The sequence below is a fragment of the Bidens hawaiensis genome, unplaced genomic scaffold (genome assembly GCF_021521415.1).
Source record: "Bidens hawaiensis isolate Kalapana, Puna unplaced genomic scaffold, B.hawaiensis_p1.1 tig00031104_1, whole genome shotgun sequence".
In the NCBI taxonomy this organism is placed as follows: domain Eukaryota; kingdom Viridiplantae; phylum Streptophyta; class Magnoliopsida; order Asterales; family Asteraceae; genus Bidens; species Bidens hawaiensis.
In genome coordinates this window covers 164027-236115 of record NW_027495211.1, presented here as the reverse complement: position 1 = coordinate 236115, position 72089 = coordinate 164027, and the positions used below count along the sequence as shown (strand labels likewise).

Here is a 72089-nt window from a genome sequence, read left to right as displayed (position 1 = left end):
ATCATCATCATACCCTCTATTCTTAGGGGTAGAGGTAAGACTTTCTACATCTTACCATCCTATCTTCAGACCCTACCATAGGTTTGCTATTGATTGGATTTACTGAGTACGATGATGATGATGATGATGTATGTATGGTTATAACGGATTAAATACCAGTTCTTGACCAAGTTCTAAGGCAGCTTCAGTGAATGAAGTTCTGAAACCAGTGCTACTCCCACAAAACACTGAAGAGGTAGGTCCCAGCAGAGCCCAGTTGGACCCGCAGGACTCACCTTAAACAGGGACGTCTGCGCAGAAACCAACAGGATCCGCAGGACCAACCATGCTCAGAGACGTGACGTCCTTACGCGCAGTACGCAAGCTGTTCCCGCAGGAAATGCCTCCCATGGTGAAGGACTCCGCCTGTTCCCCGCAGCCTCGGATACAAGCCATGAGGGAAGGCCACCCGCGCAGCAAGGCTACACGCACAAGGCACTTAGCTCTCAATCACAGTGTCACCTGAAGGAATGAGCGAAGCCGGGAACAATCCCGCACAAGGGCGGGAGGGGGAATACTCCCGCCCAAATAAGCCAGTCCGTACGATACAGGAAGATCTTCTGTACTGTACCTGACGAGGTATGGGAAAAAGATCTGACTAAAGATACGACAGCTTATGGACAACAGTATGGCGAGCAGCATGCTCCTACACTGTTTGTCACTGTTAGCCGCTGCCTACTCACCAACTCTTGTCATACCACGTGCGTAGCTGGCAGTTGGTGGAAAAGGAATAGTATACAGCAGGTCTGGTCACCATCAGCCGCTACCTACCCACCAACTACCAGCAGGACACGTGCGTAGGCTACTGTTGGTGGAACAGGAACACTGTTGCAGCCGGCCATACCTCCTTGGAAACCTACCTTCGGCTATAAATACCACAAATGGTATGACCATCTCATCTTATCTATTATTATCACATTACCATCATATCTTATATCATCACATTATACCTGATATCTGCTCTAGCAATCTCTTAATATACTTTTATATTTAAAGAGCAATCTAGTCTGATTCTCACGCCGGAGGGTGGTCACAAGGAGGAACCCCCCCCCCCTTCTCAGTGACGAGCTCACGGTGTCTGTTTTGCAGGTTATCAGAAGAACCATCTTCCAAGGGTCTAACCCCTCGTGGGAAACATCTCTCCAACCCCCAGGTTACCAGTAATCTGTCCGGGGTCCGGTTAGTGTTTCTTCATTGGCGTCATCCGTGCATAAAGCTAGAACTCTATTTTTCTCCAGTTTTTTCAAACTTTCTACAAAAGTTGGTTAGAGAAATTCCGGTAATCACAACCCCAGTTACTGGGGTGAATACCGGTAACACAGTTTTTACAAACACTACCCCGGTTACCCAAGCCGGGACAAGTGAAGTAAATTTTACGAACACTACCCCAGTTACTCAAGCTGGGGCAAGTGCAGTAAACGATCGCCTACTGGGATCCACTGATACCCAGCATGAGAAACGAAGACTCCCCCGCCAAACTCTCGATGAAGTTAAGGCATGGGCGGAGGCACGACAAAAAGAATTCCAGGCTGAGTTGGACGAACGCTTGCGTTCCGTACAACAGGCCGACGAACTCGAATACTGGGAGGATGACTCGGAGGAATCCGACTCCGACGCGAACCCTCGCCATAGGGCAAAAGGGAAGCGTAAGGAAATGGAATCCCAACCGAAAAGGCATTTTGGACAAGCCTTCAAACCAAAAAGCACAGGTGGAAGTCCACGAGACTTCTCCAAAACGTTCAGGCCAAACGTAGCAAATGCGGGAACGTCCAAATTTGCAAGGGACATTGCGGAAGCAATCGCCCCAAGGAGTGCCAAACAAATGCCTAACATAGGCACATATGACGGTATATCTGATCCAGACGATCATTTGAACAGGTTCATAGCGGGGGCAACCGTCAGCAATTGGACGGAACCCACGTGGTGTTACATGTTCCAAATGACGCTTGTTGGGGCTGCTAGAGCTTGGTTTGATCGCCTACCGGTCAACCACATCTACGACTGGGCAGACTTCCAGCGGAAGTTTAGCCAACACTTCAGCCAGCAACGGAAGCATACCGAGGAGCAATGGACAATCCTCAAATGCATACGAGAGGATGATGAATCTCTGCCAAACTTCATCACTCGCTTCAACTCAAAGAAGCTAAGTTTGGGCAATATCAGCGAAGATCTTGTTCGCGCTGCCTTCATCCAGGGCGCGCACGACCCAGAGCTCATCCGCACCCTAACGGGTAAAGATGGCATGCCATCCACATGGGATGCCATCATGACAGCAGCAAAACGCTATGCGGAAACGGAGAAGCAACTGGGTAGAGATCTCCCACAGAGTACAAACCTCTACACTCAGAAGACGAGAGAAGACAACGTCCTCTCCGCCCGACTAAATAAAAAACGGAAGCAAGGCATTTGGCAGTCAAGGGTAAACTTTGACACCTCATCCGGCTTGCAACACCGATTGGGCGGAAGGGATAATGCACAGCCGCACCGGAACTCCAGATGGACGCCACTCAGCAAAAGCGTCACTGAGATATTCGCCACTGAACAGCTCCCGTGGCCAAAGCCTCCAATAATCCGACATCGTCACGATGCTGATCGGAGCAAATACTGTGAATTTCACAAGACAAAAGGCCACAACACTGAAGAATGCACAGACGTAAAAGACATGGTCGAAGCATTTGTCAGAGATGGGACGCTCGCGCACCTCGTGGCGCAATAAAGGCTGAGCAGGCGGGTGCGTATAGAACCCCAGCAGGGGAAAACACGAATCAATTCCAGCTTCAATATCGAGACTACATGCTGCGTAAAGAACGAGATCCCGAACCAGGTGCGTATCGGCTCGATGGCACTCCCATCCCAACAACATGGAAGGGAGCTCATTTACACAGTTTGCATGTAAATCAATTCCAATTTGTAAAGAAAAGGCCAAGAGCCACTTCTAATGGAAATGATTCTCTTTAAGAACATCGAAGCTGATGATTTTACATTTAATACTTTTCTGAACACTAATATGCCGGTTTTCACCGCATAATTACGTGAAGTCATTGGATGGGAAGGCGGTCCTACCCGCACGAACCCAATAACGTGACAAACCTTCACGCAGGTCAGTTGGAAGGGGAAAAAGTTCAGCACCCAAAAATGAAAGTGCCGGTCTATCCGCATGAATCATTAAAGGAAACTGAATAATAACCTATCAACAACCGCGCGTCGAACGGTTAAACTATGCAACACTGGTGACGGCATTCACATTACGTGAAGTCGTTGCGTGGGAAGGCGGTCCTACCCGCACGAACCCAATAACGTGGCAAACCTTCACGCAGGTCAGTTGAAGGGAAAGAGTTCAATTATCCCATTAAATGAAAGTGCCGGTCTATCCGCATGAATCATTAAAGGAAACTGAACACTAACCTAGTGACAACCGCGCGTCGAACGGTTCAAAACTTATCCTCAAAAGGATGAGGAAAACCTACACGCAGGTCAGATAAGGGTAAAGTTTTGCCATCCTACTAAGTGCAAGTGACGGTTCTACCCGCACAATCACGAAAGAGGAAGCAAAACTTCACACCTATTATCAACCACGTTCAAAGGTTAACTTATCCTCAAAAAGATGAGGAAAACCTACACGCAGGTCAGATAAGGGTAAAGTTTTGCCATCCTACTAAGTGCAAGTGACGGTTCTACCCGCACAATCACGAAAGAGGAAGCAAAACTTCACACCTATTATCAACCACGTTCAAAGGTTAACTTATCCTCAAAAAGATGAGGAAAACCTACACGCAGGTCAGATAAGGGTAAAGTTTTGCCATCCTACTAAGTGCAAGTGACGGTTCTACCCGCACAATCACGAAAGAGGAAGCAAAACTTCACACCTATTATCAACCACGTTCAAAGGTTAACTTATCCTCAAAAAGATGAGGAAAACCTACACGCAGGTCAGATAAGGGTAAAGTTTTGCCATCCTACTAAGTGCAAGTGACGGTTCTACCCGCACAATCACGAAAGAGGAAGCAAAACTTCACACCTATTATCAACCACGTTCAAAGGTTAACTTATCCTCAAAAAGATAAGGAAAACCTACACGCAGGTCAGATAAAGGTAAAGTTTTGCCATCCTACTAAGTGCAAGTGACGGTTCTACCCGCACAATCACGAAAGAGGAAGCAAAACTTTAACCCATTATCAACCACGTTTAACAGGTTAACTTATTCTAAACACTTGGAAAATTGCTAATTTAAACTAAGTATGCAAGTCATAAGTTTATAAAGCAAGGAACCCAAAGAAGGAAATAACAATCTTATACGCAAAAAGATTTATATTTCACATTAATTATTACAAGAATGGCCGGGTAACTACCCGCCTACGAAAAGAAAAATACATCTGTACAAGACTATCCTAGCAATGGGAAGGGATCTTCAGGATCAAGCCTCAGGGCCGCCTCCACTTGGACCCGCTCCATCAGAACGGGGCGGTTCGAGGAAAGCTTTAAGGACAGCTAACCCATCATCAGCAGCAGCTACTTGGTTCACCTTCTCTACCACTGGATGCGGGAAGGCAGCATATTGATTTACTGCTTGGTCATATATGGCTTCAGTGTCAACATTGTACAAAGGGAAGTTGGAAGGCGGGAAGCCTTTCTCAACGAACCCTAGACCAAGCAGAAAGCCAGCCCGTTCCCCATCCTCGTGAGAAGCGTTGAGGGCTGCGCTCATAGCATCGTCGTAGGATGTCTCTGAGAAGACCCGATGCACAACCTACAAAGAAAATACAAGTGTCAAACACGTTTTCTATGTACAAAGGAAAGCGTGAAGACGTAAAGATAAAATACCTGAGGCAACGCTTCTCGAAGAAGCCATTCCTTGGCAACCAGGGCTTGGGTGCAAGCGCGTTCGGCTTCGCTTTTATTGAGATTGGCAAGTTGCACTTCCTTTGCAGCAGCCTCTTCAACGCCCTTAAGCTTCCGCTCGGTGTGGTCAAGCACGCCCCTCTGGTCCAGGATCTCTTGGAGCTTCTTGGCATCTTCCATGGCCAAGGCATCATGAGCACGTTGGAGAGCCTCTAATTGGGCTTGAGCTCCTCGTTCTCCACGCGTAAAGGCTCAGCAACGGCTTCAGCCTTGGTAGCCCTCTCAGTCGCGTTCCTCGCAGTCTCCTTAGCCAGCCGAAGCTGTTCGTTAACAGCTTGGGCAGCCTTGGAGCGGGCCTCGAGTCGCGCTTGAACTTCAACCTCGAGGGCCTTGAAGGCCTTCTCCTTCTCCGCAGCAGCTGCGGTCAATCGTTGGTTCTCCTCCCGAAGAGCACGCGCCTGAGATACGTCCTTAGCGCGAGCTGCTTTCAACTTGTCGTTTTCACGACAAAGCAGCTCGACGCGCGGCTGCATCCGGGCCTGGAGAACCCGAAGCTCATTGGTTAGCCTACCCTCCTGGTAGCTAGCCATGGCTTCCCCCAACGCACCATGAGGAGCAGCGTGGCGAGCCCAGTCCACGCACTCCACAGGGGTACGAAGGGTTGTTCCTCGGCGTATGTTCCATCGAGGAACATACACTTCATTGGAATCCGACACTGCAAAAAACAAAAAAGCAGTTAGGAAAAAGATGATAAAAAAAAAAATTAAGTGAAAAAGGGCCAAAGGAACCCTACGCACCTGTAGGGTCTATAACAGGCCGATAACCGCCGAACCCATCACCTGAACCCAAAGGAAACCCATCCAAAAGGTCAGGCAGATAGGAAGGTGGCAAGGACTGGCGAGTACTCCCATGCGTACCTGATGGGCCGGCCATCCGGGCCGGTGGCGGGGGCATGGTGGCAGCCGCCGCAGTCGCTGCCGCAGAATCCGCAGCAATCGTCACCGCCGGCTCGGTGAAGGACGCCGTAAAAATCGCACTCACGGCCGGCGATGGCGTAAACTCGGCTGGAACAGTCGGCTCAGAATGAGCAACTGAACCAGCGGGACCAGGCGCAGGCGCCTGGGTCGACGCCTCAGGTAGGCTGACCAAGCCTACCGTCATCGGCGGAGAGGTACTCGGTACTTCACCCTGGAATGCGTCAACATCCACGCCTGCACAAGAAGATAAGTGTTAATAAATTTATGAAGTATGATAAATCTACAAAAAAGAATGTACTTACGGGTTTTCTTGAGCCTGAACGTACGGAGGGGCGGGGACAAGCCCGATGGGGCCGGTCTCTTGACGCCGGTCACCGTCGTCGTCATTGGTTCTCCGGAGGTAACAGTCGTAGCCTCCGGAGCAGTGGTCTTCTCACCACCGGGGTTCCCCGCCACCTCTCCACTATCTGACTCGGTGTCAGATAGAAGCACCGGATCAGCCGTGGAGGCCACCTTCTCCTTTCCCTTCCCTCCGGCAGCCTTCTTCTTCCGCACAAGGGGAGGACCATCTGCGGATTCCTCAGAAGAAGACAGGATGTAAGGATTTCCAGCAGCGGGTACAGCATTGAGGGGTTGAGGATAGAATATCTCCTTACCTGGCCGCCGGTGGCTCAGGATCTCTTGGCCCGGCGGATAGACCTCCACAAACCTATCCGCCGTTTGCTCCAGGATGGGCAACTCATTGTCGTCCAGAGCACGAGTGCCCACCCGCACGGGACTGTCAGCTTCCCGCGGGAACAGGAGCGACTCCAAATTATTCCCCTCTGAAAGAAAAGAAACAGTTAGAAAATAAACTAATATCAGCAAGAAAGACAAGACATACCATAAGGAATAGAGTTCAAACCGTATTCGAGAAGGATAGGAAACCGAGACGCCTCCTTCCATACCCGGCTCATCCCCAGCAGCACCATCCCGGACTCCGCAAACCGGTAAACCGGAGATTGGACCCAGGATATCTTCGCGAACCATTCCGCCTCCTGGTAGCTGGAAGCGTGAAGGCTCGGAAGCGCTTGACCCTTCTTGAACTTCATGGCAATGGGGATGGCGCGGGCAGAGATGTAGAAGAACTCCCGCTTCCACGATCGGAGACTGCGCTCGGTCACGCAGATCTTCAAACCCTTAATACGGGTTGTCAGGGTGTACCACCCCTGGACGCACCTCCAAGTATAGAAGGTCATCAGGCGGTCCACGTAGGGCTCAATACCCAGAATCCGGCACACCCACTCGAAGTGCCGGACCTTGGCAATCGCCATCGGATGCACCTCGGTCAGGTGCACCCCGTGCCTCTCCAGGACACGGTACACAAACTTTGTCAATGGGAACCTAAGGTTCCCATAAACAAAGAATACAGCATATACCCCGATCTTGCCACTGGGGGCATCGTACACAGTCTGGTGGGATTCAGGAAACTCAGGCTCGAGAGACTCAAGCATGAACTTCCTGACGATGTACTGGTACTGATCGACAGGTAGAGCACACTGGCACTCGCCAGCAGTACTCCTATCGTCGGCTACAGCTTCAGCATCATGAGAAGACATTTTGGCTGAAAGAAGAGTGATTTCGGGAAAATGCTTGCCTGAAAAGGGGAGTATTTGCCAGAAATCACTATGAAGAAGAAGAGAGGTGAAAGTGTGGATTACAAAGAGGCCTCTCCCCCTTTATATACTAATCGCAATTAATGCGGTGAATTTAATGCGGAGGAGAGAGAAATCGAGGGTGCAATGAAACTATGACCCGTGGCAAAAAACAGGCTGGCAACAGCTGTTGACAGGACGTGTGCCAGTAATTTCGCGGCCACGCGCCCGAAAAATCGCGCCCACGCGCCGTAAAAAGCATCTGGAATGACCATATAATGTCACGTCACCATAACTTCCTGCACGTCCTGACACAGTCAGAAGAAACTGTCGCACGACGTTTCAGAGGTTTGGACTGTTCCTATCTTTCCACCAACCTTTCGAATTTCAAAATTCAAAATTTAAAAATATTAAAAAGTAAGCGGGAAAATACCCCCTTACCTTGGCAAACAAGTAACCGTAAGACGGCTGCGGGTACAGTGTTAAGGCAAAACCCTTCACATACCTAGCACCCGCAGGGAATTGAAGCCAAGTAAACCTTGGCGAACAAGTAACCGTAAGACGGATGCGGGTACAGTGTTAAGGCAAAACCCTTCACATACCTAGCACCCGTAGGGAATTGAAGCCAAGAAAACCTTGGCAACCAAGTAACCGTAAGGCGGCTGCGGGTACAGTGTTAAGGCAAAACCCTTCACATACCTAGCACCCGCAGGGAATTGAAGCCAAGTATTCCTCGGCAACCAAGTAACTATAAGACGGGTGCGGGTACAGTGTAAAGGCAAAACCCTTCACATACCTAGCACCCGCAGGGAATTGACGCCAGGAATACCTTGGAAGTAAAGTAACCGTAAGACGAGCGCAGGTACAGTGTAAAGGCAAAACCCTTCACATACCTAGCGCTCCGCTGGGAATTGAAACCAAAAAGGATCTTCTGGGCAATGCTTGCGTAAACGGAAATAACATCCCCGCATAGCGGGAACGTCGTGAACTACGTTGTTTGAAGCTCCATGATGGAATTGGTGGTTTAAACATAATTGATCACTATGTTCAAAACTACCAAAACCTCATGGAGAATCCACACAAGTGGGACTCAACGCTCCTGACTTGCGAGGAGGTTACAGACCTGCCCGCATCATACCCAAAGACCAAGCAGGAAACTCGGGAATTTCTGCAAGTGACAAGGACTTCCGCGGGAGGAATCCCTATGGAAAACCTTAAAAAACCCCTTTTCAAAACCCTTTGCTCAAGTACAAAAGTTCACCTCACTTTATTAAACACGCATGAGAAGAACATTGGACTGGGGGGACTTGAAGAGGTAGGTCCCAGCAGAGCCCAGTTGGACCCGCATGACTCACCTTAAACAGGGACGTCTGCGCAGAAACCAACAGGATCCGCAGGACCAACCATGCTCAGAGACGTGACGTCCTTACGCGCAGTACGCAAGCTGTTCCCGCAGGAAATGCCTCCCATGGTGAAGGACTCCGCCTGTTCCCGCAGCCTCGGATACAAGCCATGAGGGAAGGCCACCCGCGCAGCAAGGCTACACGCACAAGGCACTTAGCTCTCAATCACAGTGTCACCTGAAGGAATGAGCGAAGCCGGGAACAATCCCGCACAAGGGCGGGAGGGGGAATACTCCCGCCCAAATAAGCCAGTCCGTACGATACAGGAAGATCTTCTGTACTGTACCTGACGAGGTATGGGAAAAAGATCTGACTAAAGATACGACAGCTTATGGACAACAGTATGGCGAGCAGCATGCTCCTACACTGTTTGTCACTGTTAGCCGCTGCCTACTCACCAACTCTTGTCATACCACGTGCGTAGCTGGCAGTTGGTGGAAAAGGAATAGTATACAGCAGGTCTGGTCACCATCAGCCGCTACCTACCCACCAACTACCAGCAGGACACGTGCGTAGGCTACTGTTGGTGGAACAGGAACACTGTTGCAGCCGGCCATACCTCCTTGGAAACCTACCTTCGGCTATAAATACCACAAATGGTATGACCATCTCATCTTATCTATTATTATCACATTACCATCATATCTTATATCATCACATTATACCTGATATCTGCTCTAGCAATCTCTTAATATACTTTTATATTTAAAGAGCAATCTAGTCTGATTCTCACGCCGGAGGGTGGTCACAAGGAGGAACCCCCCCCCTTCTCAGTGACGAGCTCACGGTGTCTGTTTTGCAGGTTATCAGAAGAACCATCTTCCAAGGGTCTAACCCCTCGTGGGAAACATCTCTCTAACCCCCAGGTTACCAGTAATCTGTCCGGGGTCCGGTTAGTGTTTCTTCAAACACACATACTCTTTTCAGTTTTCTTGGCTTTTCTTCTTCTATAGAAGATGTTCCTTTTCCTTCCATATGTTATTGTTGTGTGTAGGAAGAGAGAGAGAGAGGGAGAGAAAGAGAGAGAAGAGTTTGTTGTTTGTGTGTTTTATGTGGGGGCTACTTTTATCAGCAGAAGACACAACTCTTTTGTCTAGTGAAATGAATAGAAAACATGTATAGTTGTGTAGCCTTGTAGGTCCGGAATAATCTTGATTAACAATGCTCATCTAGCCATGGAAATTACCAATGGTAAAACTTTCATCCACTGGTATGGGTAAAACCATTTTTTTCACTACTCACCTATCCAACACTCTCTCAGTCGGTTCAAGCATGCATCCAACCTCTCTGTTTCATCACGAATTCAAGACCCAAGTTCATCTCATCAAAAGCAAGGTTTCATCAAAACATCAACTTGTTTCAAGGTCCAAAACCTTCGGATCTCATTTTCAAGTCTCGCGAGGTACGTTTTGGCTAAAAAGGAATAGTTGGTGGTTAAAAACTAATATAGGAAATTGCATCGTGATGGATCTAACCCCTATGATCCATAAAGTATAAAACTTAAATTCAAATTGGGGTCTGACTTCGCAAAAGCTAGAATCTCGCATAATAAAATCTTGCAAAAATAGGGTATCTCGCAAACAGGGCATTTCACATAGTAGGTATATTGCATAGAAAGTCGCTCACAAAAATAAGTATCATTCACAATAGCTAATCTCGCAAAATTTACATTTCACAAAGACGTACTAGGCGTCTCGCTAAAACTAGATAATTGTGAGATAGGTATACTTTGCGCACTACTAGAAAAAACACCTTTAACGACACGCAATGCGCGTCATTAAAGGGTACAGATGACACGCAAATGCGCGTCGTTGAAGCCCCAGTCATAAATAGAATATGACATGCATCCGCGTGTCATATTTTATGACACACATTAATGACACGTGTTTATGACATGCTTTTACGACCCCATGTACGGCTTACATTTATGCATGTCATCGTATTATTTTTTTTAAACAAATATATTTTTACTTATCTTTTGCATAATTACTAATTTTTATATTAATGACGATAATTAAATTCTTATGGCAAACAACATAAAATATAAAAGTAGCAAAACTATTCATTTCATTTCATAATTAAACATCTTAATTCAAAATATTACAAATATTCTAAAGTTAACAAAATTTTGGTTTAATAGTCAATAAATTACATCACCGGAAGACAAATTGTGCTACATAACTCGACTATTCTACTCAACTTCCATCAAATCCTCTTTCGTGTATTCATGTTTGCCTCCCCCAAACTGAGAAGAACATTAAACCAATAAAATGTTAAGAAATTTGGCTGGGTCAAAACAAACCAATATAAACATAATGAAACCAGTAAATTACACTTACATTGGATATTGACGAGTATTTCAAGTTCTTCACCAACGATCTCCTTAATGAACTTTAGCATTGTCAATATTGTTTAGCAAACGTAAATCCTAAATTAAAAGGCGTAAATTCAAACTGCAACAAAACACAAAACAGTGACATTCAAATTTCCTGAAGTCTTTTGCAGCTGACTTTAAAATTTCCTAAAGATCTATTCATTCACCTTTTTCCAAAGTGCCCAACCGTGTAAACGATCCAAAGCATTACTCATTTCTCCACCTTTGTTCTACTAGATGGGTTATTTTAATTTCCTATCCCTTTTTTTAAATAACGTTTAACTGTATATTATAAAAGAGGGAAAGACGCCGGGTCACACGTTACGTGCGTACCAGCGTCGGGTTACATGTTTCACCCACGTCCGGTAACACGTTTCCCGCATGCTCATTCCCGTGTAACACGCGCACAGCCGGCCAGTAACACGTTGCGCGCGTTCGCGTGCCTATGTTACGAGCGTACAACCGCCCGATAACACGTTGCGCGCGTGCCCGCGCCTATGTTACGCGCGCACAGCCGTGGATTTCTCCGAGGCATCCGGCTTCCAGTCCTACACCCATCTCCCGAATTTAAATAATTGAAGTTCAAGACCAAACCTTCCAAGTAAAGAAATTTATCCAAAATTATATTTGAGAACCTTTTTATTGTCAACACTTTTGTCAGATTCTTTGTTAGATCGCAAACCCCCCTCTGCGAGTTTACTTTTTCCACCTTAAGCTCTCTACCCCTGTAGCGATTTACCTATATTTACAAACAATTAACAAAGTCACCTTAAGCTATGATCCATGCATGAGAAATTATCCCCCGTCTCGAATACTACGGCTTCCAAAGCTGCAAAAAACAAAAAAAAAATAGGGCAGCTGCAAAAACAACATTTAATTGAGAAGACATTTGCCTAAAAGAAACCACTAATAATAAGATACCTACCTGATGATGAAATCTAAAACCGAATCACGTTTAGACTTTAATTTTCATCAGGTTGATTTTTAAAAGTCAAAACCTCACAAAAATTTGAAACTTTTCTGAACTGAACACTGTTTTAACTCGTCTGAACTCTGTCGTGTACTCGTTTCTAACGTTCACAGCCTGTTAACATTCAAGATTTAAAATTTAATAAGTTTGCAAGTTAAATATATAAAATTTAATAGTTATAAAATATACAACTATATTATAATACCTTTAAATGAACTCTTTCATGGAAGACCCATTTGTTAAGCTCGGTAACAAACTGTTTATAGCAATCTTTCAAATTAAAATCTGTAAAGCAAAAAACACAACATAAGAAACATATTGTAACTATTAAACAATAAGAATATCATAATATTGTAATTATCAAGCAAAACTAAAAAAGAATAAAGAAACATATTGTAAAATGGTAAAGCAAAGCAAAATCGGTAATATGCATTGCAATATAACAAACATATAGTAATTACTAAACAATAGCAACATCATATAATCATTCATCTACCAATATTAACAATCAGAAGCAACATAGATTAGAGTAAATTAATGAAATCCATTTTTTAGGTAATTATTATTAGTCAATTAATGATAAATCACAAAATAAAATTGAAAAAGTTGAAATATAGAAATCAAGTATAAACAAGTGGTCTGAATAGGGGCAATCTTACGTATTAGAGTGATCTGTTCCAGAAATTAGAAAGTAATAACGAAAACCCTAGAATTTGGGGATTTTATTAGTAGCAATGGCATGAGATCTGTCATCGAACAGGCTAGTTTTGCGGATTTAATTATCCATAGGCAAAGAGCGGCAGCGAGAAGCGATTTGTGAATTAGGGTGGAGGAGAGGGACGTGGAAGCAACAGTTGGATCTTGAGAAGTGGCTGGGGGTGCTGGGGAGGGTTTATGAGAGAGAATGAGTGATATGGATTAGAGTTCTAACTTCTAAGGTTTGATAAATATATTTAAAATTATAAGATGACACACATAACTTTATTTTTTTCCTTATGACACTGAATCAACGACGTACAAAAATATGTGTCATAAAATTTTCAAAATTTTAAAAATATGACTATTTTTTTATGACACACGCATTTGCATGTCATAAATCCTCGCGTGTCATGGTGCGCATGTCATTAAAGGTGTTTTTTCTAATAGTGGCGAGAGGGATGATATGCGAGATGGGCATTTCCGAGATAGGACTTTTGCGACATGGTCGCCTCTGTGAGATAATTATTGTGAGACTAGCCACGTTTGCGAGAGCAGTATAATTGTGAGATAAGTAAATCTTGTGAGATCATAGGGTTTTGCGAGATGGACTTAAAATGTGAATAGGATAAGTTATAATGTTTCATCTGATACATAGACCATGTACAGTTAGGTGTTTAAATGTTCCGAGACTTGATAACGTGTTAAGCATACTCACAAAATGACTTTTAAAGTGATATCGGTTTTGGCCTTGTACTTGAAAGTTAATGAATAAGTAATTTTAATGAAAAGGTAATGTTTTAAGTAATGTGGAATGAATGTTAGCTAATAATTAGTTGTTATGGAATTAATGAGTGTGTGTATGTGCCAGTGTTGTGAATGACTACGAACCTTGTACGTAACATGCACATGATAAAAATGTGAATGTGTATGTACAAGTATAGGGAAGGACTGCAAACGTTGTATGTACAATGTACATGAGTGTGTATGTGTCGGTATAGGGAAGGATTGTGAACCTTGTATGTACAATGAAGTGAATGTAGTGATAGGGAATGATTGTGAACCTTGTGCGTAAGAACTACGAACCTTGTATGTGTTCACAAACATGAACATATGGATATACTACGAAGTATGAACATGCTCATGGCTAGAATGTGAATGTGTGAAGTATGTTAAGTTAAGTTGCGCATGATAGGGTAACTTATGTAGAGCACGCATATTTTATGATGTGAATGTTAACGAATGGATAAACTGCATGCGTTAAACTAGATATCACTCAACATAGCTAACTTTTAGTATACACGCAGGTTAATGCATTAGGACGAGCTAAGCATTGGCAGCTATCCGAATAAATGACTGCCATCCATAGTTGAATCATTTTGGACGATCTTACAAAAGTTTTCAACCATCCTTGTGTAAAGTTGTGCTCCATTGACCCCTCTTGAAAGTCCTTAGTGATTTGTCGCAAATGACATTACCCATGGTCATATTTCTGATGATCGTGTACCGACAGTTTTGTGTGAGTAACAACCATTACCAACGAATTTAGCCATTGTTTATATTCCCTTGTTTAGTGTGTACGTGAGACTTAGGAAAGTCGCTAAAAGTATTTGTAGTATGACTAACACAATATTACTAATAGTAACTGGATCAATGCATTTATCACAAACATAAATGTATACTAAGGACATATTTGGGGTTGATATTGAAAACAATTTATTGATGTATTAGTTTTTTGAGAACAACTTTTTAACCTGTCATAAAACTAAAATAAAAAGGACTTTTATGATTGTTAAACACTTTTTTAACTTATTGGTTTTGAAAGAAAACCAATAAGTTAATAAGTTGTTTTCAAACACAATCCAAACCATGTCCTAAAATTTTTACAAATCTTTCTCGTTTTTGTATGTTCTAAACTTTCAATCATTAGCAATGCGGAAAAACTTGTCCTCTTGTTGCTAACATGACATTCGAACATGACGCTTTCATGTCTCCCTCATTCCCTTGACGATTTAGAACAATATTCTCCAACAGAACCGCTTGGCATGGGAATGTCCTGCTGCAATTAAAGTTTATGGCTACTTCCGAATTACTTGTTCCTCTTATGTTCCTATAAACCACATTTTGCATTTGTACCGCGGAATACTGACAACAAAACAACATAAACTAATGAATACGTGAATCAAATGAATGATAAGATAAAGAATATTGTGTAATGGTTCGGAGTTGTAACCTGTTCTGGGCAATCTTCTTCGCGATCACAATAGTTTTGATCTACTATAATTGGATTAGTCACATTATGCATTATGATGTTTTGAAATCTAATATTTTTGGCATATCCAGAGCCTCCCTGCATTAATAATGATAATTTGTTAATTACTTTATTAATTCTTGATTGAATTTTGTTGCAACTATATTCTTAATGGTGTTTAGTTGAAGGGTATTAAACGGTTTGCACTTACAGAGAAATCTTTACATGAACATATTGTCAATTTAGGAAGATGAACACACCAAGAACTCGTAAATAATGACAGACTAGTGATTAATACGAATTAACACAACTTATTTATCCGCAAGCTCATACATACATGGCTGTTTATCAACATTTTTTGGAAATCCTTTTGTATTTCACTACCGTAAATTTACAACTATACAACTAAAAATTAAAGGTCTATAAAAGAATTGTGTTTAAACTCTATAACTTAATACTCGTTTTCTCTTGACTTTAAACTAGGTTATAGTTTCCAACCATCAACATAAAACACATTAAAAAATTATGAAAATAAATGTGTCAATCTGTATACCCTACAAATTAACCCAAACTTGATTCATTTAGCTAAACGAATTTCAATTTCAACGTGGAGTTGATCCAAACCCGTCTAGGTTATAACTCCAACTCATGATTAAGAATTGAATTAATGTTTGACTAATGATGTTTAGAAAGTATTTAAGTATATAAGATGTATTGTTTTTTAAACAATTTAGAATAAACATAAAAATTTGTTGACTTTCATATAAAGTCTAAAAGGCATTAGGAGGAAAGGTGGATTACCTGCCAACTTTTAATTCTGACTCCGTTTGTGGTATTCGAAATTATTGCTTGATCAACTAATATATTTGACACTCTGTCCTCTGAATTGTTCTTTCCCAAACTTCCAATACTAAAAATATTTCCAAATATATAATTAGTTGATTTAAAAATAAATAACATAAAAATATTATGACATAAAACACGTTGAAGAAAATATTGGACCTGATTCCATGACCTGGACCACATGTAAGTTTCCTAACTACGATGTTTCGTGATCCATCTACGATTGAAATACAATCATCACCTGCAAATGACGTCATCCACATAAATCATTTATTACCTCCTTCCTTCGTTTGTAAATAAACATATAACATTTTATATGCGTGGTTATGTGGTTTTTTTAGTTCTCAACATAATATTGGTTATGAAATGAACGTGACATGCTAACCAAAAATAACTCTTAAATTGCGTATATATCATTAATGAGCTACCTGTTCTCACTATAGAGTTGAAGACCTGAACATTTTCAGAAGCAGTTATATGTATCCCATCAGTGTTGGGGCTATTAGCCGGTGCGATGATCCTAAGATTTGAAGCAATCACGTTTTCTGAATCCTGGAAAGTTAAGTGCATTTGCTGGGGATTCTTAATCCTTATATTATTTACTCTCAAATTCCTGCAATTCTTGAAACTTACTGCCTGCAAATATATGCAATATTTAATTCCAGAATATTTATTTTATCCTAAGTACGTAGCATATTTTTCTTTTAAGATCAGACACCAGTTAAATAACCTTTACTGTGTTAAAACATCTAATATTCTCGTGTTAAAAATATAATACTCATTTTTATGTTAAGCATAGTGGTTGAAGGGTTAAAAACGTACCGTTGGTGCACCTATGCAGGGCTGCAAACAAATATATAAAAGTAGTTAGATTTATATATTGGAGAAATAGTACAACCAAATTGAAATAAAATAAAAATCATTTTTGTGAAAGTTCTAATACTTTACAACACTATATAGAAATATGCATGTTTTTTTTTCTTTATTGGAAAACTTAATCTCTTGATTGTTTATTTTTCTTTTGTTTCAATTAACATAAACTAATCACTGTAGTTTTGATCAACAAGACTTCTATTATAATTTGAAAATTACAGATAGTTTATACTTGTCTAAAATGTCTAGTATTATAATTATGTAAGGTTCGGATTAAATACAAATTAAATTAATGTACTAATTATGAGAATCAAGTTGTGTAATTATATATACAAAACAGAGTAATTACACTTATGTATATAATTACATTACTTAAGTTGTGTTTGTTTTTGTTTATAAGTTCTTCAAGGAGCCTATGTCTGCGGGCGCGCAGACATAAGCTCTTGAAAACTGTTTGTTTATAAAAAAAAAAAAAAAAAAGATCTGAAAACTACTTTTATGGTCTTAAAAAATAAGCTTTTTTCAACATCTTCACACTTCTTAACATCATACCAAGTACCAACACCCAATGTCCAACACCACCACCACCCACCATCCGCCACCACCACCCACCACCACCGGCCACCGCCGCCACCACCCACTGTCCGCCACCACCACCGTCAACCACTCACCACCACCGTCGTCCACTACCACCACCACCACCCACCGTCCGTCGCCGCCACCACCACCGTTCGCCGCCACCACCACCCACCGTCCACCACCACCACCGTCAACCACTCACCACCACCACCGTTAACCACCCACCACTACCACCGTCCACCACCACCACCACCCCCGTTGTCCACAACCACCGTCAACTACCACCACTATCCACCACCACCACCACCCACTGTCCACTACCACCACCATCCTGCCACCACCATCCACCACCACCCGCCACCGCCACAACCATCCACCACCACCCACCGTCCGTCGCCACCACCATCCGCCGCCACCACCCGCCACAACCATCCACCGCCACCATAGTCCACCACCCACCACCACCGTTCACCACCACCACCACCCATTGTCGGCCACCATCACAGTCCACCACCCACCACCACCACCACCCCCGTCGGCCACAACCACCGCTATCCACCACCACCACCACCCACCGTCCACTACCACCACCATCCTGCCACCACCATCCACTACCACCCGCCACCGCCACAACCATCCACCACCACCCACCGTTCGTCGCCACCACCACCACCCGCCACAACCATCCACCGCCACCATAGTCCACCACCGTTCATCACCACCACCACCCATTGTCGGCCACCATCACGGTCCACCACCCACCACCACAACCGTCCATCACCACCACCCACCGTTCACCGCCTACCACAATTGTCTACCACCACCCACTTCCATAGTTCGTACACAACTACCAATTATTTTTAGAAGTCTACAAACGTTAAATGACTTTTATCTATTGTAATATATATGATAGGTAACTACTTTTCAGCTTATGCAGACGATATCCAGTTTATAAAACAAACAATATTATATTTTCAGATTGCAAACCTTCAGACCACATCTTCAGTTGCAGACATTAAATCAGATGAAATCAGATTGCAGACAATTTTTGTCTTCAAAAACAAACAGCAGCTTATTCTCACAGTTAGCACGCCAATATAATTTGTACTTTAACTTTCCCCTTAATAAATAAATTTTTTTGCCATTCTTTTCAGTTACTAAATTAAATATTTTTACATAATAAATAAAGGATTATGCATTTATGCCATTCTTTTCAGTTACTAAAATTAAATATTTTACATAATAAATAAAGGATTATGCCGTTCTTTTCAGTTACTAAAATTAAATAAGTGAATATTGCCAAGGAATATATAAAAGCCATAAACTTGAAAAGTAATCAATATTATTAATAGTTGCAATGATTATTAATTACAAAAAAAAAAACAAATTTTAATCCATCACATGTATTTTCCTATCAAATTTTGGTTTTTGAATTTTGATGTGTACATGTATTCAAGATATCGTATTTCAAATTTTTGGTTTATAACGTAATTCTATTACTGTGGTAGTCGATTATTTCGCTAGTTACCCCTACCTTAGATAGTCGGGACTTTATCATTGGTCGTTTAAAAAAATATTGTTACTGGTGGTTTGTTGGAAATTTTGTCATACATAATGAAAAGTGGAAACTTAACCGTTACTCACTTGAGTTTCATCAATTTTGCAAGATTTAATCCACCAAATTCTTCCATTTCCATTAATGGTTCCTCCTCCTTCAACAGTAAAGTCTTCAAGATCTTCAAACACGATCCAATGTCTTCGGTCTTCATCGTAGTCAGATCGATGCGAAGAAGCTTTGATTGTCCCATAAATCTTGTTTATCAAACCAATAAAAGAAAAAAAGAACTAGTATCATCAAAATGGCATGAATTTGTAGTTTCACAACTTAGGTCACTAACAGATATTGTTTAGCTCCAAGATAAAATCTGACAAGGATTTGTTACATCACAGTTCTGGTCAGTTGTATTATTCATAATAATATTCTTTGATCACAACCGTGTGTTCATTTATTTTATCAGTTTTTATATAACTCAAGTTTAAATGCATATAGCATGTGGATGCTTACATACATATATACATAATATACATGCAATTACCTTGACTTTCAAATTAGGCTTACAAGGACCAGAAAATGTGATAGGCTTAAGATGATACACTTTGTTCATAGGAACCACAAACTCAGTGCCTTCAAAAGAACTACAAGCACTCCTCCATGCTTCCATAAATGCCTATAAATTAAAATTAAAAAACAATTTTAATTTAATTATGAGAACATGCCATATAATATCATAAAAGCAAGGGACAACACATGTTTCATCATATGTTTTGTTGCTAAGGATTTTATATCGAACATACCGCAGAATCATCTTTGCCATTAGCCATGGCTCCATAGTGATCAACATTGACCACACGCAGCTTGGACCGGCCTTGTGCCAATAGGTTTCTTGTTGGATTGATAGGTTGGTGAATTTTGTAAGAAGAACATAAGAAGGTTGACCCCAATATTGTTACTAGTAGTATAACCAAGTACTTATGTAGATACATTTCTTGGCTTAAAGGACCCACTTAGAGAGATAGAAAGAAAGAGTTGTGGAGTTGAAATTCTATGTTGTTATGGACATATATATACATACATGTATATATATATAGAGGGAGAGAGAGAAAGTGAAACAAGAAATAATGATGGCTTTATTAGTTAAGAAAATGTGGATCATGATGAGGGTATGGAGTTAAAATGTAAGGTGGTTAAAGGCTAGCAATAGCTTGAGGGACAATGTTACGTTATGCAATTGTGTTTAATTTTATGTTTCTAACTCTTTAGGTATTTTAATATAATATTTTATTTGTATACCAATAAAGGTGATATTTTTAATCTTTAATAAGTATGTTTTACCCCTTTATCCATAAAAGAGGTGAAAACGTTTTGTTGAGATGAGCGAATGATTGTGGAAAAGGAAAATATCAATAGTGTATTTATCACTTTTTATTCTCTCAAGTTTAATGGTTTTTAAAGATTCACATACAATAAATGTTACTTTTAACAAACATAAATAAGCTAGTTACAATTTTGAGATTTTCTTAATTAGTGTTAACTTTAGTATCTTAAGATGAATATTAAAAGCAAACGACAATTTCGGTTGACGAAACTCACTATGTTTCAAATGTCAAAACATAAAAAAATAAAATAATAATAATAATAATAATAATAATAATAATAATATGTTGCGCTGTCACGTAAAACTATAAAAGACACTTAACAACGGCAGTATTATATTTTTTTTAATGTTTCAAATTGATCACTTCAAGTATATTATTATTATTATTATTATTATTATTATTATTATTTATTTTGCATAACTTCAACATGTCATAATTATTTGAATTAGAAAAATGTGATAAATGTAATACTAGAGAGACAGTAATAATAGTGCTTAAATACTTAAACTAACAAATTATGCAGTATACGACACTTTTGGTCAAACTCGATGTGGATGGAATTGCTAGTTGATTATGTATAGAAACTATTTAATTGTAACATACCTAATCTTTTAATAATTCAGAAATTAAAAAAAAAAGTTCTATTATAACAAATAATAAAATTTGTTGATATTTATTTCACTTGTTTGTAATTTATCCTAGAAATATGCATTTATTATAATATTCATTTTATTAATAACCACTTTGAATGCAAATCAAATAGTTCTAAAGTCAATAATAAATTATTTAGTATGCTAGTTAAGTTTGATTACGTCATTAAAAGATATAATAAATACAATTCGATTCAATACATATATTTTTTTTAACAATAGTTTTTGTCTCTTAACTTTACATTTGCAAGAATATAAATCCAGTTCACTTTTGAAAAGACAAGACATTTACTTAACAAAAGTATATATCCCAAATAAAGTGATTAATTTATTTAAAATGTTTCATATGATTAATTGTCACGTGTAATATATGGTATGATGTTCACAATCAGGAATATGACTGGTTTAAACGAAATTTCTAGTCACGTAACTAGGTTTCTTTAGAGGAACAAAGTTAAATCGGTTGATTGGCTAACTTGGCAGGACCGGCACACCAACTAAAACAATTTGGTTTGGTTTGGCTCTTTTACACGGAATCGTAATTAACATTAGTTCTTTTAAATTTCAAATAAATGGTTGGCTTAAAAAATTACTCATAACCAAATGAAATGATCAAGTTAGCTCAATCGGTTAGGTTCGACAGCTTTTTTTTACATAAAAGTGGGTCATGTGGTATACATTCACGCCCCTTCACTCCACTCACATCACTCACTTACCCGCTTTTCACTCCTCACTCTAAAAAATGGTTTAAACCCCTCAATTTAATTTACAAATAATTACTAAATTATTATTTGTGTGTGTAGATCGAAGATATTAGATCCCATTAACACTTTAACTCATATTGTCTTCAACGTCTTCTTAACCCATGAAAGGAATAGTGTTTCACTCGTTAAACCTTGTCAAACCAGCCTTAACACCCTGGACGCTAAGATATACCCCTAGGCCATATATAGTACTCCCTAATTTCATATTTAGAGTTAATCACTTATTAAACGTAATAATTATTCAAATGAATGGGCCCATAATGACAATTATAACAAATTTTTTGTTTTAACATAGGATTTGATCAATAGTTAGTCCTAACTTTTGATTAATAATTAAATATCTAGACATACAATGTAAATGTACACAAAAAAAACAACATAGATCGTGTTATTTGAAAATAAGGGGTCAACGGTGTTAGTTTGGCCGTTAGAAACCCAATAACGGCCCAGGAGTTGGGTTAGACTCCATTTGCCGCTGTTGGTTGAATTTTGACTTTGACGTTGACTAAAGGTAGGCATAAGATCACTTCACAAATTACAACTTCTTATTAAGAAGCAATAAGAATTTTGACTTTGTATGTTCATATACTTGACTTAATTAAATAATTTGAAATTTTTTATCAAGTTGTAATTTCATTGAAGTCATATCAATTCTCTAACTAGTTTTAGTTCCTTCCTTTCTATGTTGTCTTTTCATTATATATACTATATATTATAATTTTTAAAACTTATGTAATATCGGAATGATCTAAAATAATAAAAGTATGAATAAAGCTAAGCAATAAGTTTACATTGTATGTGGAAAAAATATATTACATCTGTCTTTTTATTTATATTATGTGTACAAATTAGAAGATGATGCTGCACAGGTGTGATTTATTGTACATAAATTGATTTTTTTATTATCATAAAGTATTTTTTCTTAAAAAGATTGAACTTAATAAAAAATATAAAAAACATATACACGTGTTAAAAAATACCCAAAAACGTTCATACTGGAAATTTCATTCTCAGTATCATATATGTATAGTTGAGAGAATTTCGGTTATAAACCAATTTCAGGCAAAAGACTTCACATACAATGATAGGTTCTGACCACTCAGCCTGAATATAGATAGGGTGTTACCTTTATATTGATGAATTTATCAATTTTACCATCCATAAAGGGAACGGATAATATTAATTGTTACGTCGGATGTTGTTTAAGAACAACTTGATTTTCTGATTTACTTCACGAAAAAAGATTTTGATAACTTTAAGCGCTTCTTTACAGTTTGGAGCACGAATTTGCCATAATTACAAAATAAAAAATAAAAAGTTAACCCGTTCAATTATTGTCAATGTTTTGCTTCACTTGGCCTTAGTTCAGCATAACATACAACATCTTGATCACCATTGAAAGAAGTCAATATTGACACGAATTTTACAAAATGTTGGAAACATTTGTATTATATGAAAACTGAATTTTAATAATTTATATTTACACTTTAACCAATGATAATCATAACTTTCACTTTTGTTGCCAAAATAAATCCCAGTAGCATAATCAAAAGTACTAGCCAATAAAAATATTTAACCTTAATCCTACGCCCCCCCCCCCCCCAACAAACTTCTAATCTGGGACCTGCATCATGTCGTTTGAGAGGCGCAACTTTAGCAAATCTTGTCTAATTCACTAATTCTGCATCATGTCATTTGGGTCTGTCTCTGCCCGTCTCCCACTATATTGAGGGTTTTCACTACTCTCTAACGGGTATCCATAATTGTCTCTTTAAAAACCCAAACCATCTCAATCTCTCTTTTCTTTGCCCAATACTAGTCAGACTTGGTTATTAACCAAACCAAAAGCAAACATACTAACCACAATAATGACGGATCTAGAAAAAAATTTCAGAGATATCTCAAAAATGTTTTCGGACCTGAGGGTATCCTAATATTTGCTCCAGGAAAATTGAAAAAAAAATAATTATGTACTAATTTTGCACTTCGTTAACAAGGTTGAGAGCTATCATGGGTTATCCCTAATCCCTTAACAGCTCCGCCCCTGAACCAAGGTAACCTAACACTTTCGGTTATTGATTATGGAGTTTTTAAAAAGCGAAAATCAGTTACCGGTTTCGGTTTTAGGTAAAAACCAAACCGATTTGTTCACCCCCTAATAAGTTGTGTATGTACAAAGGTTTTTCAGAACATAACGCATTACATTTTCATTCATAATTTCATACACACACGTGTGTGGCTGGTAACGCCCTTGAAACAATTATAGTTTCTTGTCTTGTCTTTATCAATTGCTTCTATAATCGAAGTTTCAAAAGTTACAAGAATCCATTTGATTGCACAACATAAATCTCGTTCAATTCAAACACTAAGAAACCCAGATTATTTACTTACTTATAGCAACAGCATCTCTAAGTAACAAAGCAAATATTTAAAGAAACATTCCTTGGAGATACCTATCAAAATTATCCACATCATCATCATCATCATCATCAGCCTTAGACGCCCTTTTTCCTACAAAATACACAATCAAAACGTTAGTCCATGTCGTAAAAAACAAAAAAACTGGCTACAAAATGGGCACAAGTTAGATAGGTCAAATGGCTCGTAACGAGTTGGGTTTGACCAAAAACATTGACTTTTCTTATAAACGAATGATCATGAATTGAACGTCTTACGTCCCATAGTTCTATACTTCTATATGCATCACTAACCTTTAGGCCTCTCGTGATCCTTCCTTGTATCATCGTCAGTTTCCTCCCTTTCTCTGAAAATTTTATGATAAAACTGTAATGTGAATAATCATATGATAAAAATAACGATTAATAGGAAAATAATAGAAAATAATAATTGCAAACCATCGCATACCTTTTCTTCTTTCGGTTCTCTTCTTTTTCTAGTCTTTTCTCTTTATTTTCCTTTTCCTTTAATTTTTTGTAAAGAAGTTTCTTTGCACATCTAAAATGAAAATAATGAATAAACAAAATATTCAGAGCTCACGTTTTAAAACGCCACATCATCATTTGTGTATAATGTAGAAAAATTAACCTTTCACAAGTTACTAATTTCACCAAAGCCTGCTTGTTCTCTCCTGCTTCAAAATAAGCAAAATTCACCTGCAAAAAGTGCAACACTCGTTATTGCTGAAGTTTGACTAAAGTCAACTTTATTTCAAATATAACTGTTTTAGACACTTGCCTCGTAGCTTGCTAACCCTTCTTTTTCATCGCAATGCTTGTTACCACATACAAACTGCCCTGACAAGCACGACCAAAAAGTTAAAATTGTGTTTCATACTAACATATTAGAGAAATAACAAGCAAGTAAATAGTCAGTTTTAAAGTACCTTTTCCGGATATTACTTCTTTCTCGGTTCTCCACCTCAATCCAACCTAAAAATACGCAACGGTTACTGTTATAGCATTCAAGAGTTCATGTGTATTGACTGAAACTTCAATGTGAACAATGTTAATTTAATGGCTACTCAGAAGCATACCTTGCCTGTCTTGTAATGTGACATGTCAGCAATGCAGTATCTTTAAAAGGTTAAAGAAAACGCCCAATATTCAAAACAGCTTCAACCTTAAAATTATGAAATATAATACAGCGATTCGCAAAGGATACTCTTTGAAAAGTTTATCATAGTAACGCTTCACCAGTCTTTGTTCCCATGAATGATCCATATCATCTTCCTCTGAGCGTATGAACCTTTGAACAAACAGAATAACATATTGAGTTTTTCATATGATATTAAGTTACCAACAACGGGCATTTCAGTTAGTTACCCAGGTCAAAAGACAGATCAGATACATTCAAATTCCATATGCAAAACACAAGAGTAGAAGTTGTAAATAGGTGAAAAATCTTTCACATAGCTTCTGAGATGTTGCTTAAACTTGAAAACATAGTATCAACAAGGTACGAAAAACAAGTTAATTTTTGAAATCCCAAAGCCATGCATGACTAAATCTAGCTGGTATAGCTATTAAGCTTTTAAACAAATTACATCAACAGAAAAATATGTATGTATATAAACTAAAATAGAGAATCAAACAAATAGAAGTTATAACAGCAATAGAACAATGTGCAAAACAAGTGCCAAACTAAAGAACATCCTATTCAGTCTAGCGCAAACTAAACTTGATGACACTAATTCATGACGTATTAAATGTTTCAAAAATTTGTGTCATTAAAATTTAAGACATACTGGCACTATGAAGCTTTAAGAGGAAAACTTGAGTATAAGTAATCATTCATAAATTGGTTCAAATGTAAAAAAAAATGAATAAAAATGGGGCAGTGCATGACTGCATGAGTCATGAAAAAATCGAAAAAAGAAGACAGATTAGTTTTGGTTTATTAATTAACCTTTATTTGTTTATTATTACTTAGTAGTTTAATATTCCTATTTAGTAGGAGTTCTAATTAGATTAAGAAACAAGTTGTGATGAATAAAGAATCTCATATGAAGTTTCGATTCATGCTGCGATCAATAATAATCCAAGAGTCGTGACTGTAAGTCTTTAGTCCAAATAAATACAACAATTGCATTCCAATTGTGTTCCCAAACAGAATATTCTAAAGGGAAATCTCGCTAACAAAATACTGGTTCCAAACAAAATCTCTTAAACATGGATATATTCCTTCTTGTTGAATGGTCAGCTATTTTTTACAGAAAACTAAAAAGAAACAGACAACCAAAGATAACATGACCACAATAATAGGGAAATCAATTTTGAAATCCTAGAGAGATCAGACGAGCATACCGATAACCATCTCTAAGGGTGTCTTGATCAGTTTTGATGGGCAACTGTTCTTGTTTTTGCTTCTCTCCGCCATAAAAACCAACTGCAAAGCAATAGGATTCGACACAATGAAAACATGTTGTAAATCTAATATAAACATCCAAGCCTGGTTTGGTCCAAAAATCCTATGCATGATGTGAACGCATCACGTATGCGATGCGCTCTATATTAAAAAAAGTACAAAAATATATGCCATCCAACCCTTTCAAAGTTTTATTAAAACAAAAGCATTCCCATGATATCTAAGCCAAAAACTAATTGATTTCCAGTTTTTAACCTCACACCTAATATGTATTCTAAACTTTTCAAGAAAAAATTGCCTACTCATTAAACTTTGAAAGACCAATATGAGTTTTTAATTTCAAAAAACAACGAAACGGTAGACCAATCTTACAATCCTATCCCCCATTTCCGAGTCACCCAAAAATTTCATATCTTACAACAACAAATCGACGTTTGATTTACATGTTCATGGCCCGGTTAAAACCCATAAACCAAGAAATTTAAACTAAGACATCACCACAAGTCGCTATTGATGAAACTACTGGAGTCAATTGAAGTCGATTTTGATTCTTTGAAGCATCACTTATTGGATTTTAAAAAGCGATGCGATTCAAAATTAAAAAAAAAATTAAATAGAACAGTTTGCGCTCATCATGTGATTGACCACATCATGCGAAATTGACAAAATATCTTTGCATCATGTAATCGCAATGCATCAGGTGTAGCAATGCGCTCTTGGCACAACAACACATCAGCGCATCATGCGCCCAATTTAAAACCAAGCATCCAAGCAGTCGTTAAAACACTTAAAACGAAGAAAAGTTAAACCCTTTCATATCAATGGAAATATGTAAATTCTCAGATTAGTTAAATACGCTAAGAGCTTTCACATTGGAGCTATATACTCATGAAAACTAAAGCACTATTTCGTGGTTAGTGTATAAAAAAGAGAAAAATTAATAAAACAGGTGTTGGATGTGAAAGGGTTTTGAAAAATAAACAAAATTTAGAGAAAAATGTGTTTTTTAGTTAAATTGTATAGATAGAGATAGAGGATCCAATGTAAATGCTCTCAGTAGATAAGAAATGCAGACTACGTACATCTGCAGTTGGGCATAACATATCGAGAATGCATCCTAAAAACAGTTTAAAAACAAAAGACAAACTAAACAAATAATAATCCAAAATTTTAAAGTGGATTCAGTTGCAATAGTTATCCTAAATGATCAAAACTGATGACTAACCTCTAATTAGCATAAATGCAAAACCAGTAACCACAACTGATATATTAATAATAATATAATTAAAAATGTATGAATGATTGTAGCCCCCTACCTTGACTTAATGGGAGGGAATTGTTCATCGTCCATTTATTATTATTATTATAGAACATCAAGTTTTGGCAAATAAACAGCTCACTATTTGCCTAATTCCTTGATGCACAGCTTTAAATAAATAAATATTAAACAATTGAAGGAGGAAATGAGTAAGTAACTAACCGTACTCTTTGAGGAACTTTTTGTGGCGGTCGTATGCGTTGAGCCCTAATATGTCAGCTTGATACTGCCTGCAACATTATTATTATTATTATTAAATTAAATCAGGCGGAAGAAATAGGAATATGATAGATCAATTGAATTGAATTGAATTGGTGTGAATAGAATAATAATCAATCGTACTGTTTCTTTTCTTCTCGGTCGAATATTGCAGACCTGATGGATCCGAAAGACGCCATTTTTTCACACCAAACTAACCCTAAAACTCAATATATGTGCGAATCCGGATCTGGATATGACCCGGATGGTCTGATCCGGTTCGGCCTGGTAGCCCGTTTTGGCCCCGGCCCAATTTTATGGACATTAGTAACACGTGATTTACCCATGCTTTGTGGCGGAACAGGTCAAAGGCATTACATGATGTTCAAAAGCCACGGTGCGATGCGGATGATATCGGTTCAGTTCGTTACAATAAAAATTTTGCGACAAATGTTTCATTAACAAAGTTGAAAAGCTAAAAGTTTCATTATAATGGTTTTATCATTTTTCATTTATGAAGATATTGTATCATATATAAAACATGAGTTAAAGTGGTTTTAATTTTTTTTCTTCTTTTTGACGGTTTCTAAGATACTCTTAAATCCATTTAATTTGTCTACCGTAAGATTTGGATAATCCACCTTTCAACGGAGGGAACACCTATTGCAGTATTACACGCTTGGATATGTTTGGGTTAAATGCCCTTTGGTAGGTAAGGTAAAGTGATTTTTTACAGGGTTATTTTTTACAAGTGTGTCAACAAATGCTTTGTATCCAAGCTCAACCAAGGAACGAGAAACTATGCATTATTTGGCGGCGTTAATGAGATGAGGTGAGAGCCTACATATATGGAAAATCTCTCAATAGCCTTTCCGTATACATATACAAAAACTAAAAGCTCGAAACTCGAAGATGTGGCATGATCAGTTATACAATGATCATATGTATATAATATTGTACAAAGAATTGTCACTAATATTATGGTATGGTCATCATGTGGTTTGAATGGAATCCATAATTTCTTTTAGTTTGTAGAAGCTCTTAGGTGTGTCATAACCTTTTGGACCTGAGTTTCCTCAACAAACACAGTCATATATAATAGAGAATCAAAGTAAATTATCCAAATACCACAGTCAATGGCAAACCATAGTAAAAGGAAAAGTGAATGATGTGATCCAAACATTGTCGGAAGGTTTAGCATCGAGCCTCGGACGTCTAGCACATAACACTAAACATTGCATAATATTATGTCCTTAATTGACTAAGCTCTCGTCAAAAACACCTAATCCTATAATAAATTGGAGTACTGAGGTTATAGACACCCCTAAAGATCCTAACAATCATCACATGAAGAACAAACTGAATACTTGTCAAGATCTTGATGGTCCCATAATTCGCAGACTATTAGTATTATAGACAATATTCTCAACCCTCAAATTATGAAGGTAGCTGGTAGCTCTATTTTAACAAACTTATGACTTAGGAATCTCGTAGTGTACCCTAGTGACTCACTATGGGAGGTCACCGATTCGAGTCACGTTCAGGACAAAATGTTATGTGCCAGACACAACTTTTACGAATGTGGGTCTTTAATTAGGCCATGGATTTCTCTTGAAATTAGTGGTGGGCCCGTTCACCATCGCTATGCGATCGTGGGCGTGGATGTCTTTTTTGCAGTGTGTGTATTCCCAGGCAGAGGTGGGTAAATGAACCGGTTAACCGAAACAACCTTAAAATTGAACCTAAACCGATCTGGTATGAAACCGATTATGTAGAAAAAGGTTTGAAACCGAATGAAACCGTAGGTTTGAAACCCGATTTGTAATTTTCTCCACCAAAACCGGTTCCAAACCGGTAACCGGCCAAAATCGAGCAAAAACCGGTCAAAACCCAAACTGAAACCGATCGTAACCTAGTCAAGAAACCAGTTTCAACCGAAACCGATCAAAAACCAATTTTGACTTTTGTTGACCAACCCAAACCAATTTCAACCCAAACCGGTTTATGCACTTTTAGTCCCCTGTGCCTGGACTTTGTTGGATAAGGTACGCGTGTTGAGTTATAACGGGCTGCTTTTTATGACTTAAAATGCGTACTACAAGGCACATGACGGGTTCAAAGATTGTGAAGGAAGACAAGGCACGTGAGGTGGTAATGTTCGATCAAAGGGTGAGGCGAAATCAAATCAAAAGATTATACATCTCCATTATTGAATAAATCAAAATAGCAAATAAGCAATAAATGACGTATCATCATGTCAAGCATAAGATACAAAACTAGTAAATTATCTTATTTAAGTTTAATTATCAATCATGCTCTAACAAATCTGAAAGAGCAATAGTTGTGTTCACACTTCATTATTGTTTTTTTATTAAGAACAAGTAAAAAACATAATAATTCATGAACTTGAAAAATAAAAATAAGTATGAAGATTTAATTACTAGATATGCTATTATATATATAATCAATGATGTAGTTGTTTCACCACTTTGTGCTCTTTCATCTTGTCCACACTAGACATATCATTTAATAGTAATAAATTAATAAATAAATAAAAGAAAAGAAATAATTTAGAGCTTGAATCTTAAAGCTTGAGCTCGTGCCAAGGTACGATAACCATATACGTTCATAATAATGTAGTATTTATTTGAAGACATACCAATAACTAATGGTTGAAGCATGCATAATGAGGCAAATGGTGTCTAGCCAAAAAAGAGTGACAGACCTCACCCTGTGGGAGAAGATCTCACTGACATTAGTAAGACATGTGCAATGTATTGCCAATCATGCTTTGTGTTCATTATTTTTAAGAAAGGTTGAAAACACAATAATTCAATTATTTTAAGTTTAAAGATTTATATATCATTTTATTGTTAGAAAACATAATAATGTAGTTGGTGTTCACTTGTTTGTGCCCTTTCGTCTTGTCCATACTAGAAGTATCATTTACAGTAATTAAAAAGAAATAAATAACAAAATGTGTCATTCATGTCGATGAATATATCTCATGGCTTGACTGAAAACACATACTTGTTGTTTTGTGTTCGAGATCATCTAATAACATTATAAACACTTGCGGTTCTTTGTCACTAATTCCACTTATGGCTTTTGATACTTAACTTTCACTTGAAAACAATGTACTAGTAGTCTAGTATATTAAATATTATTATTTTATTATTAACATTTCGAATTTTTGTATATTACATTTATGCCTCAAGCTTGTATTATCAAGTTTGGTGGAGTTATCTTATAATAACATCTACTATTTGAGTATTGGAATGACTCCATGTGAAATTTTGTGTAGTAGAAGATATAGAAATGTAATAAATTAAGGGTGAAGTTAGTCAACAAGAACTTTGATGAGGTTTGGATTGTATAAGCCACAACTTATATGATTGACCAGGTTCATGGCAGCATGAAAGCTGCTTAATGATTACATAAGTTATATGTTATATTAACAAGAAGATTATTTGTATTTGAGGGAAGATCAAGTTGTGTTAGTATAACGGGGCATGATTCGTGTGGGAAGGTAAGACAAATTGAGTCCTTCCATAGACCATTCAAGATTGTCGCACGAGTCAGAAGTGTGACATAGCCTGAGAATTACCTATAGAGGTCAATGAGATGTATAACATGTTTTACGCGTGTCACTTGTACAAACGCATAGTTAATGGAACTATATGTGTGTAATAAACTGATATCATGACCAATGGCACGTTAAACTATATGAAGGAACCAAATACAATTATTTACCTAAAGGTTAAGCATATCCAAAATGACATAAGTCAAGTCATTATTGATTTAATAAAATATTATTTAACCGTGGAAATGCCATGTCAAGGACTTTAGAATCTTTTACTTCTCGGGTGGTGGCGAAGAATGTTTCTCTTCATTCCAGATTCGAGCAAATCCCTCGTCAAGAGTATAATATACCATCTCTCAACTCATTCATTTTCCGTTACATGTTTAAATGTAGATAATAAAATCTCAAAAGCTATACTAGGTTGCCCAATACATATGATGGCCGCTAACATGGGTAGCCTACGTGACACCTGTAGTCTCATTTGAACACCACCCCCTCTCCCTTTGGTCACGCGTGACTGGGTGCATATGAAGGGATCATACGAGTCGCTTTCTAATAAGATTTTATTGTTTTTAATTTTTTTCTCATTCATTAACCTTTTTATTATTAAATAATAATAAATTAAATGATGACAAATTGTGTATAACATTAGTTGAGTGATGAAAAAGAAGTTGAGGTGATATTAACATGATAAACGGTAGAAATATGCTTAACATATAATCTAATGATATCAAGCATTTGCTCAAAGTTATTATCATTGGCATCATCTACAATCCTACACTCCTTCAATCATTTTCCTTGATTGTCAGTGTTATGGTCCTTTGATATGTGTTTCTAGACTATCTATAATGTAAAAACATTTATTTCTTTATAAAAAAGTGTATAGTTTCCACATATTACGTTCATTTTAATAACTAAGTTATTCGCTATAATAAACTATTTAGTTTTTAACACCATATAGATAAAAATAACAAGTTAAATTTACCTTAATTTTACTATATAGTTTAAATCTCTCACACGTTAAACACGACAAGACATGATTTACCAATCTTATTTTTATAATTCATAAAGGAGGGTAGTATAACAGCTTGTTACCCATTTACCTTCTATCTTGACGTAAACACTATCATTATTATTGTTATTATGAAAATTAGATGATTATAAACAAATATAACATAATAATAATAATTTATAGATTTATTTATATTTATCCACCACCACCACCACCACCACCACCGAGTGCTCCGCTCCATGCCTCCTTTTTCTCCGGACTCCACCCCTAAATTAATTCCTAAACTCCAACCCACTTTATAAAACCCCTTGACGTCCGTCTTCTTCCGGACGCCACACACACACTCCAATTAAATTTAGCCGACCAGACCAAAGTCACCTCAGTGGACTCACCGGTTACCGGTTCAACCAGTCACCACCTAAACCCCCTTTTACCGACACCACCCCCCACTAAATAATATCTCTCACCCACATTTCATTCGCATTTCACTTGCATTTCAGTTTCTGTACGTTACACACTTTTTACTCTCTCTCTCTCTCTCTACAATTCATTCGTCCTCACTTTCTCTCTCTCTACCTTCGCTTTCATTGTTAATATATATATTATTATATGTGTGGATAATAATATATATGTATATATATCATAGGTTTTATCGACAGACGTCTTATGTATGTATGTATCTATCTGAATCAATCGTTTTCTAGTTAAAATGGAAGCGGTTTGCTTCCTTCCAGTTATCGATTGATCTATTATTATAACTCAAGATCTGTTGTATTTCGATCTGGGTTTCTCAGATTTTCATCGGTAAGTGTGTTTTAGATCCTTGATGATGATGATATTATTATTTGTTTAGTATTTTTTATTATTATAATATATTGGTATGTGGTTAGATCTAAGTGAAGTCTGCTATGATTGATTATTATTTTTTGATGAAATGGTGTTGGACTCTTAAGTTGTTGTTTTATATAATGTTTTGGTAGATCTGTGGATATTGTTTGATTAAGTTGATGCTGTTTTTGTTTATTATTGATTACATAGTTGAATTTATTAAGAAAATGAAAAACAAATGGATGTGAAAGTTAGTTTTTTTAAACAATATGGTGTTTTTTTAGCATGTTATGTTAGTTAAATTACTATTTTTTACTTTTCTAGCATGATTAATTTGATGATATTTTTGTTTTTATTTTTGATTTGATAGTTGAAGTCATTTGTTAGAATTTGATGAGGATTTGAATGTAAAAATTACCTTTTTTTTAACAGAATCTGGTGTTTTTAGCATGTTTTATGCTAGTTGAATACTATTTTCTAGTATGATTAATTGGATGATAATTCGGTTTAGTTTCGACTTGACAGTTGAATTATTTGTTACAAAATGAAGAGGAAAGCTAGTTTTTTTACACAATCTGGTGTTTTTTAGCATGCTATGTTAGTCAAATTACTATTTTTTTTGGCTTTTAATGATTGGCAAAACATAAGTGTTTGTTCATTGTTATGGTATTAACAAGACATCCTCTTTTTCTGAATATGTAGTGACTGAAGAAATCTGTTTTAACATCTAACAAAATGGTGATGAGTCCACTAACAGTGGAGACTGAAGATTCTTTTTCAAGTTTACTAGAATACGCAGCTAACAATGACTTTGAGGGCTTCAAACGGTCGATAGAGAACGATCCTAGTTCAATTGATGAAGTTGGTTTGTGGTACGTGCGCAAGAAGGGTTCTAAACAGATTGTCCTCGAGCACCGGACTCCGTTAATGGTGGCTTCTACTTATGGGAGTTTGAGTGTTTTGAGATTGATAGTTTCACAGCCTAAAGTAGATGTGAACTTTGCTTGTGGCCCGGGTAAGTGCACCGCCCTACACTGTGCAGCTTCTGGCGGTTCGCTTGATGCTGTTGAAGCGGTTAAGTTGCTTCTTTCTGTTGGCGCGGATCCTGATATTGCAGATGCGAATGGACACCGCCCGGTTGATGTGATTGTTGTACCACCGAAGCTGTCTGGTATTCGTTTGTCCCTTGAAGAACTTCTTGCGAATAATATTAATAGTTCGTCTGATGGATCGGTTAACGACTGCAAGCTGACTGTATCTGTGAACACATCAAGCTCATGGTCCCCAACATTATCATCCTCACCAGACGACCATTCACCGTGTTCTCCGTCGGATTTGGTATCGTCTCCAACGATGTCAAAGTTCAACGACATCTCGGTCAACTCGTGTTCCGAGAAGAAAGAATACCCGATTTACCCGTCTCTCCCCGACATTAAAAACAGCATTTACTCTACTGATGAGTTCCGTATGTTTTCGTTCAAGGTTCGACCTTGTTCACGGGCTTATTCTCATGACTGGACTGAGTGCCCCTTTGTTCACCCGGGGGAAAACGCGCGCAGACGGGACCCGCGAAAGTATCATTATAGTTGTGTACCCTGTCCTGATTTCAGGAAAGGCTCGTGTAAACGAGGCGATATGTGTGAGTATGCTCATGGTGTGTTTGAGTGTTGGCTGCACCCGGCTCAGTACCGTACACGGTTATGTAAAGACGGGACTGGCTGTGCTAGACGAGTTTGCTTTTTTGCTCATGTTCCCGAGGAGCTTAGACCACTTTATGTCTCAACCGGGTCTGCTGTCCCCTCTCCTAGGTCTTCAGCTGCTGGTGCTGGTGTTATGGACATGGCTGCAGCCATGAACCTTTTCCCTGGCTCACCCATGTCCCCCGGTTTCAGTCAACATATGTCACCATCGGGAAACGGTGGTCAACACTCTCCGGTTGCTTGGCCTCAGCCGAATGTCCCGACCCTTCATCTCCCGGGAAGCAATCTCCAATCGAGTCGACTCAGATCTTCTCTTAGTGCCCGGGACATCCCACCAGAAGATCTGAGCTTATTGCAGGACTTTGAATCTCAACAACTGCTAAATGAGCTGGCTTGTTTTTCACAAAATCGACCCGGGTCACTCTCGTTGAACCGGCCGACTCGCTCTAAAACACTTGCCCCTGCAAACGTTGAAGATCTGTTCACAGCCGAGCTTACTTCTTCTCCAAGATATTCCGACTCTGCAGCATCTCCGGGTGTGTTTTCGCCATCACACAAGTCGGCGGTTCTCAACCAGTTTCATCAGCAGCAGAGTATGCTCTCTCCCATTAATACAAACATGTTCTCACCGAAAAACGTTGACCATCCGTTAAGAATGTCTCCAAGAAGCATGGATCCAATATCTCCAATGGGCGCTCGTCTTTCAGCTTTTGCCCAACGCGAAAAACATCAACAGCTTCGCAGTCTCAGCTCTCGGGAACTCGGAGCAAATCTCGGAACAAATCTTGGTTCAAACAGTCCGTTTAGTGTCGGGTCACCTGTGAATAACAACACTTCATCTTCGTGGTCGAAATGGGGATCTCCGACTGGGAAAGTGGACTGGTCTGTTAACGGAGACGGGTTTGGTAAACTGAAAAGGTCGTCTTCTTTCGAGCTCCTTGACAATAATACTAACAGTAATGGCGCTGAGGAGCCGGACCTGTCATGGGTCCAATCGCTTGTGAAAGAATCACCACCCGAGATGATGAAAAACAAGGCGGCTGCACCACCTTCGGGTGGTGTGACCGCACCATCCGGTGATGGTCAAGCAAGTGATCATGCAGTGTTAGGTGCTTGGCTTGAGCAGATGCAACTTGATCATCAGCTTGTAGCTTAAGCAAAGAGATGAATTCATATTCATTTTTATCACTTACATGTTTTGACAAAAGGAAAACCTAGTATATATTCTTTGGCGGGGATGGTGGCGGTATGGTGTTCGGTTCGTGGCGGGATAACAGGCTGAAGGATGTTGAAATTTATATTCTTTTAAAAGTTTTATAATTGCAGACAGAAGGATGAAGATAGGAAGCAAAAGCCTATATAAGATGTGGTGTTTGGGTATTGTTTATTCTTTGTCCAACTGTTATTTTTATAATTCTCTAGCATTTGTTTACAAATTTTTTCACATGTTGAAACAATTTCAATTCTGTTTTGGCTAAACTAAAGTGTACTGATCATTGGGGATAGCAGCAGTTTGTGGTGCTCTACTTAATTTGTGACACTTTTGGTCACAGATTATCACCCCATCTACTTTGTTATGTAAAACATATTATTATTATTATTATTATTATTATTATTATAGTTATATTACTTTGTTTCTTTTATTTATTCTTTCAGTTATAATGCATTTCAACTTTAATTTTGTGCATCAACAGGTTGTAGATTGTAGCTTTTTTGGTTGTATATTAAAGTTAGTTTGTATGTAGTGGTGATCTTTATCTGACTTTTGGGTGCATGTGGTATAATTGTATAAATGCCTTGTTTGTGTATTATGATGCTTGCGCCTTAGGACATCCGTAGTGGAGCTTTCTAAGACGCCCTAAAAGCACAAAATGCATCCGCACCGTTAAGAAGGGGTGCATTTACGTCTGTTAAATGCTTAACGTGTTTTCATGGGAACGGCGCTTGGGCACAAAGTAGTCCCGATTATGTCAACCAACCTCCGTTTTGTCACATCATCTCATTTCTATTAATTAATTAATTTATTGTTATAATATATGATTATTTAAATCATTATAATTCAAATACTAACATAAATTTGGAAAAAGGCATCTGTCTATATGTCCTTGACATGGCATGAAAATGAGCGTTTTTTTGCCCATTCACTACGTATGCATCATGTCTGTGTTCCAAAACCTTGTTTTCTTGATACAATGTTTTTATAAACAAGGTAATATTCATGTCTAGTTTTCTGTGAAAATTTTGTTTAGAGTTGATTATTAATTAAAATCTTTCTCACATGGTCTTTTTGTTATTCTATACTAAATTTTTTTAATCTTGGGGGTTAATTAAATGACCAAGGAATAAGATGAGCTGCTCAGAATGTCAACCTCAAATTCAATATTAATTTATTGTTAATGGTTCTTAGACGTTAAAATTGTTTTGGAAATTATTGATATAAACAATTTTCTCGTTTGGATTGTCTTCAACTGTAGCTACATCTTCTGGAAGGAAATTGAATTACGCTTTTTTTTTTGGCTAAGTTTTTTTTGTAGTTTATTATTTAAAAGTATTTGGACACCTTTCTCTGTCTTTAATGATTTTGTTAGGTGTCATAGTTTTGGTATTAGGATGATGATACAACTCTTTGAAACATTGAAAAGACGTATTACACATATGCACATTACCAAAGGGGATGCAAAAAACAAATTTGACTTCTTATATACACAGGGAAAATCATGAAATTAGATGATGCAGGTAAAATAGTGAAATGAATACATTAGATGCAATTTATATTGTTTCGCATTCTTTGGCAAGCAAATTGAAGTCGATTAATGGTTAACTAACATATGCGTATATCTATATACGCAGTTTCTTTGTAATGTATACGTATTTAGACTGGTAATTGAAACTATTAGGATACGTGTCGAAGATGAAACTAAATATCTAAATCAATCAAGCCCTGTATATCCCACCGCATAGCACGCTATCGGTAGGGCCAGGGAAGGGTGGGATGTAGACAAGTCAATGGATTTTAAATTTGGTGATTTCTATTTTATTCATATAATAAAGAGAATGAGGTTTAATGTGATAATAACAAGTGGCAAAAGTTGTATGTTTTTATTAGAGGTGATAGATTATAGATTAAACCATGCAATATAACCCCCCCCCCCCCCCCCCCCCTCTTTTCTCACTGGTTCTACATGGACAATCCATCAAACAAAGTGGGTGATGAACACTGTGTCCCCACCCAATCCTCCCCTCATGCATGGCGGGGTGTACATGCCCACAGTCATACGACTCCTTTGGTCCATCCACCAATCATGGTTTTTTCGTTTTCTTTTTCGTTTATATTTCCTATTAAATAATATAATGATTGAGAATGAGGTATGATATGGGTTAAGTGATAGAGCTGAATAATGATGAAAAAACCTAAAGTGACATTGAAATAACATGGATATAAAAAGTAATAGAAAATGAACAGAATTAACATCATGTTGCTAAACGCCTAAACACATGGTGTTAGATACGTTTGTCAATGTAAACATTGATGTATGTAAGTGTTTGTACACATTATTTTTTTACGTTTTTTTAGTTATCTTTTTTTAAGAAATTTTTTTAACCTTTTACTTATTATCTTTTACTTTTAACCCTATACTTTTCATCTTTTACAAGCTTGTCACAAAACAATTTTTCATTTTAATGTCAACACTTTTCCACCTTCAAATTTTCCCAATACCCTTCATCTTTTACAAACTTTTCGTATAACATTTCAGTCTAAATTTGGCAATTTAACACGTTGCAACTCGCGTGTGTGGTTCAACGTTTTTACGTATACCTTTCATGTTTAACGACCTTGTCACAGTGTGCTGGTCCTGTGTCGACTTAGTTACTCTATTCTATATTTCAGATTTCGGTATAATTATTGCATGTTAACGCACTGCAACAGGTGTGTGTGGTTGAACATTTTGACATCTAGTTTTTGCTCAGTTTAATAGTTCAGCCGCAAAGTGTGGGTCTAACGGGCCCCTTGACACACGAGTTCGATAAAACGTTTTAACATTATGTTTTTTTTTTAAATAAATTTACACGCCTACTTAAACGCACTAGTAACATATAAAAGTGAGATTAAAAGCACCAAGGAATAATTTCGGATAAGAAGTTCAAAGTTCAAACATTCATGATATCGGGTTTCTCAAAAATTAAACAAACTCTTGGTTAATCACGTAAAACAAATGTTTTCATGAGGGTGTTACTGTCATTAAACATTGACACACAATTTTTGTATTTTCTTAATTTGTACATTTTGTGAGATCTCTTAACATCCATACACTTGTTCTCTATGATTTCTTACCCACAAACTCCATGAATTTTCATTATATAGTGACAATGACGATGTCCTTTTTTAAGTCCAATTAAACGGTCGAATTTCAAAAACTGAAAGCATTAAACACAAATAAAGTAATGACACGAGGGGAATAACATCAAACAAAACATGAAGGAAAAACAAGAAAAGTGTACCATGACATGAGTGGATCATGCTACACTAGAGTGGTGGACATGATGACGTGTAACCATAATGGGTTTGAACGAAAATTCATTTATGGAAGTGGGCATGGAAATAATTTTCATCGGATGGAAACTTTTGTCGGAAGTTACTAAATATTAGAAAGAAAAAAAAAAGTTTGGGCTGGTTCGGGTTGTCGGGCCGGATCACAAATAAAAAACATGTTTTATTAATTTAATAATAATTAACCACCAACAATGTTTTTATTCTAGCTAAGGCTAAGAGGTACACACTCCTCAACACCATCCCCTTATTCATCGCATATGCGTCACGTCAGTTTTCCTCTCATCATTCAACATCACCCTTTAACCAATGATATACAACACTCTCCATCATTCTCAACCATTCTCTATTTTTTTAATATAATATTCAAACATAAAAAATTTAAACTCAAACATTAGAAATAACATTATCAAATAAACTTAGACTAAAATAAGTAAATATATATATATATATATATATATATATATATATATAGTCTTCATTGTCGGGAAGAGCCTGAAGCGACGTATATATGTTCGACCAAGTCCGAACGCAACGCGTCATGCGTATCTTGACTTTCCAAAGCCGATCGATTATATTCTCTTTGTGTGTTGTCAGCCGGTTAACGTTGTCTTCATCCTCGTTGTACTCGTAAAGCGCACGTCCCTCGCCTTCAATAATCATGTTATGCAATATACATATTGCATACATCATCCGTCTATTTTTTTGTGTCCATGTTCATGTCGGGTTAGCCACTACGTGCAGAGGCGGATCCAGGAATTTTCGTTACGGGGTGCACAAAATGAATCGGGTTAAAATGGGCCAGATCAATGAGAACAGGGTCGGCCGACCATTTTAGAGGCACAAAGCGGAATGAGCTTCCGGGGCGCATGATTGCATGAGTGGATAAATTTGGTCTTTTTACACACTATCTTGGTCATTTTTTTTCTTTTTTTTTTAATACTTTTTGTTTATTATATGTGGTTCACGAACTTAGTTAAAGTAGTTTATAATGATAGATTGGTCACAAATTTTATTTTCTAAAAGAACTTTTTACATATAATATTTTACATATAATATTATAAACTAAAGTTATGTATCAAATAAATCATACAATTGTTACGTAAAATATATAAAAAAAAGCAGAGAGTTCATTTTTAAAAGAAAAAAATATTTAAAATAATATTATAAAAGTAATTCATGTTTTACTAAAGAAAAAAAATAATAAAAAAGAGAAAAAAGAAAAGCATTTGACTCTGCGTCTTCTTCCTTCTCTTTTTGTCTTCAGATTCTTCAAGAGCTTTGCCAGACCACCACAGTTAAAGTCTCCCGGTAAATTTGACTATGACGGTAACCAAAGGTGGGCACGGATGGTTGCCGGACGGTGGGCACAGACTGGTGTTGAGTCATAATATACAAACACGTACCTGCACACAGCGGCATTCCGGCAATCGAACGGTGGGCACCGGCCCACCCTAGTTATAAGTTGGATCCGCCCCTGACTACGTGCCACTTTCTTTTTATGACACCGAAACATCTTTCAATGTCTTTTTTTGCCGCCTCTTGAGCTCCCTTAAATTTCTTTCGTTTTTCATCTTATGGGCACGTGAAGGATTTTATAAACATGGACCACGACGGATATATCCCATTACCAAGATAATACCCGTGCTTGTATACGAATCCTGAAACATAAGAACTTGACTCCGACATCGTACATTCTAGTATGTTATTGTAAAACCCTGACTGATGGAGGACCGTTAAATCATTTTGCACCGGCAACACCAAAGAAGGTATGCCAAATTCATAAATCTTCTGAAGAAACTACTTGCAAAGATATAGTCGGGTGTGCATGATCACCTCGCATGTATTGATCGTGCCAAGCATTTGTGGAGTTTGCCCACTCCCAATACATACAATCAATACTACAAAGCATTCTCGGAAATCCATGTTTTTTTTAATGGTGAAGAGGTAGGTCCCAGCAGAGCCCAGTTGGACCCGCAAGACTCACCTCGAAGAGGGACGTCTGCGCAGTTGGACCCGCAAGACTCACCTTCAAGAGGGACGTCTGCGCAAAGACCAAACTCGCAAGACTCACCTTAGAGACGTCTGCGCAAAGACTAACTGGATCCGCAGGACCCACCATGCTCAGAGACGCGACGTCCTTACGCGCAGTACGCAAGCTGCTCCCGCAGGAAACGCCTCCCAATGGTCGACGTACTCCGCCTGTTCCCGCAGCTACGGATACTAGCCATCAGGGAAGGCTACCCGCACAGCAAGGCTACACGCACAAGGCACTAACTCTCAAATAATTCAGTAATGTCACCTGAAGAAGGAATGAGCAAGCCGGGAACACTCCTGCCCAAAGCCGGGAACACTCCCGCCCAAATGAGCCAGTCCGTACGCTACTGGAGGATCTTTTGTACTGTACCTGCCAAGGTATGGACAAAAGATCTGACCAAAGCTGCGACAGCTCACGGTGATAAAGGAATAGTACACAGCCGGCCTGGTCACTATCAATCGCTGCCTACTCACCAACCCCTGTCACTATCAGCCGCTGCCTACTCACCAACCCCTGTCGTAGCACGTGCATAGCCTGCAGTTGGTGGGAAAGGAATAGTACACAGCCGGCCTGGTCACTATCAGCCGCTGCCTACCCACCAACCACCAGCATGGCACGTGCGTAGCACACAGTTGGTAGAACAGGAATACTATTCAGCCGGCTATACCTGCTTGGAAACCTACCTTCGGCTATAAATACTCCAACACCTTGGAACGGTATCATTATCTTATATCTCCATATATTATCTGATATCTGCTCTAATTTATCTTAATATACACTTATATTCAAGAGCAATCTAGTCTGATTCTCACGCCGGAGGGTGGTCACAAGGAGGTACCCCCCCTTCTCAGTGACGAGCTCACGGTGTCTGTTTTGCAGGTCATCAGAGGATAACCATCTTGCCGGACCTAACCCTCGTGGGAAACATCTATTTAACCCCCAGATTATCCGTAATCTGCCCGGGGTCGCTTAGTGTTTCTTCATTGGCGCCATCCGTGCATAAAAGCTAGAACTACTTCTTTTTCAGTTTTTTCAAAACTTCTGGAAAGATGGTTAACGTTACTCCGGTCACAGGGCCAGCAAGTAACCAAGAAACCCCGGTAACTAAGACCCCAGCTACTGGGGGGAATACCGGCGAGTACACAAATTTTACGAACACTACCCCGGTTACCCAAGCCGGGGCAAGTGCAGTAAATTTTACGAACACTACCCCGGTTACCCGAGCCGGGGCAAGTGCAGTAAACAATCTTTCACTGGGATTCACCGATGCCCAGTTGGAGAGACAACAGACGAAGCTCCCCCGCCAAACACTCGATCAAGTTAAAGCGTGGGCCGAAGCACGTCAGAAGGAATTCCAAGCTGAGTTGGATGAACGCTTGCGTTCACTCCAACAGGCTGACGAATTCGGAAGCACTCGACAACAGCTCAACATGAGCAGTGAGTGCGAGTCCTCGGACGATGATCGGGAGGAATCCGACACCGACGCAAACCCTCGCCATAGGGCGAAAGGGAAGCGTAAGGAAACGGACTTCCAACCGAGAAGGAATTTCCAAGAAACCTTCAAACCAAGGAACGCGGGGGGAAACCCACGTGACTTCTCCAAAACCTTTAGACCAACTGCTGCAAATGCGGGAACGTCCAAGTTTGCAAGGGACATTGCGGAAGCAATCGCCCCGAGAAGTGCCAAACAGATGTCCAACATCGGCACTTATGATGGTATATCCGACCCAGACGATCATTTGAACAAATTCATAGCGGGGGCAACCGTCAGCAACTGGACGGAACCCACGTGGTGTTATATGTTCCAGATGACGCTGGTTGGAGCAGCCAGAGCGTGGTTTGACCGTCTACCGGTCCACCACATCTACGATTGGGCGGACTTCCAGCAGAAGTTCAGCCAACACTTCAGTCAACAAAGAAAATATACAGAAGAGCAATGGACAATCCTCAACTGCATCAGAGAGGAAGATGAGTCTTTACTAGACTTCATCACGCGCTTCAATTCAAAGAAGCTAAGTCTGGGCGCTGTTAGCGAAGATCTTGTTCGCGCTGCTTTCATCCAGGGCGCGAAGGACCCAGAGCTCATCCGCACCTTAACGGGTAAAGACGGCATGCCATCCACGTGGGATGCCATCATGACAGCAGCTAAACGCTTCGCGGAAACGGAAAAGCAACTGGGTAGAGATCTTCCTCAGAGCACAAACCTCTACACCCAGAAAACAAGAGAAGACAACGTCCTCACCGCCCGACTAAACAAAAAGAGGAAGCTAGGCATTTGGCAGTCAAGAGTAAACTTTGACACCTCATCCAGCTCTCGCCCTCGGTTAGGTGGAAAGGATAACATGCACTCGTCGAACCGGAACTCCAGTTGGACGCCACTCACCAAAAGCGTCACCGAGATATTCGCCACCGAGAGGCTCCCATGGCCAGAGGCCCCAATTATCCGACAACGTCCAAACGCTGATCAAAGCAAATTCTGTGACTTCCACAGGACAAGAGGCCACACCACCGAGGAATGCTTAGACCTGAAGGACATCGTCGAAGCATTTTTCAGAGATGGGACGCTCACGCACCTCGTGGCGTAATGAACGCTGAGCAGGCTAATGCGTGTAGAACCCCAGTTGGGGAAAACACGAATAAAACTACAGCTTCAATGTTGGAGACTACATACTGCGTAAACAACGAGATTCCGAACCAAGTGCATATCGGCTCGAAAGGCTCGATGACACTCCCATCCCAAGAACATGGAAGGGAGCTCAATTACACAGTCTGCATGTAGATCAATTCCAAACTTGTAAAGAAAAGGCCCAGAGCCACTTCTAATGGAAATGATTCTCCTTATCACATTGACGCTGATGGTCTTACATTTATACTTATGAACTTTCCACACTGATATGCCGGTCTTCACCGCATACATAAGTGGGAAAGCAAGTCGTTGCGTGTGGAAGGCGGCAAAACCCGCATAAACACAAAAAATGACAAATTTCTAAAGAAAAGATAAGGAAAACCTTCACGCAGGTCAGTTATAGGTAAAGTTTGGTCATCCCACTAAATGAAAGTGACGGTCCTACCCGCACAATCATGATAGAGGAAATTGAACATTAACCTATTGACAACCGCGCGTCGAACGGTTAACTTATTCAAAACACTGATATGCCGGTTTTCATCGCATAAATAAGTGGGGAAGTAAGTCGTTGCGTGTGGACGGCGGCAAAACCCGCATAAGCACAAAAAACGATAAAAATTTCTAACAGATAAGGACAACCTTCACGCAGGTCAGTTATAGGTGAAGTTCGGTCAGCCCACTAAATGAAAGTGCCGGTCCTACCCGCACAATCATGATAGAGGAAACTGAACATTAACCTATTGACAACCGCGCGTCGAAAGGTTTAACTTGTTCAAAACACTGGTATGCCGGTATTCATCGCATAAATAAGTGTGAAAAGAAGTCGTTGCGTGTGGACGGCGGCAAAACCCGCATAAACACAAAAAACGTCAAACCTTCACGCAGGTCAGTCATAGGTGAAGATTGGTCATCCCACTAAATGAAAGTGACGGTCCTACCCGCACAATCATGATAGAGGAAACTGAACACTAACCTATTGACTACCGCGCGTCGAACGGTTAACTTATTCAAAACACTTGGAAAATTGCTAAGTTAAACTAAAGTATGCACGAGCGAATCATATATTGTTTATGCGGCAAAACAAGTGCCAAATTAACCTATAATATGCATGAGCAAGTCATATAACGTTTATAAAGCAAGTCATCCAGTGAAAGTGGCGGTCCTACCCGCACAAATATTTATATTTCATAAAAAAATTCGAACATTACAAGAATGGCCGGGCATCTACCCGCCTACAGAAATATAAATCTATACAACGTAAATCTATCCTAACAGTGGGAAGGGACCTAAAAGATCAAGCTTCAGGACCACTCCCTCCAAACCCACTTGCACCCGCACCATCAGTTGGCTGTGGCGGTTCAAGGAAGGTTGTAGGTTCCCTGGATGGATCAACACGAGATATCTCGATCTACGTAGGTGCGGAATCCCTGCGTAGGTCGTTACGAGCGTAGAAGACACGAATAGATCAAACACGATACGATAAACAAACACGTTATATTATAACCAAAACACGTGATACAATATCACTATTACAGACACGAACTCTCGTCCTCACGTTACAGCTCTCGTAACTTTGATAATGATCACACGAACTCCTTTTCTAAGCTAAGCCGTAACCTATATAAATACACGACAACTTCGCCTGGCATGTTCAGGCGAAGTTGTCCATAACTTCGCTTGACTAACAAGTTCGCCTAAACAGCGAACTTGTTAGTAACTTCGCTTAAGACATATAAAACATAATTAATCATTACAGACTCGATTACAGACACTAGACTATGAACTACTGACATTATGCACTAACAGACTCCCCCTTGGCAGTAGCTTCATGTCTTGATCTTCAAGCACGTGTCTTGTAATCTTCAATCTCTTGGTCTTCATGCATGTACTCCTTCTCTCACGCATACCGTGACTACTCGCTGATATTTCCTCGCTTCGTCTTTCCAAGCAGGAATATAAAATATCTTCTTTTCATTTAACACCTGCAGATCAGCTTTCGATAAATTAACAAGATGCATCGGATCATACACTCTTAGCACTTCTTGTTCGTCTTCGTCTTCCATCACGGCTTCAGCAGTCTGGCAATCAACATACCACCATTTAAGATCTTTCAACACATCTTGAGGTATAGTCTTCATTGGAACCTCTTTCATGCATCGAATCGGTTTGTACTTCATTACCATCCATGGCTTGCCATCTGCTCTCATTCCTCTTTCCTTATCTTCCACTAGCTTTCCCTTCTGTGGCTTTAATAACTCAAACTTCTTTTCTTTAATACTTTCTTTCCACACGATCTTCCCAATAACTCTGGCCATGTTGTCGTCGCTTCTATTAATCAACCCCAATCTAGCCAAATCCTTCACCTCACATTCAGGCAATGTATTTTAGAGATCTCAACGTCCTCTTAAAGTATTGGATCCCATCATATCTTTTCACCACGAACACTTTTAACTGTTCATCATATAGCCAACAGATAATTCCTTTCTTTGATTCAGCATAGCCTTTGATATTATAACTTTTCTTCTTAGTTTTGATAAACCAATGAACATAGCCTTCCTTCCATCTAGGCTGCTCCTCCCATTCTGTATCATCATCTACTGTATCTTGACATACATCTGACTTTTCAACTTCAGGGATCTCGTGTTCAACATTCTCCTCAACTATTTCACCTTCTTCAACATCATCTTCTATCACAATTTCTGCACCAATCTTTTCAATCTCTTCGACTGGTAGAACATCATCTTCACACATAAATTCATCATCCAACATATCATCATCCAACTCCTTCAGGGCATCGATCACATCATCTCCCATCTCCTCGTCATCTACCATCACCACCTCATTACCACCAGAACCGCCAGCTGCACCTGCAGACTCCCCCTGAGCTGTGGAAGTCCCAAGAGCTTGAGTAGTTCTTGGCAACTCACCACCTGCACCTTTCGATGCATTGGGATCATCGTCTCTGTCATTCTTCTTCTTTGTCCTGAGCTCGTCGCCTTTACAGCTCGTCTCCCCCTGAGATGCCAAGAACTCCTTCATAGCATCTATAATTTTTCCATGTTCAACCAGGAGGGACGACTGTAGTTGATTTTCTGCTACTAGGCGTTGAATAGCCTGGGTCTGGATAAGATTCACCTTTGATTGTTCTGACACGACCCTTTCAAGTGCAGCTATTCTTTCCGAGTCTGATAGGGTTGCATCGAAATCGAACCTCATGTGAGATATGTCTTGAGTATACTGAGGAGGGATTTCGAATGAAACTGGGACATCAGAAGTAGCTGTGGACGTAACCGCAGGTGGTATCGTGACCGACAACCCTGCAGTGTGAACCACTGTCGACTCAATAACCTGTGCAACAACCTCCGACGGAGTAAGCGTTGGAGGCGGCAACGATACAATATCTGGAGTCGTCAGCTGGAGTGTGATGGATGGGAGGCCAACAGATGATGATGTAGCCACCACGGGAACGTCCATGGCGCTTGGCCTTGTGACCTGTAATGGTGTAGGGACAATTGACATACCTGACAGTGCGGGCAGAGCGAAACGTACCACCCTAGAGCTTTCACCGGCTCCCCTACCTGCACCTGTCCTGTCCCTTCTTGAACTTCTGATCAACTTATGAATGTCTTCTTCTTCTTCTGACTCACTGTCGTCATCTGTCCTCTTTCTCTTCCCATACGTCCTCTCTTGAGTCACCATCATACGTCTTGCCTCATCCATTACATCATCAAAATCTGAGTCAGCCACCGTTGTAGCTGCCCTAGTAACATTCACAGTCGAGGCACGTTCAACAGGGACCTGAACGTTCTCCTCTGGATCCACCCGATCCATATCAAAGAAGCCTTGACCACCAAATTCTGCATCAAGGTCCACTTCCTCCTCCGGTGACACAACAGGAGTAGCAGGTATAGCTTGAGGTGCTCCTGCCTGTTGTGGTGCCGGGTCCCTAAACTCATCCCCTCGAGCAGGCACATACTCCGGGTTGATTAAGTACCCAAAGAGTGGAGTATGCCTAGGACGCAGTTCAGGCTTGCTTCTAGCACTCGAAGTTCTACACTGAGCGAAGATACGTTTGTTCACACTCTCCACGTATCTGATCGGGCGGCGCTGAGGTAGATTTGGAGCCACATGGTTCAAGATCATCTGGATGAATCTTGGATACATAATGAACCTCTCACGCGCCACTGCTCGTCTTTGTCTATCGATCTCATAGAAGACCATCTGACTGAAGCTATAACGTTTGTTATAAGTCAGAGCAGTCATCGCCGACTGCATGGTCGCACCCATCCCGTCAGTACCCGCCTTCCTCCCTGACATGCAGACAATCATTACGTGCATGAGGAAGCGCCACTGATCGAGTAGGAAACCCTTCCTTCTTTGTGTATCGCCCAACGGGCCCGAATAGACCATTCGTAAAAACGCTCCATCTCGGAAAGGAGCCACAAAGTCCGTCGGGTCATCCCTGGTCTCATTCCCGAAACGTAAAGCCGCCCGGATTTGTTCAGAAGAGAACTGAACTTCTTGATTGTTGACGGTTGCTCGCATAACCGGGGGCTCAACGCGGCAATCGTATTCCACCGTCTGCCAAAAATCCTCAATATTGGGTAAGGATATCGGCAGAGTAGTTGTGATCGCGTGGAATATCCGCGAGCGAAGGAGGAAAGTGATGATTTCGCTGTAATCCTCCACACCACTCGCATCTGGGTCTAACGTAATATACATATTATGACCCGGGAAGAACTGCCTTTGATTATCTCCTCCATCATCACCGCCTGCACCACCAACTCCAGCAATAGCAGCCATATCTGCAACAAACGAACCAAGTTAGATAACGTTAAAGCATAACACAAGTTCGCTTGTTACCATGAGCGAAGTTGTGATAAAATCTGTATAGGCGAAGTTAAAGGTGGGGCGAAGTTGGGAACAACTTCGCTTCATCTTTAAGTTCGTCTAATAACTAATACGTAAAAAGGTCCAGGAAAAGTTAATGATAACTTCGCCTCACCACAACATCGCCTCAGGCGAAGTTAAACCTCAGGCGAAGTTGCGGATAACTTCGCGTAATCCTTAAGTTCGCCTGAATCTGAAACGGCGACTGTTAGGTTTACGAAACGACGTGCAGTTGGTGAATTAAACGATTGTGGACTCCGTAAAACTCGATTTTATGATGGTCTAGACGTTCAGGTTGTTCACAACCACGTAAAAACAAGTTTAAAAGAAAAAAAATGGTTAATAATGGCCGACCGACCGAGGTCACGAAACCGGTCTAAACGACCTTTGATAAAACACCAATGACAAAGATTATTAGCTATGACGACACTACGAACCTTGAATCGATAACGGAAACTGAGAAAAAGAACAAAGATGAAATCGAAAGACAAGTTCGCTGGTTAATCGGATAAGTTCGCCGAAAATACGGAGAGAATAAGTTCGCTTGTTTTGAAAATTAATAAACAGTTTGACCTTTAGAGTCCTTTATATAGGGGCGGAGTTATACAGGCGAAGTTGTGGATAACTTCGCCTAGGGCGAAGTTATTCACAAGTTCGCCGATATATCAAATTTTACAAAATCAACCCCTATAATTTGAACAATTTGCAATTAAGTTTTAAAACTTCCTTAAAGAATTAAATGACACGATCAAGTCCAAGTAACCAGTTATAAAATCATAAACTACCTAAGTACGAAAAACTTTTAAAAATTAAAGTAAAAGGGATCAAATTTCAGTCTCGACAGGGACTACTACGTTTTAGAAAAGATCCGAACAGGAATCATACTAACTACGTGACTGTCACATAGATCCGTGTTTAGCTTTATTATGACATAAAGAAACAGGTTGTAGGTAGGTAAATAACTTAAGATGGTTTTCATCGTTTCTGTGATACGAGTTAAGTTCAATTAAGCTCAAAAATTAAGTGGGCAACAACTCAGAGATTATGATGCCTCCTATCTATTCTCAAAGCGTATTTGGCTTTCCCCAAGTCACCCCGAATTGACTTCGACCCATAGTGTCTGATTAAGTTTGTAAGTACTCTTCATCTGCTTCCCGTTCTCTTTCTTACATCATGATTGAGAAGTCTTGACATTGTCAGCTCTAGAATGTTTCAATAGCTCATAAGGTTTTTTTTTTTTTTACGATAAACATATAGAGAACAACTGCAAGTCCCGAATCTGGATCACTGCAGTTTCTTCACACACTATCTTTACGGGAATCAGAACACTTACGGGCTCGTGTATGACTGGGTAATCGCTTTTCTGCCTATCATTCGGAAAGATATATATGAAGACATGCAAAACTCTTAAGGAGTTTCCACGTAAAACCGAGTAGATTTAGTTTGTATCACTTCTACTTTTACGCACCATAAAAAGCTACCATGACATACAATGACTGTTCTAAAGCCTTTTAAGCCTAATAACTTCACTAGTTAAGCACACAGAATCAGTAAATCTATCATTTTCCAAGGTTGGATCAATTTTCTGTTAAAACATAGAAACAGAACTTCTTACGAAGTAGTAGACTTGAAAAATAATTTCATTTCCCTTAAAGAAAAATTTAACTTCTATCGCCCCGACCAAATCAAAGTCTTCAGGTCAACGGCTATCCCGAAGATCCAATGGATCAGCTGGACCGACCACATACTAGTATGTATCCTTCTAACTAAGTATGATCGACTAATTTTAAGCGAAAGAATGAAAACTCATCATAAACCGCCCCGGTCACTTTCAGTCGTCTGGTTAATGGCTATCCTCATATTCTACAAGTAGAAATGAGGACCAAACATATCCTAAGACATGTCCATCAAACTGAGGTAACCGACATTGTTCTAAGCGATAGTGACGTTTTTTTTTTTTTTTCTTTAATATGCACAAAAAGCATGGTTACTCGGGATTGATCATCCCATTCAACTCAACAAGGTTTTGAAATCTTGATTTGTCAAACGCTTTATTATATAAATCAGCGAAATTATCAAGCGTATCCACCTTTTCAAGCACAATCAGTTTCTTCTCAGCACAATCCCGTATAAAATGATGACGTATGTCAATATGTTTAGTTTTACTGTGCTTCACGGGATTGTTAGTTACTGAGATAGCAGCTGTGTTATCAATGCAAATAGGAGTAAGTGAGAAATTCAGACCAAAGTCGCGCAACTGTTGTTGAATCCACAGAACCTGGGAGCAGCAGTTGGATGCTGCCATGTATTCTGCCTCACATGTTGAAATGGCGACTGATGTCTGCTTCTTGCATTGCCATGACACTAATCTGCCTCCTAGAAACGGACATCCTCCAGTAGTTGACTTCCGACTCTGATTGCACCCTCCATAATCAGAATCTGTGTAAGCTACCAATTCCAAGTCTCCTCCCTTCGCGTACCACAACCCCAGCTTAGGTTTGCCTTTGAGATATCGCAAGATCCTCTTCACACCCTTCATGTGAGATTCCTTTGGGTTTGCCTGAAAACGAGCACCAAGACAAACTGCAAACATAATATCAGGCCTAGAAGCAGTTAAGTACATTAAAGAACCTGTAATAGCCCGATACTGAGTTGGGTCCACATCTGCGTCATTGTCTGTCTCAGCACCCAATTTGTGATTGACGCAGACTGGAGTATCGAATGGAGTGCTGTCCTCCATCTTGAAGCGTTTGAGCACATCATGGACATACTTGGTCTGATGAATGAACATCCATCCTTCTTCTGATCAACCTGCAATCCTAAAAAGAAAGTTAGTTCACCCATAGCACTCATTTCAAACCTTTTCTTCATGACGGCCTCAAACTCCTGACACATGGAGACTTTTGATGCAGCAAAGATAATGTCATCCACGTAGATTTGCACCAGCAGGAAGTCGCTTCCTTCTCTCTTGAAGAACAACGTGCTATCTATCTTCCCTCTTTCAAACCCATTTTCAAGCAAGTAATCTGATAAGGTTGAGTACCAGGCACGAGGTGCCTGATGTAGTCCATACAACGCCTTGCTTAACTTGTACACGTGGTCTGGAAAGTCTGGGTCAGGAAAACCCGGAGGTTGCTCAACGTACACAACCTCATCAACTTTCCCATTTAGGAACGCACTTTTCACGTCTAACTGAAATACCTTCATCTTCTTATAAGCAGCAAATGCCAAAAACAATCTAATGGCTTCCAATCTTGCCACAGGAGCGAACACTTCATTATAATCAATCCCCTCTTGTTGATTAAAACCTTTAACGACTAGCCTCGCCTTGTTTCTTATAATAATCCCTTTCTCATCTCTCTTGCACTTAAAAACCCATTTTGTGCCTATCGCATGCACATGCTTCGGTTTTTCAACCAAAGTCCAAACTTCCATTTTCTTGAATTGAGCCAGCTCTTCTTGCATGGCCTCGACCCACGAGCTGTCCTTTAGAGCCATTTGGTAATTCTTTGGTTCAATCTGGCTGATAAAGCAGGTGTACAAGCATTCGTTGATTATGCCTGTCTCCTTAATGCTTGTGTAAACACAGGTGTGCTCATTCAAGCTACGTCTTGTTTGTACACCGGAGGACACATCACCAATCACATTCTCCAAAGGGTGATCTTTATGAATTCTCGTGGTCGGAACAGAACCGACATGCAAATTGTCTTCCAAGTTAGAAGAGAGCTCGTCAATGGTTGTTTCTTGCTGAGAGTGAAACGGATTGAAAAATTCTTCTTCAGGAGAGGCAGCAGGGGTATCGATAGCATTTGATGAGGAAGGTTGACATTTATCAAACAGCTGTCTTTGCACTAGATTTTCTTCCTCATCAAGGATCATCTTTGTAGCAACTCTTTCTTCTAGTTCTGCACTATCCAAATAAGGTATGTTAAAAGACTTAAAAAGTCTATCATAGTCGAAAAACTCAGCAGGTCCGTTGCTTGGTTTTGGCGGTTTGTAACTTGTGATATCGGTGTTACACACCACCTCAACCTTGCCGGTCGATGTATTAAAGACACGTCTGTTGGGAGTCCCAACAACATAACCGACTAAGATTCCTTCATCGGCTACTTCACCAAATTTAGAATTTGTCTTTAAAATCGAACAAGGGGACCCGAATGGTTCAAGACCACTCAAGTTGGGCTTCCTCCCATGCATAAGCTCATAACACGTTTTATTAAGTCTTTTAACAGTCAAGACTCTATTAAGGATATAGCAGGCTGTAGCAACAGCTTCAGCCTAAAACACCACAGGTAGCTTCGAATCAGCCAGCATAGTTCTGGCTCCTTCAATTAACGTTCTATTCTTCCTTTCAGCCACTCCATTCTGTTGCGGTGTATACGGAGCGCTGTATTGGTGTTCAATCCCTTTCTGAAGGCAGAAGATCTCCATCTCAAAATTTTTGAACTCAGTTCCATTGTCACTCCTGATGAACTTAACCCTTTTATCCATAACGTTCTCAACTTTGGTAATCAAATTCTTCACCATCTGAGCCGTTTCATCTTTTGATTTCAGGAAATATACCCACGAATATCGTGAGTAATCATCAGTGATCACCAAGCAATAAGAAGTACCTCCTAGACTTTTTGCATTCATGGGACCGAAGAGATCCATGTGAAGCAATTCTAGAGTACTGACAATAGAATTGACCTTCTTGGTGTGATGGGATTTCTTGTGCTGCTTTCCCTTCTTGCACGCTAGACATTTGTCTTCAAAGTTGAAACTTTTCAAGGGAACGCCCAGCACAAGTCCATTCTTGACAATGTGGTTCATCTTCCGAAGATGAATGTGCCCCATTCTCCTATGCCACAATTCGGACTCCGATTCGCTCGCTTTTGATATAAGACATAATTCTTCCGTGGCCATTTCAGTCGACCTCATATCCATAATATACGTATTCCTCTCACGTGGAGCCTTCATCACAATCCACTCCTCTGGTATCTGAAAACCAGGATGCAACACAATCGCCTCATTCTTTGTAAAATGTACGGTGTACTCCTTATACAGATCTGCGACACACTCAGCAGATTGTGCTTCAATTCTTCGACAAAGTTTACTTTTTCTAGAGTCATCTTTCCATTAGACACCGTTCCCATTCCTGTAATCTTGCCTCCACTTTCTCCTGCAAAGCTCACTCTCCCTCCTTGAACAGGTTTCAAATCGTGTAACAAGTTTTTGTTACCCGTCATGTGCCGGGAACAGCCGCTATCCACAACCCAAAGATTATTGGCAGCCCTGTTCAACTGTTCCTGCACGATTAAAGCAAAAGATTAGAATCTAGGGACCCAAGACCAATTGGTCTTGGATCTATACATCCCGAACTTTGGCTTTCCAAAGTTAGTCTCTGTATAATTCCTGTAAGTCCTATTAGTATACCTCCTTGTAGATTGATTGTGAGGCCTTCCAAACCTTTGTGAATTGAAAGAATTATAGCTTGTGGTTTGGTTATTAGCAGTGTAAAACTGAGATTGGTTTCTTTGAAAACCTGAATTAGTCACATTTCTGAATTTTGAATGGTTTTCATTTTTACCAGTATTATTATTACCATTAGACTTATTCTCAGTTTTAGTAGGCCTCACACCTCTGAATCTCTGCTTCAGAGGGCAATCTGCAACTAGGTTCCCTAATTGATTACACTTAAAACAACACCTATGTTCAACCTTTTTATCAACAGGTGTTTTAGATGTCGAGGCATTATTACCGCCCGTTTGTCTCACATAAGGTGGGACATACGGGTTTAGCGGAGAACTCTTTTTAGTTGTTTTATCTTTCTCTCCACTATCTGGCAATACCGCCTCCTCTTTTGCCTTACCAGGCTCGGATGACTTATCCGAACTTGATGAGACTGGACTCGTATCAGAAATTTTAACACTTGAAACAGGCAAACTTGTTTCGCCTCTACTAACATCTGGTTCTTTACTAGTTACTTTAATTGGAACTGTTTGAACAACCTCAAAGTCAACAGATTTCTGAACACTAGGATTAAAAGTGTAATTGTGATTATAAGGTGGTGGAACCTCATGATAACCAATTCCTCCCCTCTTAACAGAGGAACCTTGATCACTAACAAGGTGATCAAGAATAGCAGAGGAATTTCTGAACTGCTCAAGTTTTCTATTCAGTTCCACCACTTTCACCTGGTGATCAGCAATCTGTTTTTCTCTTTCAGCTATTAGCTTGGTTTTTTCTTCCAAAACTTCATAGCTTAGATCAATCACTTGTATTTTTTCAGCAAGTTTTGCTTTTAGACTTTTAATATCCTTTTCACAAGCTTTTATTTTAACTTTATAGCTATTTTCTCTTGCTTTAGTAAAGTGATGATCTTCTTTTAAAGTTTTAAACTCAGCATCCAAACCAACATACTGATCAGTTATAGTTGCTAATTGCTCAGACAAGTTTTCACATTTAGAACAAGTAGGTTTAGAACATACCTCGGAGAGCTGGTCTTTAACATCTGCCATGAGAGCTTTTTCTTCTCCGGTAACCTTCTCATTTCCTTCAGTTTCAACCTTCGCCAAATTGGCCTGTTCGAAAGTTTCTTCAGAATGCAGGTTCCAGTTGTATTCACCATCTTCTCTGGAAATCATAGCACTATAATCTTTACTACCCCCATTATGCTGTGTAGACTTGCCTTGACCACGTTCTACACGCTCATTTCTGCACTCCTTAGCAAAGTGGCCGTTTTGCTGACAGTTGTAGCATCTTACCTTCGTCTTGTCAAACCCTGGCCTTCCACCGACAAACTTTCTTCCGGTCTTTTTCATAAACCGTTTCACTCTTCTCACGATCATAGCCATCTGCCATTGCAGATCCATTTCTTCTAGATCATCAGCATCAATCTGGTCATAGTCTTCATCCAACATAGCTGGATCAACAATCTTCCCCTGAATGTAGTTCTCATAGGAAGCAATAAAAGAAGCATAGAGAGCAAACTGCTCTTCAGCAGATTTGACACTCATAGGCATCTTAGATTAGTTGTTGCTAGGAATACTTGGAGAGCAACTACTCTTGCTTGCTTTCGGTTTAGAAGCACTAGATCCACCTGCTACAAAGCAAACATCACCATTCGTGTTGACTGACACATGCCCTTCATGTGATGAATTGGCGCCCGACTCTCCCTTCGAGTAGTAGGCAGTTGATTCAGTCTTCGAACCTGAACTAGAGTTGACTTTAGCACCATACATACTTGGATCTTGAACCTGATCCGTAGGTGTCTCCTTTCTAACCATGTTAAGCTCAAAGGTTCGGAGCTTTTTAACTGCTGTCTCAAGGTCATAGTCAGCAAAGTCTTTATCTTCTCTCATCAACACAGTATACATCTCCCATTTTGGTGGGAGAGCATCAAGAAGCTTCTCAACAATCTCATCTTCTTTGTATGCAATTGAATAGTTGCTGAGTTCAGTCATCTGATGATAATATCTGGTGATGATATCATCAAGTGATTTGTTTTTCAGATACTTGAAGACCGAGAATTGAGTTTTGAGCAATTTGATCTTCGAAGCACGGATTCCCACATTTCCTTCAAACCGGTTCTCAAGAGCTTCCCAAAGCTCTCTTGCTGTCTTATACTTTCTAAAAGTATGAAGGATCTCTTGTGGAAGAGCCATAGTGATAGCAGCATGAGCCTTGCTCTCGGCCTCATACATCTTTTTCTCTTATTCTTCCATTTTGCTGTACTTTTTGATCTGATCACGACCTTCGTACTCCATAGTTGGTGGAATATAACCATCCTGGATGCATACCCACATTTTCGCATCCTGGTACTTGACATATTGTTCGAACCGATCCTTCCAAGCAACGAAGTCAGTTCCTTTAAGCAACTTTGGGGCCTTAGTAGCTGACCCTGCTTCTACTTCCATCTTAACTAACTCTGAGATGTTAATTGACGACATCTTTCTCAAAAACTAAGAAACCCGAAAAAAAAAAAAAATTTCTGAAAAGTATTGTAGGCGAAGTTACGGATAACTTCGCTTAAGTCTTAACTTCGCTGAAGAACTTCGCTGATTCTTAACTTCGCTTGAGGTAAGTGAACTTAGGAGGTAGGCGGAGTTGTAGAGAACTTCGCTTGAGTTAGGAGAACTTGAGAAGGTAGGCGAAGTTGTGGATAACTTCGCTTAACCTTATATCTTCGCCGAAACCCTACGAACAGTGACGGCAACTTCGCCTGATGAACACGAAGTTTCTGCAGATCTGATTTCTGGGTTTTTCGAGGTTTTTGACGGTGTAAAGGGTTGAATACGATGGTAGGAGGTAAGAATGACACAAAAACACAGAAAACACGTCCCGCGAATAGTCGAAACGGGACGATTTCTACACCCGCGTGAATATCCCGAACCACACAATCGAGCAAAAGCTCTGATACCAATTGTAGGTTCCTTGGATGGATCAACACGAGATATCTCGATCTACGTAGGTGCGGAATCCTTGCGTAGGTCGTTACGAGCGTAGAAGACACGAATAGATCAAACACGATACGATAAACAAACACGTTATATTATAACCAAAACACGTGATACAATATCACTATTACAGACACGAACTCTCGTCCTCACGTTACAGCTCTCGTAACTTCGATACTGATCACACGAACTCCTTTTCTAAGCTAAGCCGTAACCTATATAAATACACGACAACTTCGCCTGGCATGTTCAGGCGAAGTTGTCCATAACTTCGCTTGACTAACAAGTTCGCCTAAACAGCGAACTTGTTAGTAACTTTGCTTAAGACATATAAAACATAATTAATCATTACAGACTCGATTACAGACACTAGACTATGAACTACTGACATTATGCACCAACAAAGGTCTTGAGAATGGTTAGCCCATCATCAGCAGCAGCAACTTCGTTCACCTTCTCCACCACCGGATGCGGGAAGGCAGCATACTGGTTCACTGCTTGGTCATAGGCAGCTTCAGTGTCCACGTCATAAAGAGGGAAGTTGGAAGGCGGGATGTCCTTCTCAACAAACCCCAGACCAAGCAAGAAACCAGCCTTCTCCCCATCCTCATGAGAAGCGTTGAGGGCTGCGCTCATGGCATCGTCATAAGATGTGTTCGTGAAGACTCGATGCACAACCTACAACAAGAAAAAATACAAGTATCAAAACCTTTTCTAAGTACAAAGAAAAGCGTAAAGATATTATGAAGCTACGCATACCTGCGACAACACTTCTCGTAGAAGCCATTCCTTGGTAATCAGAGCTTCTTGGAAGGCAGCTTGAGCTTGGTCACGGGCGCGTTCGGCTTCATTCTTGTTAAGGTTGGCAAGCAACACTTCCTTAGCAGCAGCCTCTTCAACGCCCTTCAGCTTACGCTCAGTATGGTCAAGCATACCCCTTTGATCCAAGATCTCTTGAAGCTTCTTGGCGTCTTCCATAGCCAAAGCATCATGAGCCTGCTGAAGCCTCTCTAGTTTGGCTTTAAGCTCCTCATTTTCGGCGCGCAGAGGTTCAGCAACGGCTTCAGCCTTGGTGGCCCTCTCGGTCGCGTTCCGTGCAGTTTCCTTAGCCAACCGAAGCTGTTCGTTAACAGCTTGGGCAGCCTTGGAACGGGCCTCGAGCCAGGCCTGAACTTCAACCTCGAGGGCCTTGAAGGCCTTCTCCTTCTCCGCAGCAACGGCGGCAAGCCTATTATTCTCCTCCCGGATAGCCCGCGCCTGAGCCGCCTCCAGGCTACGCGCCGTCTTTAACTTGTCGTTTTCACGACAAAGTAGCTCGACGCGCGGCTGCATCCGGGCAAGGAGAATTCTAAGTTCATTGGTTAGCCTACCCTCCTGGTAGCTAGCCATTGCCTCCCCCAACGCACCGCTTGGGGCGGCGTGGCGCGCCCATTCGACGCAATCCGCAGCAGTCCGGAGGGTCGTTCCCCGGCGGATACTCCACCGAGGAGCATACACCTCGTTGGAATCACGAACTGCAATAAAACAAAAAAAAAAGTTAGAGCAAAAAATGATAAAAGGGATTTAAGGCCAAGATAACCCTACGCACCTGTAGGGTCGACAGCAGGCCGGTAGCCGCCAAACCCATCACCTGAACCTAAGGGATATCCATCCAAAAGGTCATGGAGACGGGAAGGAGGCACAGATTGGTTAGACGCCCCAACCCTGAACATACCTGAAGGACCGGCCGTAGTCGCCGGCGCCGGAGGAGGCATGGTGGAGGCCGCCGCAGTAGAAACCAACGGAGGTGAACTCACAGGAGGTGAACTCACAACCGTGGCCGTCGCTGCGGGAGAACCCGCAGGAGAAATCACCGCCGGCTCAGTGAAGGATTCCGTGAATATGGCACTGACTGCCGGCGGAGATGACGTTACAGTTGGAACAGTTGCCTCAACAGGATGAGCAACTGAACCAATACTGCAAACAGGCGCAGCCGCCTGGGTCGTCGCCTCGGGTAGGTTGACCAAACCTACCGTCATGGGTCCAGAACTGCTCCTCCCCGCATCACCTTGGAATGCAGTGACATCCACGCCTGCATGAAGACAAGATATTAAAAACAATGGCGGAAAGAATTGCGGGTAAGATAAAAAAAAAGTACTTACGAGTTTTCTTAATCTTGAAGGATCTGACGGGCGGGGACGAACCCGATGGAACTGGCCTCTTCACGCCAGTCACCGTCGTGGAACTTGGTCGCGCGGAAGTGGCAGCTGTCTCAACCTCCGAGACAGTTGTCTCACCACCACCAGGGTTCCCCGCCGCCTCCTCGCTTTCGGTCTCTGAGTCAGACCGATTCACCGGATCGGCAGTGGAGGCAACCTTCGCCTTCCCTTTCCCGCCAGCAGCCTTCTTCTTCCTCGCGAAGAAAGGACCATCTGCGGATTCCTCATCAGAAGATGACAAAATTAGAGGAATTCCGTCAGAGGTTTGAGCATTGAGAGGGCGAGGGTTAATTAATCTTTTACCTGGCCGCGTGGCGCTCAGTAACTCGTGGCCTGGCGGGTAAACCTCCACAAACCGACCCGCCGTTTGCTCAAGGATGGGCAACTCGTTCTCGTCAAGAGCACGAGTACCCAGCCGAGCGGGACCACCGCTCTCCCGCGGCTGCAGGAGAGAGTGCAAGTTGTTTCCCTCTGAAAATAAAAAGAGACAGTTAGAAGAAAAACCCTAAATCAGCAAAAGGATGTGAATCATACCGTAAGGGATAGAGTTCAAACCGTATTCAAGGACGATGGGAATCTGTGGCGCCTCTGCCCCAGCATCCTTCCACACTCGGCTCATCCCGAGCATCACCATCCCGGACTCCGCAAAGCGGTAAACCGGAGACTGGATCCGGGAAATCTTGGCAAACCATTCCGCCTCCTGGTAGTTGGAGGCGTGAAGGCTGGGGAGTGCTCTCCCGTTCTTGAATGTCATCGCTATGGGGACGACACGGGCAGATATGTAGAAGAACTCCCGCTTCCAAGACCGAAGACTGCGCTCGGTAGCACAGATCTTCAAACCCTTGATCCGGGTGACCAGGGTGTACCAGCCTTGGATGCACCTCCAGGAGTAGAAGGTCATCAGGCGGTCAACATGGGGCTCCACGCCCAGAATGAGGCACACCCATTCAAAATGGCGGATCTTGGCGATCGCCATTGGGTGTACCTCCGTCAAGTGCACACCGTGTCTCTCCAAAACACGGTATACAAACATCGTCAATGGGAACCTGAGATTCCCATAAACGAAGAATGCAGCATATACCCCTATCTTGCCTTTGGGGGCATCGTACACCGTCTGATGAGGCCCAGGAAACTCAGGCTCGAAAGGCTTGAGCATGAACTTCCTGACGATGTACTGATAAACGTCTACGGAAAGAGCACACTGGCACTCGCCAGCAGTACTCTTGTCATCCTTGTCCGACGTGGACGACGGATTCTCGAGGTATACATCGGACTCCTCGACAGTACCTCAGGATCATGAGTAGAAGACATGTTTTGGATGTAAAGAAACGATTTCAGAAGAATGCTCGACGGAAAAGTTAGAGTATTCGCCGGAAATCGCTTAGAAGAAGAAGAAGTGAAACTGTGAGTTGAGATGCACCCTCTTCCCCCTTTATATACTCATCGCAATAAATGCGATGAATTTAATGCGGGGGAGACGGAAAAGCACAGGTGTAATGAAACTATGACACGTGGAATATGCAAGCTGGCAACAACTGTTGACAGGACGCGTGTCGTAAACTTCGCGGCCACGCGCCCGAAAACTCGCGCCCACGCGTCTGAAAAAGCGTCTGGAATGACCATATACTGTCACGTCGCCATAACTTCATGCACGTCCTGAAACTGTCAGAAGAAACCGTCAGACCACGCTGGCGTCCCTTCAACAATTGGACTGTTCTTATCCTTTCACCAACTCTTCGAATTTCAAAAAGATTCAAAAAGATTCAAAAGTAAGCGGGACTTTACCCCCTTACCTTGGTAACCAAATAACCGTAAGACAGATGCGGGTACAGTGTTAAGGCAAAACCCTTCACATATCTAGCACCCGCAGGGAATTGAAGCCAAAAATACCTCGGCAACCAAGTAACTATAAGACGGGTGCGGGTACAGTGTCAAGGCAAAACCCTTCACATACTTAGCACCCGCAGGGAATTGAAGCCAGGAATACCTTGGAAGTAAAGTAACTATAAGACGAGTGCGGGTACAGTGTCAAGGCGAAACCCTTCACATACTTAGCACTCCGCAGGGAATTGAAACCAAGAAGGATCTTCTGGGCCATGCTTGCGGAAACGAAAATAACATCCCCGCATAGCGGGAACGTCGAGAACTAGATTGTTTGAAGCTCCAAGATGGAATTGGTTGTTTAACATAATTGATCACTATGTTTAAAACTACCAAAACCTCATGGAGAATCTACACAAGAGGAACTCAACGCTCCTGACTTGCGAGGAGGTTACAGACCTACCCGCATCATACCCAAAGATCAAGCAGAAAAGTCGGGAATTTCTGCACGTGACATTAGGACTTCCGCGGGAAGAATCCCAATGGAAAACCTTAAAACTAAACCCTTTTCAAAACCCCTTTGCTTAAGTCCAAAAGTTCACCTCACTTATTAACAATTCATGAGAAGAACATTGGACTGGGGGGACTTGAAGAGGTAGGTCCCAGCAGAGCCCAGTTGGACCCGCAAGACTCACCTCAAAGAGGGACGTCTGCGCAGTTGGACCCGCAAGACTCACCTTCAAGAGGGACGTCTGCGCAAAGACCAAACTCGCAAGACTCACCTTAGAGACGTCTGCGCAAAGACCAACTGGATCCGCAGGACCCACCATGCTCCGAGACGCGACGTCCTTACGCGCAGTACGCAAGCTGCTCCCGCAGGAAACGCCTCCCAATGGTCGACGTACTCCGCCTGTTCCCGCAGCTACGGATACTAGCCATCAGGGAAGGCTACCCGCACAGCAAGGCTACACGCACAAGGCACTAACTCTCAAATAATTCAGTAATGTCACCTGAAGAAGGAATGAGCAAGCCGGGAACACTCCCGCCCAAAGCCGGGAACACTCCCGCCCAAATGAGCCAGTCCGTACGCTACTGGAGGATCTTTTGTACTGTACCTGCCAAGGTATGGACAAAAGATCTGACCAAAGCTGCGACAGCTCACGGTGATAAAGGAATAGTACACAGCCGGCCTGGTCACTATCAACCGCTGCCTACTCACCAACCCATGTCACTATCAGCCGCTGCCTACTCACCAACCCCTGTCGTAGCACGTGCATAGCCTGCAGTTGGTGGGAAAGGAATAGTACACAGCCGGCCTGGTCACTATCAGCCGCTGCCTACCCACCAACCACCAGCATGGAACGTGCGTAGCACACAGTTGGTAGAACAGGAATACTATTCAGCCGGCTGTACCTGCTTGGAAACCTACCTTCGGCTATAAATACTCCAACACCTTGGAACGGTATCATTATCTTATATCTCCATATATTATCTGATATCTGCTCTAGTCATTTCTCTTAATATACACTTATATTCAAGAGCAATCTAGTCTGATTCTCACGCCGGAGGGTGGTCACAAGGAGGTACCCCCCCTTCTCAGTGACGAGCTCACGGTGTCTGTTTTGCAGGTCATCAGAGGAATAACCATCTTGCCGGACCTAACCCTCGTGGGAAACATCTATTTAACCCCCAGATTATCCGTAATCTGCCCGGGGTCGCTTAGTGTTTCTTCAAATGACATTCATATAATTTTTGAATATCATTCCAAGTAGGGCTACGCAAATATTTTTTGCTATATAACTTAATAATATTTTTTGTAAACTTATAAACACTAACCCACACTGTTCTTTCGGACATTTGAAGATACTCGTCCAAAGCATCATAAGTCGTGGCGTATGCCATATGCCGGATTGTTGCAGTGCCCTTTTGTAGTGAAGTAAAACCTATTCTCCTTCTCGTGTCCGAACATAACTCAAACCATAGATCCGCTCTCACTATATCGTTGATTATTCTTTGAAATATACGTTTACTCATTCGGAAGCGCCTCCTAAAATCTTCGCATGTGTAAGTTGCGTTTTTGGCAAAGTAGTCGGCTACCAAACGGTCGTGCGTACCTTTACGATCTCGATTCATCCGAGCTTTTCTTGTGAGACGAGGCGATGTTTGGTCGTCACCAAATAAAATATGTTCGATCGTAAACTCCATTGCATGTAGAAAAAAATATGTTTCGTCGCATGAAGATGAAGAAGAATCATTCATTTTGATTTTTTGATTGAAATTATATGGTTTTGGTTAAAATATGTAGGAATGGTTTGAGAATGGTTTAAATGGATTTTAAAATATAATTAAAAAATATATATATTTTTTAAAATTTGGACCGTTGCCAACAGCTAAGAGAGGGCCCACACCATCACCACTGACGTTACCGACCATCCTAAGTGCGGTCAGGTCACGCATGACCGATTTTTGGGCGGGGCGGTGTTCCGGGGAGACCCCTCGCGTGAGGGGAGCCACTTAGGCAGCCACGTTAGACCAGTGAGGTTAATCATTGACCCATACCCCTTAGCCTAAGGATCAAGTTATTCTACGAGGTGAAACGAAAATAAGAATGATGAAAATGATTTGTACCGCCACAAAAAACCTTTAATTTTTTTTAAAAAATTAATAAAAAAATCATAACTCGAAATTTAATAAAAAATGAAAAAAGTAAAACACAAAATGTTTCCAACGTCTTTCTCGTTCTTAAAAAAGACACAATGGTGAGTGAAAAGGATCAATGTGTTTTGTGTTTATTTTCATCATTGATCGTCTTTTTTTCTTGACATTGTGTTTTTTTCTTGATATTGTGTATTACTCAACATTGTGTTATATTTTGTTCAGCGTTGTGTTATATTTTGCGATCTATTGTGTCTTTTTTAGTTATAATTGTGTCTTTTTTTCATTTTCGTCACTGTCGTTAGTTGCATTTTTGGCACGTTTTATAACACTTTAAACACTCAATTTTCGCCATATATAATGCATTTATTATACATATATCACATTATTTTGTGAAACATTTGTTTTGTGGAGTGGAATCTACTTTGGATCGTTTTTGTCATTATGTAGGTGGGGAGAGATTGCGAGAGGCGATTATGGGATTGGAGAGATGATTAATCATCAAAGGAACGACCTTGAGCGTTGCGGTTATGCTGAACATGATTTAACGAGATGCTATTGATTGACAAGTCTAAGCCTCAAGCCATTATTTTTATCTATAAGGTGTCCAAGTTAATTTGACTAAAGGCTAAAAAAAGGATGAAATAATACTAGAAATAAACTTTTGTTCCTGCCAATTCTCTCGTGAATATTGTTAAGAAAAATGGGCCATGCCATCAAAAGTTCAAACTAATGGATAAGGATGAAAAGAAGATAAATAAAGAATAGGCAATTAGAGATGAGGAGGATCTCTTTGGACGGCAGAGAGCACAGAGGGCGAAGAGAAGAAGATTACTATTTTTTGGTTTTGTAAGTTTATGTTTTCTATTAGATTTTGGTTGATTGGTTTAGCAACTATGTCCGGCTAAATCAATTTTAGTTTCAACACTATGGTATTTTGATTTTAATTCGAAACTCATGTGAAACAGTTGTGTGATTTGTTTTAATTGGTTTGTTTGTGTGATTCTTGATCTTTAACCCGGTTCCATTCCGGTATGTATTAGATTGTTAATAAATCTGATCAACTTATTAATTTTTCTAATAAAGTTCATTAAGATTTAAAATCCTAATCAGATTTTAAGTTTTGATAAAAGGAACAAATAATGTTTTGAGTTTGTCTATGAACCCAAAATTATTATAGAGTCACATGATCTAGTTAAACACTCCGAACGGCGTGAGTGTTTGATTATAATCGATACTTCTATCATGCAACCCGCACACCAAGATCCGAACGGCGTGAGATTGGAGTAGCGGGTTGGCTCTAATCACCGAACAACGTGTGGTTAGACATTAGATAGAGTGGGTCCGAACGGCGTGACGTCTAGTATTGATACAAACCATTTAACTAAAAATCATTGCACCATAATTGTTAATGATCATAAGCTAGAATTAAATCAAGTAATTGCCTTAGTGTTGGAATTAGTTTTTATATATTTGAATTCACTTTTCTTTTCTAAATTTGTTCTCGTTAATTTCAAGTTTAAATCAAAACCCCCCTTTTAAAACAATCGTGTCTGGACCTGAAATATTTTTGGTATAATTTAGTTAATCTGTATCCTTGAGGACACGAACCTTACTTTCGCTTATACTATTTTTAGTGTGTTAAGTTGGTTTATTTTATTTGCTGGATTCGACACCCATCAAATTGGCGCCGTTTCCGGGGATACGGCGATTTTAACCGTTTTATGCCAAGTTTTTTTCGTTCAGGTACATCCAGATCTTTACGTGCAGGTACACCGCTTGAGATTGACCCAGAGATTGAGAAAACATCAAAGAAACTAAGAAAGCAAGCAAAACTCCGAAAGAAGTTGCCAAGCCCCTCAAACACCGAATCACTACAAATAACTCGACCACAATCACCTACCCCAGAACCTAACTCACCTACTCAAACCACCACAATGGCAGCTGAACAAACCCTTAGACAATGGGGCACCCATGATGTCACCCAACAACCACTTTGTATCAACTACCCAGCTATGGAGAACTTTGAGCTGAAATCCGGTCTCATTCACCTATTGCCTTCCTTCCGAGGTCTAGAGAATGAGGACCCTCATAAGTTCCTCAAGGAGTTCCATGTTGTATGTTCCGGCATGAAGCCACACAACATTACTGAAGACCAAATCAAGCTAAGGGCATTCCCCTTTGCTCTCCAAGACTCAGCAAAAGAGTGGCTCTATTACCTACCACCGGGGTCGGTAACCACTTGGAATGATCTTGCAAGACTTTTCCTAGATAAGTACTTTCCGGAAGTTAAAGCCTCACTCCTACGTAAAGAAATTATCGCGATCAAACAAGCAAAAAATGGAAGCTTTACATACGTATTGGGAAAGGTTCAAGAAATTATGTGCACGGTGCCCCCATAATGGCATATCCGAGCATCAACTCCTTCAATACTTTTGTGAAGGATTGGCACCAATGGAGAGGCGTTTAATAAATGCCTCTAGTGGAGGAGCTCTACTCGATAAAACACCAACTAAGATCCGAGCCTTAATCACCTCAATAGCGGAAGATAGCATTGGGCACAAGAAGACGGATGGTATGATGACACACCACGAGGAGTCAATGAGGTGAACACTCCTCGCATTGAAACTCAACTTGCTGAACTAACGAAAGTCGTCATGCAATTAAAAAGCAAAGGTGCAGAACCACAAGCCCGAGCTTGTGGTATATGTCTACAATTTGGGCATCCCACGGATATGTTCCCCACACTGCAGGAAGATGTAGAGCAAGCACAAGCAATGGGAGGTTACTCGGGACAAAATTCAAGACATTATGAGCATCCTCGAGGTAATCAGAATTGGGGAAATCCTTATAATATGAGCTACTTGCAAAGACATCCACAATATCAGTCACAACCTCCATTTCAAATGCGTATTCAACAACATAACTTCCAACCTCAACAACAACCACCCGTACAACAACAAGCGAGTAGCTCGGGAATGTCTTTGGAAGACATTGTTAAAAGCCTAGCCACTAGCACTCACACATTCCAACAGAAAACTGAAGCTATCATCAAAAACTTGGAACAACAAATGGCTCAGCTTGCTAGCTCGGTGAGCAAGATAGAATCTCAAGGTAAATTACCCCCACAAACCGAGAAAAACCCAAAACACAATGTTTGTGCCATTACCTTGAAATGCGGCGAGGAAGAATTGAGAAGTGGTGAGGAAGAAGTTGTTATAGAAGAGAAGGATAATAATAAGGATGAAGCATCAAAGCCGGTTAAAAGTGAAGCAAAATTTTATCCTCCACCTCCATTCCCTGAAAGACTTCAAGGCACAAGGAAAGAACGGAAAGAACAAGAAATCATGGAGACGTTCCGGAAGGTAGAGGTAAACATTCCACTCCTTGATGCCATTAAACAAGTTCCACGGTATGCAAAGTTCCTAAAACAACTGTGCACATCAAAGAAAAATCTCAAAGGTATTGAAACAGTCAAGGTAAGTGAAAATATTTCAGCAGTGTTACAAAAGAGATTACCCCCAAAGTGCAAGGATCCAGGTGTTTTCACCGTTCCTTGTAAATTGGGGAATATTACTTTGCCTCGAGCTATGCTGGACCTTGGAGCCTCTATTAACGTCCTACCATACTCAATTTTTAAAACACTTAATGTGGGACCGTTAAAGAGGACCGGGGTGACAATTCAATTGGCCGATCGATCCTTAGTATACCCAAAAGGTGTATTAGAGGATGTGTTGGTACAAGTGAATGAACTAGTATTTCCAGCTGATTTTTATGTGCTAGACATGGAAGATGATGACAAACCAAATTCCAGTTCGATTTTACTTGGTAGACCATTTTTAAAAACTTCAAAGACTAAAATCGATGTTTATAATGGCACTCTTTCTATGGAATTTGACGGGGAGGTTGTAAATTTCAATATAGATGATGCTATACGTTACCCAAGTGATGTCTCATCTTTGAATTATATAGATGTCGTTGAACCACTAATTGATAAATGTTTTGAGTTGTCTAACAGTGGTGTTTCGGTATTAGTGTTAAACAAAAGTATAAAAGAAGTTGCATCAAAGGAACATAATGAAAAATTCAAGCTTGGGGAGGAATTGACGGAAATTGATAAACGGAAGAAAGAAAGGCCGAAAGCACGAAAACTAAAGTTACCGAATATTGGCAAAAGGCTTCTTCCGTTTATGGTGGCACCCGATTAAACAAAAATCTAACGGGGAATAAGTCTAGCCAAAGACAATAAAGAAAGGCGCTTCGCGGGAGGCAACCCGTGGTTTCGTATTTTTTTTATTTTATTTTCGTTTAATTTTAATAAAAAAATTTATAAAAAAAAAAGTTTTCAACCCGGTGGTGTGAAAGTAGTTTTGGTCAGAACGTTGACCCGGCCGTGTTAAAATTCTCTACAAAAGTGACCCGGCCGTGTTAGAAATTTAATAAATTATTTATACCGTTGACCCGGGCGTGTTAAAAATGTTACCCGGCCGGGTAAAGGTTCTGTGACAAGAATGCATCAAGGTCTAAAAATAAATTTATATACATAAAGGTTCTTTTTGTTTCTCGAACCCATCGACACAGACACCCACAACTTCATACCTTCAATCCACCACCAACACAATCATTATCCTCATCTCCGATAACCCATTCCGACCACCCCACATTAGCCGCCACCGCCTACACTTCCGTCACCAAGCACTACCCTCACAACCCTCAATCACCCACCACTTTCCCGCTACCTTGTACCGCCGCTCTCGTTGCTCTCACCAACCATCGCCGCCATCAGGTATGTTTCTGTGACAATCGTCAATTTCAGGTTAACTCCGTTAACTCAACTCCGTCAATTCAAACTTAAAGATCATTGAATCTATAACGCACACTTCATTACATTTAAACTAGGGTTTAAATGACGCTTAACACTTACTACATGTGTAGTCTTTCGGGATTTGCACCGAAACGCAAACGAGTTGACGCAAACGATTGAGGAATAAACGAAAAACGTCAACATAATAATTATGGGATAATTATGTGTTAACATATGTGTTACTTGATTATATAGTGTGTAATGCTAGACAAGAAACAAGAACTAAGTTAGTTAAGTTAGAAAAACAACAATTGGAAGTGGAGGGACTTGAGTGTAACTTGTATGTCTATAAATATAACCTTAATAACTTAACCCTAACTCCTTATTATTAACCTCAAGTCCGATCGGCCTCCTTCCCTTGTGAACCCTTGGCTGCCGTCCACTCTATACACACATTCAACCATCAAATCAAGTGTTTGATTGAAGAACTAGGTGCTAGGAAGGTATAATTGATCATCCCTTACATTCTTGTTGCTTGATTTTGATGTTTGTTGGGTTAACCACAAACCCTAGGCTGCCGATTTTGAGTATGTACATAGCTAACATGATTGTTGTTATTTGGATGATGATTTGATAACTAGATTGAATCTTGTTGTATGGTGATTGTTGTGTCTTTGATTTGAGTTCAAACACAAACCCTAATCTTGTATGTAATGTGAAATTGATGTGCATGGATGGTGTTTATGGAGTCTAGAGGGTTATATGGATGCATGATAGTTCATAGATTGTTATTATGTTGAGTTTGGATGCAAACAGATTCTGGACAGAATGTGTATACGATGTTTAAGTGACTGTAACGAAGTGTAAACGTGAAAGTTGGTTGAGATTGTGGGTACTGCAGTAAACTAGGTTGAGTCTAGTTTCTATAAAGTATAAGTTTGTAATTTTTGGACAAGTAGAAGTTAACTTTTATGATTTTACAAAAACATTGTGCAAATCTGAGCTGTTAGACCTGCTGTTAGGTTATGTTGTAAATGTTATATCTCATGAACTACGAGACCAATTGGGTTGGTTCCACTTCTGAAAGTTGACTCATTGAGTTAGGAACCAAACCCAAGTGGTCTTGCATTTATTGGATTTTTCGTTTAACGGGAATTGCAAATAACATTCTGTTGTGCATGAATCTAACTGTTATGAGTTTGCTGTAATGATTTGATGATTGTGAGAAAACTATGAGGAATAAAAATGTAATAAAATATGTTCTGGAAATCTAAGACATATGTGCTTCTGTGATGATTTTTGGTAAATTAATTTACATGCTATGATCGGTGAAGTAGTACAATCTTTCTAGTAGGATTTCTGTCTCGGTGAAACTAGCTGCTGAGTTTTGTGAAAATGCATGAAATATGAAACTTGCTAATTTATTATCGTGTTTTGACCAAATTGCCCTTGAGGGGAATGATTGCAAGATAATTGTCGTGTTTTGACTAAAATGCCCTTGCGGGGAATAACTGCTAATTGATTGTCATAATTTGACCAAAATGCCCTTATGGGGAATAATGGCTAGTTAATTGTTATTTGTTGACCAAAATGCCCTTACGGGGAAAAATTGCTAGTAATGTACGTTATGAATACATGACACGTATATGATTGCTTACACATGTGATGTGTCACAAAAACACTTGTTAAAGTCACACATGATTCACGAACGAAACACGAAACATGTAATGTGCATAGGTATTATGTGCCGGGTCTAGAGACTCGATAATATTCCGACACTTAGAAAAATCTCTTTGTTGTTTTAGAACGTTAGAGAGAGTTTTTCGGTGACGCGCATCTTGGTGATTTATTTTGGGAATTTCTTCGCAAACAGTGAGTTTCACTTTCCCCTCTTTAAACTGTTTTCAAACGCTTTTCACTTGGGGGAGATAACATACTCCACAACGCATTTAAGATTTTGTTATAAATTATATATCACTTGTAAATGCTAAGTGGCAAACGAAATATTTGAAGTCCTACACATCGAACCGGTTAACATTTAGAATAGCGAGTCACTGTTGAGTAGTACTACTGGGTTTGACAAACCCCACCCAACGCTAAACTCGACTGGAGGTCGAGCGGGTGTAATTTTGGCTAACACGTACCATGGTCTGGAGGACCTGGTGACAAGGCACTTACTAAACGAGTCAGCTTCGGTGTCGAACACTTAGTAATACTTGTTGTATAGACTAGCTACCTATCGATATATAATTTGACATAACACTATCTGGTAACGCAAAACGCTTAACGCAAAACGCCGTAACGTGGTTACGCAAAACGCTTAACGCAAAACGCCGTAACGTGGTTACGCAAAACGCTTAACGCAAAACGCCGTAACGTGGTTACGCAAAACGCTTAACGTAAAACGCTGAACGCAAACGCTAAACGATTTATTTTATATAACTTGTGAACTCACCAACCTTGTGTTGACACTTTTAGTATGGTATTCTCAGGTAGCCGAGGCGGGCGCGCGGTTTAGGAACATGCATTGATTGAAAACGCTTTTGTTCTGCAAACTTATTTTTAACGATTATCTTTGGTTTTAAGTCGTCCTGCGTGACGCAACTTTTGATTAAAGGTTTTTACGCTTCCGCATTTAAATTACTCGTAAACGTTTTCATGGTTTTGAAACTTTAATTTATGGTTTGATTATAACTGATGATTCCGATCCTGCCAGTTCACACCCTCTGACGGTAAAACTCCGTTAGTGGATTTTGAGGGTGTGACAGTTTCTATCTC

At 40.3% G+C, this 72089-nt stretch overlaps 3 protein-coding genes and 1 pseudogene across 4 annotated transcripts; 2 read left to right on the top strand and 2 right to left on the bottom strand.

Annotated features, from left to right (window-relative positions):
* Positions 1–14837: 14837 nt before the first annotated feature.
* LOC143581586 (polygalacturonase QRT2-like) lies at positions 14838–20366 on the bottom strand. The gene is made up of 9 exons (XM_077064345.1): positions 19834–20366; positions 19575–19706; positions 19123–19290; positions 16849–16869; positions 16455–16662; positions 16186–16267; positions 15985–16093; positions 15166–15282; positions 14838–15077 (listed from the first exon to the last, which is right to left on the bottom strand). The coding sequence occupies exons 1-9, from the start codon at positions 20020–20022 to the stop codon at positions 14859–14861; spliced, it is 1245 nt and encodes a 414-aa protein (XP_076920460.1). The 5' UTR covers positions 20023–20366; the 3' UTR covers positions 14838–14858.
* Positions 20367–24114: 3748 nt separating this feature from the next.
* On the bottom strand, positions 24115–28370 carry LOC143581585 (uncharacterized). The gene is made up of 11 exons (XM_077064344.1): positions 28314–28370; positions 28134–28201; positions 26593–26674; positions 25451–25534; positions 25323–25362; positions 25173–25218; positions 25025–25083; positions 24875–24942; positions 24695–24784; positions 24541–24593; positions 24115–24340 (listed from the first exon to the last, which is right to left on the bottom strand). Exons 1-11 carry the CDS (start codon positions 28367–28369, stop codon positions 24258–24260), a joined length of 729 nt encoding a protein of 242 aa, XP_076920459.1. The 5' UTR covers position 28370; the 3' UTR covers positions 24115–24257.
* A 5041-nt stretch (positions 28371–33411) lies between these two features.
* Positions 33412–36871, top strand: LOC143581579 (zinc finger CCCH domain-containing protein 30 pseudogene; annotated as a pseudogene). Its single transcript, XR_013143855.1, has 2 exons — positions 33412–33568; positions 34295–36871. The product of XR_013143855.1 is annotated as a zinc finger CCCH domain-containing protein 30 pseudogene (transcript).
* Positions 36872–67164: 30293 nt separating this feature from the next.
* LOC143581589 (uncharacterized) lies at positions 67165–68715 on the top strand. Its single transcript, XM_077064346.1, has one exon. It carries the CDS (start codon positions 67165–67167, stop codon positions 68713–68715), a length of 1551 nt encoding a protein of 516 aa, XP_076920461.1.
* The last annotated feature ends 3374 nt before the right edge of the window (positions 68716–72089 follow it).

Excerpts from the sequence above, each read along its gene's own strand:
- LOC143581586 (XM_077064345.1), bottom strand. The coding sequence starts at position 20,022 with ATGTATCTACATAAGTACTTGGTTATACTACTAGTAACAATATTGGGG. Across the intron at positions 19,707-19,833 it reads ATGGCAAAGATGATTCTGCG|GCATTTATGGAAGCATGGAG; the intron begins GTATGTTCGATA and ends TTTAATTTATAG. Across the intron at positions 15,283-15,984 it reads TCAGAATTAAAAGTTGGCAG|GGAGGCTCTGGATATGCCAA; the intron begins GTAATCCACCTT and ends TTATTAATGCAG.
- LOC143581589 (XM_077064346.1), top strand. The coding sequence starts at position 67,165 with ATGCAATTAAAAAGCAAAGGTGCAGAACCACAAGCCCGAGCTTGTGGT.
- LOC143581585 (XM_077064344.1), bottom strand. The coding sequence starts at position 28,369 with ATGGCGTCTTTCGGATCCATCAGGTCTGCAATATTCGACCGAGAAGAA. Across the intron at positions 25,535-26,592 it reads ACCCTTAGAGATGGTTATCG|GTTCATACGCTCAGAGGAAG; the intron begins GTATGCTCGTCT and ends GTTTGTTCAAAG. Across the intron at positions 25,219-25,322 it reads CACATTACAAGACAGGCAAG|GTTGGATTGAGGTGGAGAAC; the intron begins GTATGCTTCTGA and ends GCGTATTTTTAG.